Source organism: Heterodontus francisci, chromosome 5, assembly GCF_036365525.1.
Source record: "Heterodontus francisci isolate sHetFra1 chromosome 5, sHetFra1.hap1, whole genome shotgun sequence".
NCBI lineage: Eukaryota > Metazoa > Chordata > Chondrichthyes > Heterodontiformes > Heterodontidae > Heterodontus > Heterodontus francisci.
Window position 1 is genome coordinate 12879073 of NC_090375.1, and position 72089 is coordinate 12951161.

The window sequence follows — 72089 nt, forward strand, 5'->3', positions numbered from 1 at the left end:
TAGAGGGGCATCTGTTGTTCACGGCATTTCTCCTGTATCTGACGAAGGGAGAACAGCATGTCAATAGTCGATCTCTCTGCACGAAAGCCACACTGTGCCTCAGGGTAGACGCGCTCGGCCAGCTTCTGGAGCCTGTTCAGAGCGACTCGAGCAAAGACTTTCCCCACTATGCTGAGCAGGGAGATTCCACGGTAGTTGTTGCAGTCACCGCGGTCACCTTTGTTTTTATAGAGGGTGATGATGTTGGCATCGCGCATGTCCTGGGGTACTGCTCCCTCGTCCCAGCACAGGCATAGCAGTTCATGTAGTGCTGAGAGTATAGCAGGCTTGGCACTCTTGATTATTTCAGGGGTAATGCTGTCCTTCCCAGGGGCTTTTCCGCTGGCTAGGGAATCAATGGCATCACTGAGTTCCGATTTGGTTGGCTGTATGTCCAGCTCATCCATGACTGGTAGAGGCTGGGCTGCATTGAGGGCAGTCTCAGTGACAGCATTCTCCCTGGAGTACAGTTCTAGGTAGTGCTCAACCCAGCGGTCCATCTGTTTGCGTTGGTCAGTGATTATGTCCCCCGATTTAGATTTGAGGGGGGTGATCTTCTTGATGGTTGGCCCAAGAGCTCTCTTCATGCCATCATACATTCCTCTGATGTTTCTGGTGTCTGAGGCCAGCTGAATATGACTGCATAGGTGTTGCCAGTAGTCGTTTGCGCAACGCCTAGCTGTTCTTTGTGCAGTACTTCTGGCTGCTTTAAGTGCTGCGGATGTTAAATCGCTGGGGGCTTTCTTGTAGTTCAAAAGTGCAATGCGCTTAGCGGCTATGACAGGATCTAACCACACAGAATCTAACCACACAGAATCTACACACACAGGATCTAACCACACAGAATCTAACCACACATGACCTACCTACACAGGATCTAACCACACAGAATCTACACACACAGAATCTAACCACACAGGATCTAACCACACAGAATCTACATACACAGATTCTAACCACACAGAATCTACACACACAGAATCTAACCACACAGGATCTAACCACACAGAATCTAACCACACAGAATCTAACCACACAGAATCTACACACACAGGATCTAACCACACAGAATCTAACCACACATGATCTACCTACACAGGATCTAACCACACAGAATCTAACCACACAGAATCTACACACACAGGATCTAACCACACAGAATCTAACCACACATGACCTACCTACACAGGATCTAACCACACAGAATCTACACACACAGAATCTAACCACACAGAATCTAACCACACAGGATCTAACCACACAGAATCTACATACACAGATTCTAACCACACAGAATCTACACACACAGAATCTAACCACACAGGATCTAACCACACAGAATCTAACCACACAGAATCTAACCACACATGATCTACCTACACAGGATCTAACCACACAGGATCTAACCACACAGAATCTACACACACAGAATCTAACCACACAGGAACTAACCACACAGGATCTACACACACAGGATATAACCACACAGAATCTAACCACACAGGATCTAACCACACAGCATTTAACCACACAGGATCTACCCACACAGGATCTAACCACACAGAATCTAACCACACAGGATCTACCCACACAGAATCTAACCACACAGGATTTAACCACACAGAATCTAACCACACAGGATCTACCCACACAGGATCTAACCACACAGGATCTAACCACACAGAATCTCACCACACAGGATCTACCCACACAGGATCTAACCACACAGAATCTAACCACACAGGATCTAACCACATAGAATCTAACCACACAGGAATTAACCACACAGAATCTACACACACAGACTCTAACCACACAGGAACTAACCACACAGGAACTAACCACACAGGATCTACCCACACAGGATATAACCACACAGAATCTAACCACACAGAATCAAACCACACAGGAACTAACCACACAGAATCTAACCACACTGAATCTAACCACACAGAATCTAACCACACAGAATCTAACCACACAGAATCTAACCACACAGAATCTAACCACACAGGAACTAACCACACAGAAACTAACAACACAGAATCTAACCACACAGGATCTAACCACACAGGAACTAACCACACAGAATCTAACCACACAGAATCTAACCACACAGAAGCTAACCACACAGAATCTACACACACAGGATCTAACCACACAGGATCTAACCACACAGAATCTACACGCACAGAATCTAACCACACAGAATCTACACACACAGAATCTAACCACACAGGATCGAACCACACAGGATCTAACCAAACAGGATCTAACCACACAGGAACTAACCACACAGGATCTTCCCACACAGGATCTAACCACACAGGATATAACCACACAGGATATAACCACACAGGATCTAACCACACAGGAACTAACCACACAGGATCTAACCACACAGGATCTAACCACACAGGATCTAACCACACAGAATCTACACGCACAGCATCTAACCACACAGAATCTACACACACAGAATCTAACCACACAGGATCTAACCACACAGAATCTACACGCACAGAATCTAACCACACAGAATCTACACACACAGAATCTAACCACACAGGATCTAACCACACAGGATCTAACCAAACAGGATCTAACCACACAGGAACTAACCACACAGGATCTTCCCACACAGGATCTAACCACACAGGATCTAACCACACAGGAACTAACCACACAGGATCTAACCACACAGGATCTAACCACACAGGATCTTCCCACACAGGATCTAACCACACAGGATCTAACCACACAGGATATAACCACACAGGATATAACCACACAGGAACTAACCACACAGGAACTAACCACACAGGATCTAACCACACAGGATCTAACCACACAGGATCTAACCACACAGAATCTACACGCACAGAATCTAACCACACAGAATCTACACACACAGAATCTAACCACACAGGATCTAACCACACAGAATCTACACGCACAGAATCTAACCACACAGAATCTACACACACAGAATCTAACCACACAGGATCTAACCACACAGGATCTAACCAAACAGGATCTAACCACACAGGAACTAACCACACAGGATCTTCCCACACAGGATCTAACCACACAGGATCTAACCACACAGGAACTAACCACACAGGATCTAACCACACAGGATCTAACCACACAGGATCTTCCCACACAGGATCTAACCACACAGGATCTAACCACACAGGATCTAACCACACAGGAACTAACCACACAGGATCTTCCCACACAGGATCTAACCACACAGGATATAACCACACAGGATATAACCACACAGTATCTAACCACACAGGAACTAACCACACAGGATCTAACTACACAGGATCTAACCACACAGGAACTAACCACACAGGATCTAACCACACAGAATCTAACCACACAGAATCTACCCACACAGGATCTAACCACACAGAATCTAACCACACAGAATCTACCCACACAGAATCTACACACACAGGATCTACCTAGACAGGATCTAACCACACAGAATCTACCCACACAGGATCTAACCACACAGAATCTACACACACAGGATCTAACCGCACAGGATCTAACCACACAGAATCTACATGCACAGAATCTAACCACACAGAATCTACACACACAGAATCTAACCACACAGGATCTAACCACACAGGATCTAACCACACAGGAACTAACCACACAGGATCTTCCCACACAGGATCTAACCACACAGGATCTAACCACACAGGATCTAACCACACAGGAACTAACCACACAGGATCTAACCACACAGAACCTAACCACACATGATCTACCTACACAGAATCTAACCACACAGAATCTACCCACACAGGATCTACCCACACAGAATCTACCTACACAGGATCTAACCACACAGAATCTACCCACACAGGATCTACCCACACAGGATCTAACCACACAGGATCTAACCACACAGAATCTACCCACACAGGATCTAACCAAACAGGATCTAACCACACAGAATCTAACCACACAGAATCTACACACACAGGATTTAACCACACAGAATCTAACCACACATGATCTACCTACACAGGATCTAACCACACAGAATCTAACCACACAGAATCTACACACACAGGATCTAACCACACAGAATCTAACCACACATGACCTACCTACACAGGATCTAACCACACAGAATCTACACACACAGAATCTAACCACACAGGATCTAACCACACAGAATCTACATACACAGATTCTAACCACACAGAATCTACACACACAGAATCTACACACACAGAATCTAACCACACAGGAACTAACCACACAGAATCTAACCACACAGAAGCTAACCACACAGAATCTACACACACAGGATCTAACCACACAGAATCTAACCACACAGAATCTACCCACACAGGATCTAACCACACAGGATCTAACCACACAGAATCTACACACACAGAATCTACACACACAGAATCTAACCACACAGGATCTAACCACACAGGAACTAACCACACAGGATCTTCCCACACAGGATCTAACCACACAGGATCTAACCACACAGGAACTAACCACACAGGATCTAACCACACAGGATCTAACCACACAGAATCTAACCACACAGGATCTTCCCACACAGGATCTAACCACACAGGATCTAACCACACAGGAACTAACCAAACAGGATCTTCCCACACAGGATCTAACCACACAGGATCTAACCACACAGGATCTAACCACACAGGAACTAACCACACAGGATCTAACCACACAGGATCTAACCACACAGGATCTAACCACACAGAACTAACCACACAGGATCTAACCACACAGAATCTAACCACACAGAATCTACCCACACAGGATCTAACCACACAGAATCTAACCACACAGAATCTACCCACACAGAAACTACACACACAGGATCTACCTACACAGGATCTAACCACACAGAATCTACCCACACAGGATCTACCCACACAGGATCTAACCACACAGGATCTAACCACACAGAATCTACCCACACAGGATCTAACCACACAGAATCTACCCACACAGGATCTAACCACACAGGATCTAACCACACAGAATCTACACACACAGAATCTAACCACACAGAATCTAACCACACAGAATCTACACACACAGAATCTACACACACAGAATCTACACACACAGAATCGACACACACAGAATCTACACACACAGAATCTAACCACACAGGATCTAACCACACAGGATCTAACCAAACAGGATCTAACCACACAGAATCTAACCACACAGAATCTAACCACACAGGAACTAACCACACAGAATCTAACCACACAGAATCTAACCACACAGAATCTAACCACACAGAATCTACACACACAGAATCTAACCACACAGATTCTAACCACACAGAATCTAACCACACAGGATCTAACCAAACAGAATCTACACACACAGAATCTAACCACACAGAATCTAACCACACAGAATCTAACCACACAGGATCTAACCACACAGAATCTAACCACACAGAATCTAACCACACAGAATCTAACCACACAGGATCTAACCACACAGGATCTAACCACACAGAATCTAACCACACAGAATCTAACCACACAGGATCTAACCACACAGGATCTAACCACACAGAATCTACACACACAGAATCTACACGCACAGAATCTAACCACACAGAATCTAACCACACAGAATCTAACCACACAGAATCTAACCACACAGAATCTAACCACACAGAATCGACAAACACAGAATCTAACCACACAGGATCTAACCACACAGAATCTAACCACACAGGATCTAACCACACAGAATCTAACCACACAGAATCTAACCACACAGGATCTAACCACACAGAATCTAACCACACAGGATCTAACCACACAGAATCTACACACACAGAATCTAACCACACAGGATCTAACCACACAGAATCTAACCACACAGAATCTACACACACAGAATCTAACCGCACAGGATCTAACCACACAGAATCTAACCACACAGAATCTAACCACACAGAATCTACACACACAGAATCTAACCACACAGGTTCTAAACACACAGAATCTAACCACACAGAATCTAACCACACAGGAACTAACCACACAGAATCTAACCACACAGGAACTAACCACACAGGAACTAACCACACAGAATCTAACCACACAGGAACTAACCACACAGGATCTACACACACAGGATCTAACCACACAGAATCTAACCACACAGGATCTAACCACACAGAATCTAACCACACAGAATCTAACCACACAGGATCTACCCACACAGGATCTAACCACACAGGATCTAACCTCACAGAATCTAACCACACAGAATCTAAACACACAGGATCTAACCACACAGAATCTAACCACACAGGATCTAACCACACAGGATCTAACCACACAGAATCTAACCACACAGGAACTAACCACACAGAATCTACACACACAGAATCTAACCACACAGGAACTAACCACACAGAATCTAACCACACAGAAGCTAACCACACAGAATCTACACGCACAGAATCTAACCACACAGAATCTACACACACAGAATCTAACCACACAGGAACTAACCACACAGAATCTAACCACACAGAATCTAACCACACAGAATCTAACCACACAGAATCTAACCACACAGAATCTAACCACACAGGATCTAACCACACAGGAACTAACCACACAGAATCTAACCACACAGAAGCTAACCACACAGAATCTACACGCACAGAATCTAACCACACAGAATCTACACACAGAATCTAACCACACAGAATCTACACACACAGGATCTAACCACACAGGATCTAACCACACAGGATCTAACCACACAGAATCTACACGCACAGAATCTAACCACACAGAATCTACACACAGAGAATCTAACCACATAGGATCTAACCACACAGGATCTACCCACACAGGATCTAACCACACAGGATCTAACCACACAGAATCTACCCACACAGGATCTAACCACACAGAATCTACACACACAGGATCTAACCACACAGGATCTAACCACACAGAATCTACACACACAGAAACTAACCACACAGAATCTAACCACACAGAATCTACACACACAGAATCTACACACACAGAATCTACACACACAGAATCTACACACACAGAATCTAACCACACAGGATCTAACCACACAGGATCTAACCACACAGGATCTAACCACACAGAATCTAACCACACAGAATCTAACCACACAGGAACTAACCACACAGTATCTAACCACACAGAATCTAACCACACAGAATCTAACCACACAGAATCTAACCACACAGAATCTACACACACAGAATCTAACCACACAGATTCTAACCACACAGAATCTAACCACACAGGATCTAACCACACAGAATCTACACGCACAGAATCTAACCACACAGAATCTAACCACACAGAATCTAACCACACAGGATCTAACCACACAGAATCTAACCACACAGAATCTAACCACACAGGATCTAACCACACAGGATCTAACCACACAGAATCTAACCACACAGAATCTAACCACACAGGATCTAACCACACAGAATCTACACACACAGAATCTACACGCACAGAATCTAACCACACAGAATCTAACCACACAGAATCTAACCACACAGAATCTAACCACACAGAATCGACAAACACAGAATCTAACCACACAGGATCTAACCACACAGAATCTAACCACACAGGATCTAACCACACAGAATCTAACCACACAGAATCTAACCACACAGGATCTAACCACACAGAATCTAACCACACAGGATCTAACCACACAGAATCTACACACACAGAATCTAACCACACAGGATCTAACCACACAGAATCTAACCACACAGAATCTACACACACAGAATCTAACCACACAGGATCTAACCACACAGAATCTACACACACAGAATCTAACCACACAGGATCTAACCACACAGAATCTAACCACACAGAATCTAACCACACAGGATCTAACCACACAGAATCTAACCACACAGGATCTAACCACACAGAATCTAACCACACAGGATCTAACCACACAGAATCTACACACACAGAATCTAACCACACAGGAACTAACCACACAGAATCTAACCACACAGGAACTAACCACACAGGATCTAACCACACAGAATCTACACACACAGAATCTAACCACACAGGATCTAAACACACAGAATCTAACCACACAGAATCTAACCACACAGGAACTAACCACGCAGAATCTAACCACAGAGGAACTAACCACACAGGAACTAACCACACAGAATCTAACCACACAGGAACTAACCACACAGGATCTACACACACAGGATCTAACCACACAGGATCTACCCACACAGGATCTAACCACACAGGATCTAACCACACAGAATCTAACCACACAGAATCTACACACACAGGATCTAACCACACAGAATCTAACCACACAGGATCTAACCACACAGGATCTAACCACACAGAATCTAACCACACAGGAACTAACCACACAGAATCTACACACACAGAATCTAACCACACAGGAACTAACCACACAGAATCTAACCACACAGAAGCTAACCACACAGAATCTACACGCACAGAATCTAACCACACAGAATCTACACACACAGAATCTAACCACACAGGAACTAACCACACAGAATCTAACCACACAAAATCTAACCACATAGAATCTAACCACACAGAATCTAACCACACAGGATCTAACCACACAGGAACTAACCACACAGAATCTAACCACACAGAAGCTAACCACACAGAATCTACACGCACAGAATCTAACCACACAGAATCTACACACAGAATCTAACCACACAGAATCTACACACACAGGATCTAACCACACAGGATCTAACCACACAGGATCTAACCACACAGAATCTACACGCACAGAATCTAACCACACAGAATCTACACACAGAGAATCTAACCACATAGGCTCTAACCACACAGGATCTACCCACACAGGATCTAACCACACAGGATCTAACCACACAGAATCTACCCACACAGGATCTAACCACACAGAATCTACACACACAGGATCTAACCAGACAGGATCTAACCACACAGAATCTACACACACAGAAACTAACCACACAGAATCTAACCACACAGAATCTACACACACAGAATCTACACACACAGAATCTACACACACAGAATCTAACCACACAGGATCTAACCACACAGGATCTAACCACACAGGATCTAACCACACAGAATCTAACCACACAGAATCTAACCACACAGGAACTAACCACACAGAATCTAACCACACAGAATCTAACCACACAGAATCTAACCACACAGAATCTAACCACACAGAATCTAACCACACAGAATCTACACACACAGAATCTAACCACACAGATTCTAACCACACAGAATCTAACCACACAGGATCTAACCACACAGAATCTACACGCACAGGATCTAACCTCACAGAATCTAACCACACAGAATCTACACACACAGGATCTAACCACACAGAATCTAACCACACAGGATCTAACCACACAGGATCTAACCACACAGAATCTAACCACACTGGAACTAACCACACAGAATCTACACACACAGAATCTAACCACACAGGAACTAACCACACAGAATCTAACCACACAGAAGCTAACCACACAGAATCTACACGCACAGAATCTAACCACACAGAATCTACACACACAGAATCTAACCACACAGGAACTAACCACACAGAATCTAACCACACAGAATCTAACCACACAGAATCTAACCACACAGAATCTAACCACACAGGATCTAACCACACAGGAACTAACCACACAGAATCTAACCACACAGAAGCTAACCACACAGAATCTACACGCACAGAATCTAACCACACAGAATCTACACACAGAATCTAACCACACAGAATCTACCCACACAGGATCTAACCACACAGGATCTAACCACACAGGATCTAACCACACAGAATCTACACGCACAGAATCTAACCACACAGAATCTACACACAGAGAATCTAACCACATAGGATCTAACCACACAGGATCTACCCACACAGGATCTAACCACACAGGATCTAACCACACAGAATCTACCCACACAGGATCTAACCACACAGAATCTACACACACAGGATCTAACCACACAGGATCTAACCACACAGAATCTACACACACAGAAACTAACCACACAGAATCTAACCACACAGAATCTACACACACAGAATCTACACACACAGAATCTACACACACAGAATCTACACACACAGAATCTAACCACACAGGATCTAACCACACAGGATCTAACCACACAGGATCTAACCACACAGAATCTAACCACACAGAATCTAACCACACAGGAACTAACCACACAGAATCTAACCACACAGAATCTAACCACACAGAATCTAACCACACAGAATCTAACCACACAGGATCTAACCACACAGAATCTAACCACACAGGATCTAACCACACAGAATCTAACCACACAGGATCTAACCACACAGAATCTACACACACAGAATCTAACCACACAGGAACTAACCACACAGAATCTAACCACACAGGAACTAACCACACAGGATCTAACCACACAGAATCTACACACACAGAATCTAACCACACAGGATCTAAACACACAGAATCTAACCACACAGAATCTAACCACACAGGAACTAACCACGCAGAATCTAACCACACAGGAACTAACCACACAGGAACTAACCACACAGAATCTAACCACACAGGAACTAACCACACAGGATCTACACACACAGGATCTAACCACACAGGATCTACCCACACAGGATCTAACCACACAGGATCTAACCACACAGAATCTAACCACACAGAATCTACACACACAGGATCTAACCACACAGAATCTAACCACACAGGATCTAACCACACAGGATCTAACCACACAGAATCTAACCACACAGGAACTAACCACACAGAATCTACACACACAGAATCTAACCACACAGGAACTAACCACACAGAATCTAACCACACAAAATCTAACCACATAGAATCTAACCACACAGAATCTAACCACACAGGATCTAACCACACAGGAACTAACCACACAGAATCTAACCACACAGAAGCTAACCACACAGAATCTACACGCACAGAATCTAACCACACAGAATCTACACACAGAATCTAACCACACAGAATCTACACACACAGGATCTAACCACACAGGATCTAACCACACAGGATCTAACCACACAGAATCTACACGCACAGAATCTAACCACACAGAATCTACACACAGAGAATCTAACCACATAGGCTCTAACCACACAGGATCTACCCACACAGGATCTAACCACACAGGATCTAACCACACAGAATCTACCCACACAGGATCTAACCACACAGAATCTACACACACAGGATCTAACCAGACAGGATCTAACCACACAGAATCTACACACACAGAAACTAACCACACAGAATCTAACCACACAGAATCTACACACACAGAATCTACACACACAGAATCTACACACACAGAATCTAACCACACAGGATCTAACCACACAGGATCTAACCACACAGGATCTAACCACACAGAATCTAACCACACAGAATCTAACCACACAGGAACTAACCACACAGAATCTAACCACACAGAATCTAACCACACAGAATCTAACCACACAGAATCTAACCACACAGAATCTAACCACACAGAATCTACACACACAGAATCTAACCACACAGATTCTAACCACACAGAATCTAACCACACAGGATCTAACCACACAGAATCTACACGCACAGGATCTAACCTCACAGAATCTAACCACACAGAATCTACACACACAGGATCTAACCACACAGAATCTAACCACACAGGATCTAACCACACAGGATATAACCACACAGAATCTAACCACACAGGAACTAACCACACAGAATCTACACACACAGAATCTAACCACACAGGAACTAACCACACAGAATCTAACCACACAGAAGCTAACCACACAGAATCTACACGCACAGAATCTAACCACACAGAATCTACACACACAGAATCTAACCACACAGGAACTAACCACACAGAATCTAACCACACAGAATCTAACCACACAGAATCTAACCACACAGAATCTAACCACACAGGATCTAACCACACAGGAACTAACCACACAGAATCTAACCACACAGAAGCTAACCACACAGAATCTACACGCACAGAATCTAACCACACAGAATCTACACACAGAATCTAACCACACAGAATCTACCCACACAGGATCTAACCACACAGGATCTAACCACACAGGATCTAACCACACAGAATCTACACGCACAGAATCTAACCACACAGAATCTACACACAGAGAATCTAACCACATAGGATCTAACCACACAGGATCTACCCACACAGGATCTAACCACACAGGATCTAACCACACAGAATCTACCCACACAGGATCTAACCACACAGAATCTACACACACAGGATCTAACCACACAGGATCTAACCACACAGAATCTACACACACAGAAACTAACCACACAGAATCTAACCACACAGAATCTACACACACAGAATCTACACACACAGAATCTACACACACAGAATCTACACACACAGAATCTAACCACACAGGATCTAACCACACAGGATCTAACCACACAGGATCTAACCACACAGAATCTAACCACACAGAATCTAACCACACAGGAACTAACCACACAGAATCTAACCACACAGAATCTAACCACACAGAATCTAACCACACAGAATCTAACCACACAGAATCTACACACACAGAATCTAACCACACAGATTCTAACCACACAGAATCTAACCACACAGGATCTAACCACACAGAATCTACACGCACAGAATCTAACCACACAGAATCTAACCACACAGAATCTAACCACACAGGATCTAACCACACAGAATCTAACCACACAGAATCTAACCACACAGGATCTAACCACACAGGATCTAACCACACAGGATCTAACCACACAGAATCTAACCACACAGGATCTAACCACACAGAATCTACACACACAGAATCTACACGCACAGAATCTAACCACACAGAATCTAACCACACAGAATCTAACCACACAGAATCTAACCACACAGAATCTAACCACACAGAATCGACAAACACAGAATCTAACCACACAGGATCTAACCACACAGAATCTAACCACACAGGATCTAACCACACAGAATCTAACCACACAGAATCTAACCACACAGGATCTAACCACACAGAATCTAACCACACAGGATCTAACCACACAGAATCTACACACACAGAATCTAACCACACAGGATCTAACCACACAGAATCTAACCACACAGAATCTACACACACAGAATCTAACCACACAGGATCTAACCACACAGAATCTACACACACAGAATCTAACCACACAGGATCTAACCACACAGAATCTAACCACACAGAATCTAACCACACAGGATCTAACCACACAGAATCTAACCACACAGGATCTAACCACACAGAATCTAACCACACAGGATCTAACCACACAGAATCTACACACACAGAATCTAACCACACAGGAACTAACCACACAGAATCTAACCACACAGGAACTAACCACACAGGATCTAACCACACAGAATCTACACACACAGAATCTAAACACACAGGATCTAAACACACAGAATCTAACCACACAGAATCTAACCACACAGGAACTAACCACGCAGAATCTAACCACACAGGAACTAACCACACAGGAACTAACCACACAGAATCTAACCACACAGGAACTAACCACACAGGATCTACACACACAGGATCTAACCACACAGGATCTACCCACACAGGAACTAACCACACAGGATCTAACCACACAGAATCTAACCACACAGAATCTACACACACAGGATCTAACCACACAGAATCTAACCACACAGGATCTAACCACACAGGATCTAACCACACAGAATCTAACCACACAGGAACTAACCACACAGAATCTACACACACAGAATCTAACCACACAGGAACTAACCACACAGAATCTAACCACACAGAAGCTAACCACACAGAATCTACACGCACAGAATCTAACCACACAGAATCTACACACACAGAATCTAACCACACAGGAACTAACCACACAGAATCTAACCACACAGAATCTAACCACATAGAATCTAACCACACAGAATCTAACCACACAGGATCTAACCACACAGGAACTAACCACACAGAATCTAACCACACAGAAGCTAACCACACAGAATCTACACGCACAGAATCTAACCACACAGAATCTACACACAGAATCTAACCACACAGAATCTACACACACAGGATCTAACCACACAGGATCTAACCACACAGGATCTAACCACACAGAATCTACACGCACAGAATCTAACCACACAGAATCTACACACAGAGAATCTAACCACATAGGCTCTAACCACACAGGATCTACCCACACAGGATCTAACCACACAGGATCTAACCACACAGAATCTACCCACACAGGATCTAATCACACAGAATCTACACACACAGGATCTAACCACACAGGATCTAACCACACAGAATCTACACACACAGAAACTAACCACACAGAATCTAACCACACAGAATCTACACACACAGAATCTACACACACAGAATCTACACACACAGAATCTACACACACAGAATCTAACCACACAGGATCTAACCACACAGGATCTAACCACACAGGATCTAACCACACAGAATCTAACCACACAGAATCTAACCACACAGGAACTAACCACACAGAATCTAACCACACAGAATCTAACCACACAGAATCTAACCACACAGAATCTAACCACACAGAATCTACACACACAGAATCTAACCACACAGATTCTAACCACACAGAATCTAACCACACAGGATCTAACCACACAGAATCTACACGCACAGAATCTAACCACACAGAATCTAACCACACAGAATCTAACCACACAGGATCTAACCACACAGAATCTAACCACACAGAATCTAACCACACAGGATCTAACCACACAGGATCTAACCACACAGAATCTAACCACACAGAATCTAACCACACAGGATCTAACCACACAGAATCTACACACACAGAATCTACACGCACAGAATCTAACCACACAGAATCTAACCACACAGAATCTAACCTCACAGAATCTAACCACACAGAATCTAACCACACAGAATCGACAAACACAGAATCTAACCACACAGGATCTAACCACACAGAATCTAACCACACATGATCTAACCACACAGAATCTAACCACACAGAATCTAACCACACAGGATCTAACCACACAGAATCTAACCACACAGGATCTAACCACACAGAATCTACACACACAGAATCTAACCACACAGGATCTAACCACACAGAATCTAACCACACAGAATCTACACACACAGAATCTAACCACACAGGATCTAACCACACAGAATCTACACACACAGAATCTAACCACACAGGATCTAACCACACAGAATCTAACCACACAGAATCTAACCACACAGAATCTAACCACACAGGATCTAACCACACAGAATCTAACCACACAGGATCTAACCACACAGAATCTAACCACACAGGATCTAACCACACAGAATCTACACACACAGAATCTAACCACACAGGAACTAACCACACAGAATCTAACCACACAGGAACTAACCACACAGGATCTAACCACACAGAATCTAACCACACAGAATCTAACCACACAGAATATACACACACAGAATCTAACCACACAGATTCCAACCACACAGAATCTAACCACACAGGATCTAACCACACAGAATCCACACGCACAGAATCTAACCAAACAGAATCTAACCACACAGAATCTAACCACACAGGATGTAACCACACAGAATCTAACCACACAGAATCTACACACACAGAATCTAACCACACAGGATCTAACCACACAGGATCTAACCACACAGAATCTAACCACACAGAATCTAACCACACAGGATCGAACCACGCAGAATCTACACACACAGAATCTACACGCACAGAATCTAACCACACAGAATCTAACCACACAGAATCTAACCACACAGAATCTAACCACACAGAATCTAACCACACAGAATCTAACCACACAGAATCGACAAACACAGAATCTAACCACACAGGATCTAACCACACAGAATCTAACCACACATGATCTAACCACACAGAATCTAACCACACAGAATCTAACCACACAGGATCTAACCACACAGAATCTAACCACACAGGATCTAACCACACAGAATCTACACACACCGAATCTAACCACACAGGATCTAACCACACAGAATCTAACCACACAGAATCTACACACACAGAATCTAACCACACAGGATCTAACCACACAGAATCTACACACATAGAATCTAACCACACAGGATCTAACCACACAGAATCTAACCACACAGAATCTAACCACACAGAATCTAACCACACAGGATCTAACCACACAGAATCTAACCACACAGGATCTAACCACACAGAATCTAACCACACTGAATCTAACCACACAGGAACTAACCACACAGAATCTAACCACACAGGAACTAACCACACAGGATCTAACCACACAGAATCTACACACACAGAATCTAACCACACAGGATCTAAACACACAGAATCTAACCACACAGGAACTAACCACACAGGATCTAACCACACAGAATCTACACACACAGAATCTAACCACACAGGATCTAAACACACAGAATCTAACCACACAGAATCTAACCACACAGGAACTAACCACACAGATTCTAACCACACAGGAACTAACCACACAGGAACTAACCACACAGAATCTAACCACACAGGAACTAACCACACAGGATCTACACACACAGGATCTAACCACACAGAATCTAACCACACAGGATCTAACCACACAGGATCTAACCACACAGAATCTAACCACACAGGATCTACCCACACAGGATCTAACCACACAGGATCTAACCACACAGGATCTAACCACACAGAATCTAACCACACATGATCTAACCACACAGGATCTAACTACACAGAATCTAACCACACAGGAACTAACCACACAGAATCTACACACACAGAATCTAACCACACAGGAACTAACCACACAGAATCTAACCACACAGAAGCTAACCACACAGGATCTACACACACAGGATCTAACCACACAGAATCTAACCACACATGATCTAACCACACAGGATCTAACTACACAGAATCTAACCACACAGGAACTAACCACACAGAATCTAACCACACAGAATCTAACCACACAGAATCTAACCACACAGAATCTAACCACACAGAATCTAACCACACAGGAACTAACCACACAGAATCTAACCACACAGAAGCTAACCACACAGAATCTACACGCACAGAATCTAACCACACAGAATCTACACGCACAGAATCTAACCACACAGAATCTAACCACACAGAATCTAAACACAGGATCTAACCACACAGAATCTAACCACACAGAATCTAACCACACAGAATCTAACCACACAGGATCTAACCACACAGGATCTAACCACACAGAATCTAACCACACAGGATCTAACCACACAGGATCTAACCACACAGAATCTACACACACAGAATCTACACGCACAGAATCTAACCACACAGAATCTAACCACACAGAATCTAACCACACAGAATCTAACGACACAGAATCGACAAACACAGAATCTAACCACACAGGATCTAACCACACAGAATCTAACCACACAGGATCTAACCACACAGAATCTAACCACACAGAATCTAACCACACAGGATCTAACCACACAGAATCTAACCACACAGGATCTAACCACACAGAATCTACACACACAGAATCTAACCACACAGGATCTAACCACACAGAATAGAACCACACAGAATCTACACACACAGAATCTAACCACACAGGATCTAACCACACAGAATCTACACACACAGAATCTAACCACACAGGATCTAACCACACAGAATCTAACCACACAGAATCTAACCACACAGGATCTAACCACACAGAATCTAACCACACAGGATCTAACCACACAGAATCTAACCACACAGGATCTAACCACACAGAATCTACACACACAGAATCTAACCACACAGGAACTAACCACACAGAATCTAACCACACAGGAACTAACCACACAGGATCTAACCACACAGAATCTACACACACAGAATCTAACCACACAGGATCTAAACACACAGAATCTAACCACACAGAATCTAACCACACAGGAACTAACCACACAGAATCTAACCACACAGGAACTAACCACACAGGAACTAACGACACAGAATCTAACCACACAGGAACTAACCACACAGGATCTACACACACAGGATCTAACCACACAGAATCTAACCACACAGGATCTAACCACACAGGATCTAACCACACAGAATCTAACCACACAGGATCTACCCACACAGGATCTAACCACACAGGATCTAACCACACAGAATCTAACCACACAGAATCTACACACACAGGATCTAACCACACAGAATCTAACCACACAGGATCTAACCACACAGGATCTAACCACACAGAATCTAACCACACAGGAACTAACCACACAGAATCTACACACACAGAATCTAACCACACAGGAACTAACCACACAGAATCTAACCACACAGAAGCTAACCACACAGAATCTACACGCACAGAATCTAACCACACAGAATCTACACACACAGAACCTAACCACACAGGAACTAACCACACAGAATCTAACCACACAGAATCTAACCACACAGAATCTAACCACACAGATTCTAACCACACAGGATCTAACCACACAGGAACTAACCACACAGAATCTAACCACACAGAAGCTAACCACACAGAATCTACACGCACAGAATCTAACCACACAGAATCTACACACAGAATCTAACCACACAGAATCTACACACACAGGATCTAACCACACAGGATCTAACCACACAGAATCTACACGCACAGAATCTAACCACACAGAATCTACACACACAGGATCTAACCACACAGGATCTAACCACACAGGATCTAACCACACAGGATCTAACCACACAGAATCTACCCACACAGGATCTAACCACACAGAATCTACACACACAGGATCTAACCACACAGGATCTAACCACACAGAATCTACACACACAGAATCTACACACACAGAATCTACACACACAGAATCTAACCACACAGGATCTACACACACAGGAACTAACCACACAGGATCTACACACACAGGATCTAACCACACAGAATCTAACCACACAGAATCTACACACACAGAATCTACACACACAGAATCTACACACACAGAATCTAACCACACAGGATCTAACCACACAGGAACTAACCACACAGGATCTACACACACAGGATCTAACCACACAGAATCTAACCACACAGAATCTACACACACAGAATCTACACACACAGAATCTACACACACAGAATCTACACACACAGAATCTAACCACACAGGATCTAACCACACAGGAACTAACCACACAGGATCTACACACACAGGATCTAACCACACAGAATCTAACCACACAGGAACTAACCACACAGGATCTAACCACACAGAATCTACACACTCAGAATCTACACACACAGAATCTACACACACAGAATCTACACACACAGAATCTAACCACACAGGATCTAACCACACAGGAACTAACCACACAGGATCTACACACACAGGATCTAACCACACAGAATCTAACCACACAGAATCTACACACACAGAATCTACACACACAGAATCTACACACACAGAATCTACACACACAGAATCTACACACACAGAATCTAACCACACAGAATCTAACCACACAGAATCTACACACACAGAATCTACACACACAGAATCTACACACACAGAATCTACACACACAGAATCTAACCACACAGGATCTAACCACACAGGAACTAACCATTTAGGATCTAACCACACAGGATCTAACCACACAGAATCTAACCACACAGGATCTACCCACACAGGATCTAACCACACAGGATCTAACCACACAGAATCTAACCACACAGAATCTACACACCCAGGATCTAACCACACAGAATCTAACCACACAGGATCTAACCACACAGGATCTAACCACACAGAATCTAACCACACAGGAACTAACCACACAGAATCTACACACACAGAATCTAACCACACAGGAACTAACCACACAGAATCTAACCACACAGAAGCTAACCACACAGAATCTACACGCACAGAATCGAACCACACAGAATCTACACACACAGAACCTAACCACACAGGAACTAACCACACAGAATCTAACCACACAGAATCTAACCACACAGAATCTAACCACACAGATTCTAACCACACAGGATCTAACCACACAGGAACTAACCACACAGAATCTAACCACACAGAAGCTAACCACACAGAATCTACACGCACAGAATCTAACCACACAGAATCTACACACAGAATCTAACCACACAGAATCTACACACACAGGATCTAACCACACAGGATCTAACCACACAGAATCTACACGCACAGAATCTAACCACACAGAATCTACACACAGAGAATCTAACCACATAGGATCTAACCACACAGAATCTACCCACACAGGATCTAACCACACAGAATCTACACACACAGGATCTAACCACACAGGATCTAACCACACAGAATCTACACACACAGAATCTAACCACACAGAATCTAACCACACAGAATCTAACCACACAGAATCTACACACACAGAATCTACACACACAGAATCTACACACACAGAATCTACACACACAGAATCTAACCACACAGGATCTAACCACACAGGATCTAACCACACAGGATCTAACCACACAGAATCTAACCACACAGAATCTAACCACACAGAATCTAACCACACAGGAACTAACCACACAGAATCTAACCACACAGATTCTAACCACACAGAATCTAACCACACAGGATCTAACCACACAGAATCTACACGCACAGAATCTAACCACACAGAATCTAACCACACAGAATCTAACCACACAGAATCTAACCACACAGGAACTAACCACACAGAATCTAACCACACAGAATCTAACCACACAGAATCTACACACACAGAATCTAACCACACAGATTCTAACCACACAGAATCTAACCACACAGGATCTAACCACACAGAATCTACACACACAGAATCTAACCACACAGAATCTAACCACACAGAATCTAACCACACAGGATCTCACCACACAGAATCTAACCACACAGAATCTAACCACACAGAATCTAACCACACAGAATCTATCCACACAGGATCTAACCACACAGGATCTAACCACACAGAATCTAACCACACAGAATCTAACCACACAGGATCTAACCACACAGAATCTACACACACAGAATCTACACGCACAGAATCTAACCACACAGAATCTAACCACACAGAATCTAACCACACAGAATCTAACCACACAGAATCGACAAACACAGAATCTAACCACACAGGATCTAACCACACAGAATCTAACCACACAGGATCTAACCACACAGAATCTAACCACACAGAATCTAACCACACAGGATCTAACCACACAGGATCTAACCACACAGAATCTAACCACACAGGATCTAACCACACAGAATCTGCACACACAGAATCTAACCACACAGGATCTAACCACACAGAATCTAACCACACAGAATCTACACACACAGAATCTAACCACACAGGATCTAACCACACAGAATCTACACACACAGAATCTAACCACACAGGATCTAACCACACAGAATCTAACCACACAGAATCTAACCACACAGGATCTAACCACACAGAATCTAACAACACAGGATCTAACCGCACAGAATCTAACCACACAGGATCTAACCACACAGAATCTACACACACAGAATCTAACCACACAGGAACTAACCACACAGAATCTAACCACACAGGAACTAACCACACAGGATCTAAACACACAGAATCTACACACACAGAATCTAACCACACAGGATCTAAACACACAGAATCTAACCACACAGAATCTAACCACACAGGAACTAACCACACAGAATCTAACCACACAGGAACTAACCACACAGGAACTAACCACACAGAATCTAACCACACAGGAACTAACCACACAGGATCTACACACACAGGATCTTACCACACAGAATCTAACCACACAGGATCTAACCACACAGGATCTAACCACACAGAATCTAACCACACAGGATCTACCCACACAGGATCTAACCACACAGAATCTACCCACACAGAATCTACACACACAGAATCTACCCACACAGGATCTACCCACACAGGATCTAACCACACAGGATCTAACCACACAGGATCTAACCACACAGAATCTACATACACAGAATCTACCCACACAGAATCTAACCACACAGAATCTAACCACACAGAATCTAACCACACAGAATCTAACCACACAGAATCGACAAACACAGAATCTAACCACACAGGATCTAACCACACAGAATCTAACCACACAGGATCTAACCACACAGAATCTAACCACACAGAATCTAACCACACAGGATCTAACCACACAGAATCTAACCACACAGGATCTAACCACACAGAATCTGCACACACAGAATCTAACCACACAGGATCTAACCACACAGAATCTAACCACACAGAATCTACACACACAGAATCTAACCACACAGGATCTAACCACACAGAATCTACACACACAGAATCTAACCACACAGGATCTAACCACACAGAATCTAACCACACAGAATCGAACCACACAGAATCGAACCACACAGGATCTAACCACACAGAATCTAACAACACAGGATCTAACCACACAGAATCTAACCACACAGGATCTAACCACACAGAATCTACACACACAGAATCTAACCACACAGGAACTAACCACACAGAATCTAACCACACAGGAACTAACCACACAGGATCTAAACACACAGAATCTACACACACAGAATCTAACCACACAGGATCTAAACACACAGAATCTAACCACACAGAATCTAACCACACAGGAACTAACCACACAGAATCTAACCACACAGGAACTAACCACACAGGAACTAACCACACAGAATCTAACCACACAGGAACTAACCACACAGGATCTACACACACAGGATCTTACCACACAGAATCTAACCACACAGGATCTAACCACACAGGATCTAACCACACAGAATCTAACCACACAGGATCTACCCACACAGGATCTAACCACACAGAATCTACCCACACAGAATCTACACACACAGAATCTACCCACACAGGATCTACCCACACAGGATCTAACCACACAGGATCTAACCACACAGGATCTAACCACACAGAATCTACACACACAGAATCTACCCACACAGGATCTAACCTCACAGGATCTAACCACACAGGATCTAACCACAGAGGATCTAACCACACAGGATCTAACCACACAGAATCAATCCACACAGAATCTACACACACAGGATCTAACCACACAGAATCTAACCACACAGGATCTAACCACACAGGATCTAACCACACAGAATCTAACCACACAGGAACTAACCACACAGAATCTAACCACACAGAATCTAACCACACAGAATCTAACCACACAGAATCTAACCACACAGAATCTAACCACACAGGAACTAACCACACAGAATCTAACCACACAGAAGCTAACCACACAGAATCTACACGCACAGAATCTAACCACACAGAATCTACACGCACAGAATCTAACCACACAGAATCTAACCACACAGAATCTAAACACAGGATCTAACCACACAGAATCTAACCACACAGAATCTAACCACACAGAATCTAACCACACAGGATCTAACCACACAGGATCTAACCACACAGAATCTAACCACACAGGATCTAACCACACAGGATCTAACCACACAGAATCTACACACACAGAATCTACACGCACAGAATCTAACCACACAGAATCTAACCACACAGAATCTAACCACACAGAATCTAACGACACAGAATCGACAAACACAGAATCTAACCACACAGGATCTAACCACACAGAATCTAACCACACAGGATCTAACCACACAGAATCTAACCACACAGAATCTAACCACACAGGATCTAACCACACAGAATCTAACCACACAGGATCTAACCACACAGAATCTACACACACAGAATCTAACCACACAGGATCTAACCACACAGAATAGAACCACACAGAATCTACACACACAGAATCTAACCACACAGGATCTAACCACACAGAATCTACACACACAGAATCTAACCACACAGGATCTAACCACACAGAATCTAACCACACAGAATCTAACCACACAGGATCTAACCACACAGAATCTAACCACACAGGATCTAACCACACAGAATCTAACCACACAGGATCTAACCACACAGAATCTACACACACAGAATCTAACCACACAGGAACTAACCACACAGAATCTAACCACACAGGAACTAACCACACAGGATCTAACCACACAGAATCTACACACACAGAATCTAACCACACAGGATCTAAACACACAGAATCTAACCACACAGAATCTAACCACACAGGAACTAACCACACAGAATCTAACCACACAGGAACTAACCACACAGGAACTAACGACACAGAATCTAACCACACAGGAACTAACCACACAGGATCTACACACACAGGATCTAACCACACAGAATCTAACCACACAGGATCTAACCACACAGGATCTAACCACACAGAATCTAACCACACAGGATCTACCCACACAGGATCTAACCACACAGGATCTAACCACACAGAATCTAACCACACAGAATCTACACACACAGGATCTAACCACACAGAATCTAACCACACAGGATCTAACCACACAGGATCTAACCACACAGAATCTAACCACACAGGAACTAACCACACAGAATCTACACACACAGAATCTAACCACACAGGAACTAACCACACAGAATCTAACCACACAGAAGCTAACCACACAGAATCTACACGCACAGAATCTAACCACACAGAATCTACACACACAGAACCTAACCACACAGGAACTAACCACACAGAATCTAACCACACAGAATCTAACCACACAGAATCTAACCACACAGATTCTAACCACACAGGATCTAACCACACAGGAACTAACCACACAGAATCTAACCACACAGAAGCTAACCACACAGAATCTACACGCACAGAATCTAACCACACAGAATCTACACACAGAATCTAACCACACAGAATCTACACACACAGGATCTAACCACACAGGATCTAACCACACAGAATCTACACGCACAGAATCTAACCACACAGAATCTACACACACAGGATCTAACCACACAGGATCTAACCACACAGGATCTAACCACACAGGATCTAACCACACAGAATCTACCCACACAGGATCTAACCACACAGAATCTACACACACAGGATCTAACCACACAGGATCTAACCACACAGAATCTACACACACAGAATCTACACACACAGAATCTACACACACAGAATCTAACCACACAGGATCTACACACACAGGAACTAACCACACAGGATCTACACACACAGGATCTAACCACACAGAATCTAACCACACAGAATCTACACACACAGAATCTACACACACAGAATCTACACACACAGAATCTAACCACACAGGATCTAACCACACAGGAACTAACCACACAGGATCTACACACACAGGATCTAACCACACAGAATCTAACCACACAGAATCTACACACACAGAATCTACACACACAGAATCTACACACACAGAATCTACACACACAGAATCTAACCACACAGGATCTAACCACACAGGAACTAACCACACAGGATCTACACACACAGGATCTAACCACACAGAATCTAACCACACAGGAACTAACCACACAGGATCTAACCACACAGAATCTACACACTCAGAATCTACACACACAGAATCTACACACACAGAATCTACACACACAGAATCTAACCACACAGGATCTAACCACACAGGAACTAACCACACAGGATCTACACACACAGGATCTAACCACACAGAATCTAACCACACAGAATCTACACACACAGAATCTACACACACAGAATCTACACACACAGAATCTACACACACAGAATCTAACCACACAGAATCTAACCACACAGAATCTACACACACAGAATCTACACACACAGAATCTACACACACAGAATCTACACACACAGAATCTAACCACACAGGATCTAACCACACAGGAACTAACCATTTAGGATCTAACCACACAGGATCTAACCACACAGAATCTAACCACACAGGATCTACCCACACAGGATCTAACCACACAGGATCTAACCACACAGAATCTAACCACACAGAATCTACACACCCAGGATCTAACCACACAGAATCTAACCACACAGGATCTAACCACACAGGATCTAACCACACAGAATCTAACCACACAGGAACTAACCACACAGAATCTACACACACAGAATCTAACCACACAGGAACTAACCACACAGAATCTAACCACACAGAAGCTAACCACACAGAATCTACACGCACAGAATCGAACCACACAGAATCTACACACACAGAACCTAACCACACAGGAACTAACCACACAGAATCTAACCACACAGAATCTAACCACACAGAATCTAACCACACAGATTCTAACCACACAGGATCTAACCACACAGGAACTAACCACACAGAATCTAACCACACAGAAGCTAACCACACAGAATCTACACGCACAGAATCTAACCACACAGAATCTACACACAGAATCTAACCACACAGAATCTACACACACAGGATCTAACCACACAGGATCTAACCACACAGAATCTACACGCACAGAATCTAACCACACAGAATCTACACACAGAGAATCTAACCACATAGGATCTAACCACACAGAATCTACCCACACAGGATCTAACCACACAGAATCTACACACACAGGATCTAACCACACAGGATCTAACCACACAGAATCTACACACACAGAATCTAACCACACAGAATCTAACCACACAGAATCTAACCACACAGAATCTACACACACAGAATCTACACACACAGAATCTACACACACAGAATCTACACACACAGAATCTAACCACACAGGATCTAACCACACAGGATCTAACCACACAGGATCTAACCACACAGAATCTAACCACACAGAATCTAACCACACAGAATCTAACCACACAGGAACTAACCACACAGAATCTAACCACACAGATTCTAACCACACAGAATCTAACCACACAGGATCTAACCACACAGAATCTACACGCACAGAATCTAACCACACAGAATCTAACCACACAGAATCTAACCACACAGAATCTAACCACACAGGAACTAACCACACAGAATCTAACCACACAGAATCTAACCACACAGAATCTACACACACAGAATCTAACCACACAGATTCTAACCACACAGAATCTAACCACACAGGATCTAACCACACAGAATCTACACACACAGAATCTAACCACACAGAATCTAACCACACAGAATCTAACCACACAGGATCTCACCACACAGAATCTAACCACACAGAATCTAACCACACAGAATCTAACCACACAGAATCTATCCACACAGGATCTAACCACACAGGATCTAACCACACAGAATCTAACCACACAGAATCTAACCACACAGGATCTAACCACACAGAATCTACACACACAGAATCTACACGCACAGAATCTAACCACACAGAATCTAACCACACAGAATCTAACCACACAGAATCTAACCACACAGAATCGACAAACACAGAATCTAACCACACAGGATCTAACCACACAGAATCTAACCACACAGGATCTAACCACACAGAATCTAACCACACAGAATCTAACCACACAGGATCTAACCACACAGGATCTAACCACACAGAATCTAACCACACAGGATCTAACCACACAGAATCTGCACACACAGAATCTAACCACACAGGATCTAACCACACAGAATCTAACCACACAGAATCTACACACACAGAATCTAACCACACAGGATCTAACCACACAGAATCTACACACACAGAATCTAACCACACAGGATCTAACCACACAGAATCTAACCACACAGAATCTAACCACACAGGATCTAACCACACAGAATCTAACAACACAGGATCTAACCGCACAGAATCTAACCACACAGGATCTAACCACACAGAATCTACACACACAGAATCTAACCACACAGGAACTAACCACACAGAATCTAACCACACAGGAACTAACCACACAGGATCTAAACACACAGAATCTACACACACAGAATCTAACCACACAGGATCTAAACACACAGAATCTAACCACACAGAATCTAACCACACAGGAACTAACCACACAGAATCTAACCACACAGGAACTAACCACACAGGAACTAACCACACAGAATCTAACCACACAGGAACTAACCACACAGGATCTACACACACAGGATCTTACCACACAGAATCTAACCACACAGGATCTAACCACACAGGATCTAACCACACAGAATCTAACCACACAGGATCTACCCACACAGGATCTAACCACACAGAATCTACCCACACAGAATCTACACACACAGAATCTACCCACACAGGATCTACCCACACAGGATCTAACCACACAGGATCTAACCACACAGGATCTAACCACACAGAATCTACACACACAGAATCTACCCACACAGAATCTAACCACACAGAATCTAACCACACAGAATCTAACCACACAGAATCTAACCACACAGAATCGACAAACACAGAATCTAACCACACAGGATCTAACCACACAGAATCTAACCACACAGGATCTAACCACACAGAATCTAACCACACAGAATCTAACCACACAGGATCTAACCACACAGAATCTAACCACACAGGATCTAACCACACAGAATCTGCACACACAGAATCTAACCACACAGGATCTAACCACACAGAATCTAACCACACAGAATCTACACACACAGAATCTAACCACACAGGATCTAACCACACAGAATCTACACACACAGAATCTAACCACACAGGATCTAACCACACAGAATCTAACCACACAGAATCGAACCACACAGAATCGAACCACACAGGATCTAACCACACAGAATCTAACAACACAGGATCTAACCACACAGAATCTAACCACACAGGATCTAACCACACAGAATCTACACACACAGAATCTAACCACACAGGAACTAACCACACAGAATCTAACCACACAGGAACTAACCACACAGGATCTAAACACACAGAATCTACACACACAGAATCTAACCACACAGGATCTAAACACACAGAATCTAACCACACAGAATCTAACCACACAGGAACTAACCACACAGAATCTAACCACACAGGAACTAACCACACAGGAACTAACCACACAGAATCTAACCACACAGGAACTAACCACACAGGATCTACACACACAGGATCTTACCACACAGAATCTAACCACACAGGATCTAACCACACAGGATCTAACCACACAGAATCTAACCACACAGGATCTACCCACACAGGATCTAACCACACAGAATCTACCCACACAGAATCTACACACACAGAATCTACCCACACAGGATCTACCCACACAGGATCTAACCACACAGGATCTAACCACACAGGATCTAACCACACAGAATCTACACACACAGAATCTACCCACACAGGATCTAACCTCACAGGATCTAACCACACAGGATCTAACCACAGAGGATCTAACCACACAGGATCTAACCACACAGAATCAATCCACACAGAATCTACACACACAGGATCTAACCACACAGAATCTAACCACACAGGATCTAACCACACAGGATCTAACCACACAGAATCTAACCACACAGGAACTAACCACACAGAATCTACACACACAGAATCTAACCACACAGGAACTAACCACACAGAATCTAACCACACAGATGCTAACCACACAGATTCTACACGCACAGAATCTAACCACACAGAATCTACACACACAGAATCTAACCACACAGGAACTAACCACACAGAATCTAATCACACAGAATCTAACCACACAGAATCTAACCACACAGAATCTACACACACAGAATCTAACCACACAGGAACTAACCACACAGAATCTAATCACACAGAATCTAACCACACAGAATCTAACCACACAGAATCTAACCACACAGGATCTAACCACACAGGAACTAACCACACAGAATCTAACCACACAGAAGCTAACCACACAGAATCTACACGCACAGAATCTAACCACACAGAATCTACACACAGAATCTAACCACACAGAATCTAACCACACAGAATCTACACACAGAGAATCTAACCACACAGGATCTAACCACACAGGATCTAACCACACAGGAACTAACCACACAGGATCTTCCCACACAGGATCTAACCACACAGGATCTAACCACACAGGATCTAACCACACAGGAACTAACCACACAGGATCTAACCACACAGAATCTAACCACACATGATCTACACACACAGGATCTAACCACACAGAATCTAACCACACATGATCTACCTAAACAGGATCTAACCACACAGAATCTACACATACAGAATCTAACCACACAGGATCTAACCACACAGAATCTACACACACAGGATCTAACCACACAGAATCTACACACACAGGATCTAACCACACAGAATCTAACCACACATGATCTACCTAAACAGGATCTAACCACACAGAATCTACACACACAGAATCTAACCACACAGGATCTAACCAAACAGAATCTACATACACAGATTCTAACCACACAGAATCTACACACACAGAATCTAACCACACAGGATCTAACCACACAGAATCTAACCACACAGAATCTAACTACACATGATCTACCTACACAGGATCTAACCACACAGGATCTAACCACACAGTATCTAACCTCACAGAATCTAACCACACAGGATCTAACCACACAGGATCTAACCACACAGAATCTAACCACACAGAATCTACACACACAGAATCTAACCACACAGGATCTAACCACACAGGATCTAACCACACAGAATCTAACCACACAGAATCTAACCACACAGGAACAAACCACACAGAATCTAACCACACAGAATCTACACACACAGAATCTAACCACACAGAATCTAACCACACAGGATCTAACCACACAGGATCTAACCACACAGGATCTAACCACACAGGAACTAACCACACAGGATCTAACCACACAGGATCTAACCACACAGGAACTAACCACACAGGATCTAACCACACAGAATCTAACCACACATGATCTACCTACACAGAATCTAACCACACAGAATCTACCCACACAGGATCTAACCACACAGAATCTAACCACACAGAATCTACCCACACAGAATCTACCTACACAGGATCTAACCACACAGAATCAACCCACACAGGATCTACCCACACAGGATCTAACCACACAGGATCTAACCACACAGAATCTAACCACACAGAATCTACCCACACAGAATCTACCTACACAGGATCTAACCACACAGAATCAACCCACACAGGATCTACCCACACAGAATCTACCTACACAGGATCTAACCACACAGAATCAACCCACACAGAATCTACCCACACAGGATCTAACCACAGAGGATCTAACCACAGAGGATCTAACCACACAGAATCTACACACACAGAATCTTCCTACACAGGATCTAACCACACATGATCTACCTACACAGGATCTAACCACACAGAATCTACACACACAGAATCTTCCTACACAGGATCTAACCACACAGAATCTACACACACAGAATCTACACACACAGGATCTAACCACACAGAATCTAACCACACATGATCTACCTACACAGGATCTAACCACACAGAATCTAACCACACAGAATCTACACACACAGGATCTAACCACACAGAATCTAACCACACATGATCTACCTACACAGGATCTAACCACACAGAATCTACACACACAGAATCTACCTACACAGGATCTAACCACACAGAATCTACACACACAGAATCTACACACACAGGATCTAACCACACAGAATCTAACCACACATGATCTACCTACACAGGATCTAACCACACAGAATCTAAACACACAGAATCTACACACACAGGATCTAACCACACAGAATCTAACCACACATGATCTACCTACACAGGATCTAACCACACAGAATCTACACACACATGATCTACCTACACAGGATCTAACCACACAGAATCTAACCACACAGAATCTACACACACAGGATCTAACCACACAGAATCTAACCACACATGATCTACCTACACAGGATCTAACCACACAGAATCTACACACACAGATTCTAACCACACAGAATCTACACACACAGAATCTAACCACACAGGATCTAACCACACAGAATCTAACCACACAGAATCTAACCACACATGATCTTCCTACACAGGATCTAACCACACAGAATCTAACCACACAGAATCTACACACACAGGATCTAACCACACAGAATCTAACCACACAGGAACTAACCACACAGGATCTTCCCACACAGGATCTAACCACACAGGATCTAACCACACAGGATCTAACCACACAGGATCTAACCACACAGGATCTAACCACACATGATCTACCTACACAGGATCTAACCACACAGAATCTACACACACAGGATCTAACCACACAGGATCTCACCACACAGAATCTAACCACACAGGAACTAACCACACAGGATCTTCCCACACAGGATCTAACCACACAGGATCTAACCACACAGGATCTAACCACACAGGATCTAACCACACAGAATCTAACCACACATGATCTACCTACACAGGATCTAACCACACAGAATCTACCCACACAGGATCTAACCACACAGAATCTAACCACACAGAATTTACCCACACAGAATCTACCTACACAGGATCTAACCACACAGAATCTACCCACACAGGATCTAACCACACAGGATCTAACCACACAGAATCTACCCACACAGGATCTAACCACAGAGGATCTAACCACACAGAATCTAACCACACAGAATCTACACACACAGGATCTAACCACACAGAATCTAACCACACATGATCTACCTACACAGGATCTAACCACACAGAATCTACACACACAGATTCTAACCACACAGAATCTACACACACAGAATCTAACCACACAGGATCTAACCACACAGGATCTAACCACACAGGATCTAACCACACAGGATCTAACCACACAGGATCTAACCACACAGAATCTAACCACACATGATCTACCTACACAGGATCTAACCACACAGAATCTACCAACACAGGATCTAACCACACAGAATCTAACCACACAGAATTTACCCACACAGAATCTACCTACACAGGATCTAACCAAACAGAATCTACCCACACAGGATCTACCCACACAGGATCTACCCACACAGGATCTAACCACACAGGATCTAACCACACAGAATCTACCCACACAGGATCTAACCACACAGAATCTACACACACAGGATCTAACCACACAGAATCCAACCACACATGATCTACCTACACAGGATCTAACCACACAGAATCTAACCACACAGAATCTACACACACAGGATCTAACCACACAGAATCTACACACACAGATTCTAACCACACAGAATCTACACACACAGAATCTAACCACACAGGATCTACACACACAGGATCTAACCACACAGAATCTACACACACAGATTCTAACCACACAGAATCTACACACACAGAATCTATCCACACAGGATCTAACCACACAGGATCTAACCACACAGAATCTAACCACACAGGATCTAACCAAACAGAATCTACATACACTGATTCTAACCACACAGAATCTACACACACAGAATCTAACCACACAGAATCTACACACACAGAATCTAACCACACAGGATCTAACCACACAGGATCTAACCACACAGAATCTAACCACACATGATCTACCTACACAGGATCTAACCACACAGGATCTAACCACACAGGATCTAACCACACAGGATCTAACCACACAGTATCTAACCTCACAGAATCTAACCACACAGGATCTAACCACACAGGATCTAACCACACAGAATCTAACCACACAGAATCTACACACACAGAATCTAACCACACAGGATCTAACCACACAGGATCTAACCACACAGAATCTAACCTGACAGAATCTAACGACACAGGAACTAACCACACAGAATCTAACCACACAGAATCTAAACACACAGAATCTACATACACAGAATCTAACCACACAGGATCTAACCACACAGGATCTAACCACACAGAATCTACACACACAGGATCTAACCACACAGGATCTAACCACACAGGATCTAACCACACAGTATCTAACCTCACAGAATCTAACCACACAGGATCTAACCACACAGGATCTAACCACACAGAATCTAACCACACAGAATCTACACACACAGAATCTAACCACACAGGATCTAACCACACAGGATCTAACCACACAGGATCTAACCACACAGAATCTAACCTGACAGAATCTAACGACACAGGAACTAACCACACAGAATCTAACCACACAGAATCTAAACACACAGAATCTACATACACAGAATCTAACCACACAGGATCTAACCACACAGGATCTAACCACACAGAATCTACACACACAGGAGCTAACCACAAAGGATCTAACCACACAGGATCTAACCACACAGAATCTACACGCACAGAATCTAACCACACAGAATCTACATACACAGAATCTAACCACACAGGATCTAACCACACAGGATCTAACCACACAGAATCTACATACACAGAATCTAACCACACAGGATCTAACCACACAGGATCTAACCACACAGAATCTACCCACACAGAATCTACCTACACAGGATCTACCTACACAGGATCTAACCACACAGAATCTACCCACACAGGATCTAACCACACAGGATCTAACCACACAGAATCTACACGCACAGAATCTAACCACACAGAATCTACATACACAGAATCTAACCACACAGGATCTAACCACACAGGATCTAACCACACAGAATCTACATACACAGGATCTAACCACACAGAATCTACCCACACAGGATCTAACCACACAGAATCTAACCACACAGAATTTACCCACACAGAATCTACCTACACAGGATCTAACCACACAGAATCTACCCACACAGGATCTAACCACACAGGATCTAACCACACAGAATCTACCCACACAGGATCTAACCACAGAGGATCTAACCACACAGAATCTAACCACACAGAATCTACACACACAGGATCTAACCACACAGAATCTAACCACACATGATCTACCTACACAGGATCTAACCACACAGAATCTACACACACAGATTCTAACCACACAGAATCTACACGCACAGAATCTAACCACACAGGATCTAACCACACAGGATCTAACCACACAGGATCTAACCACACAGGATCTAACCACACAGAATCTAACCACACATGATCTACCTACACAGGATCTAACCACACAGAATCTACCCACACAGGATCTAACCACACAGAATCTAACCACACAGAATTTACCCACACAGAATCTACCTACACAGGATCTAACCACACAGAATCTACCCACACAGGATCTACCCACACAGGATCTACCCACACAGGATCTAACCACACAGGATCTAACCACACAGAATCTACCCACACAGGATCTAACCACAGAGGATCTAACCACACAGAATCTAACCACACAGAATCTACACACACAGGATCTAACCACACAGAATGTAACCACACATGATCTACCTACACAGGATCTAACCACACAGAATCTACACACACAGATTCTAACCACACAGAATCTACACACACAGAATCTAACCACACAGGATCTAACCACACAGGATCTAACCACACAGAATCTAACCACACAGGATCTAACCAAACAGAATCTACATACACAGATTCTAACCACACAGAATCTACACACACAGAATCTAACCACACAGAATCTACACACACAGAATCTAACCACACAGGATCTAACCACACAGGATCTAACCACACAGAATCTAACCACACATGATCTACCTACACAGGATCTACACACACAGAATCTAACCACACAGGATCTAACCACACAGGATCTAACCACACAGAATCTAACCACACATGATCTACCTACACAGGATCTAACCACACAGAATCTACACACACAGATTCTAACCACACAGAATCTACACACACAGAATCTAACCACACAGGATCTAACCACACAGGATCTAACCACACAGGATCTAACCACACAGGATCTAACCACACAGAATCTAACCACACATGATCTACCTACACAGGATCTAACCACACAGAATCTACCCACACAGGATCTAACCACACAGAATCTAACCACACAGAATTTACCCACACAGAATCTACCTACACAGGATCTAACCACACAGAATCTACCCACACAGGATCTACCCACACAGGATCTACCCACACAGGATCTAACCACACAGGATCTAACCACACAGAATCTACCCACACAGGATCTAACCACAGAGGATCTAACCACACAGAATCTAACCACACAGAATCTACACACACAGGATCTAACCACACAGAATCTAACCACACATGATCTACCTACACAGGATCTAACCACACAGAATCTACACACACAGATTCTAACCACACAGAATCTACACACACAGAATCTAACCACACAGGATCTAACCACACAGGATCTAACCACACAGAATCTAACCACACAGGATCTAACCAAACAGAATCTACATACACAGATTCTAACCACACAGAATCTACACACACAGAATCTAACCACACAGAATCTACACACACAGAATCTAACCACACAGGATCTAACCACACAGGATCTAACCACACAGAATCTAACCACACATGATCTACCTACACAGGATCTAACCACACAGGATCTAACCACACAGGATCTAACCACACAGTATCTAACCTCACAGAATCTAACCACACAGGATCTAACCACACAGGATCTAACCACACAGAATCTAACCACACAGAATCTACACACACAGAATCTAACCACACAGGATCTAACCACACAGGATCTAACCACACAGAATCTAACCTGACAGAATCTAACGACACAGGAACTAACCACACAGAATCTAACCACACAGAATCTAAACACACAGAATCTACATACACAGAATCTAACCACACAGGATCTAACCACACAGGATCTAACCACACAGAATCTACACACACAGGATCTAACCACAAAGGATCTAACCACACAGGATCTAACCACACAGAATCTACACGCACAGAATCTAACCACACAGAATCTACATACACAGAATCTAACCACACAGGATCTAACCACACAGGATCTAACCACACAGAATCTACATACACAGAATCTAACCACACAGGATCTAACCACACAGGATCTAACCACACAGAATCTACCCACACAGAATCTACCTACACAGGATCTACCTACACAGGATCTAACCACACAGAATCTACCCACACAGGATCTAACCACACAGGATCTAACCACACAGAATCTACACGCACAGAATCTAACCACACAGAATCTACATACACAGAATCTAACCACACAGGATCTAACCACACAGGATCTAACCACACAGAATCTACATACACAGGATCTAACCACACAGAATCTACCCACACAGGATCTAACCACACAGAATCTAACCACACAGAATTTACAAACACAGAATCTACCTACACAGGATCTAACCACACAGGATCTAACCACACAGAATCTACACACACAGATTCTAACCACACAGAATCTACACACACAGAATCTAACCACACAGGATCGAACCACACAGGATCTAACCACACAGAATCTAACCACACAGGATCTAACCAAACAGAATCTACATACACAGATTCTAACCACACAGAATCTACACACACAGAATCTAACCACACAGAATCTACACACACAGAATCTAACCACACAGGATCTAACCACACAGGATCTAACCACACAGAATCTAACCACACATGATCTACCTACACAGGATCTAACCACACAGGATCTAACCACACAGGATCTAACCACACAGGATCTAACCACACAGTATCTAACCTCACAGAATCTAACCACACAGGATCTAACCACACAGGATCTAACCACACAGAATCTAACCACACAGAATCTACACACACAGAATCTAACCACACAGGATCTAACCACACAGGATCTAACCACACAGAATCTAACCTGACAGAATCTAACGACACAGGAACTAACCACACAGAATCTAACCACACAGAATCTAAACACACAGAATCTACATACACAGAATCTAACCACACAGGATCTAACCACACAGGATCTAACCACACAGAATCTACACACACAGGATCTAACCACACAGGATCTAACCACACAGGATCTAACCACACAGGATCTAACCACACAGTATCTAACCTCACAGAATCTAACCACACAGGATCTAACCACACAGGATCTAACCACACAGAATCTAACCACACAGAATCTACACACACAGAATCTAACCACACAGGATCTAACCACACAGGATCTAACCACACAGAATCTAACCTGACAGAATCTAACGACACAGGAACTAACCACACAGAATCTAACCACACAGAATCTAAACACACAGAATCTACATACACAGAATCTAACCACACAGGATCTAACCACACAGGATCTAACCACACAGAATCTACACACACAGGATCTAACCACAAAGGATCTAACCACACAGGATCTAACCACACAGAATCTACACGCACAGAATCTAACCACACAGAATCTACATACACAGAATCTAACCACACAGGATCTAACCACACAGGATCTAACCACACAGAATCTACATACACAGAATCTAACCACACAGGATCTAACCACACAGGATCTAACCACACAGAATCTACCCACACAGAATCTACCTACACAGGATCTACCTACACAGGATCTAACCACACAGGATCTAACCACACAGAATCTACACGCACAGAATCTAACCACACAGAATCTACATACACAGAATCTAACCACACAGGATCTAACCACACAGGATCTAACCACACAGAATCTACATACACAGGATCTAACCACACAGAATCTACCCACACAGGATCTAACCACACAGAATCTAACCACACAGAATTTACAAACACAGAATCTACCTACACAGGATCTAACCACACAGAATCTACCCACACAGGATCTAACCACACAGGATCTAACCACACAGAATCTACCCACACAGGATCTAACCACAGAGGATCTAACCACACAGAATCTAACCACACAGAATCTACACGCACAGGATCTAACCACACAGAATCTAACCACACATGATCTACCTACACAGGATCTAACCACACAGAATCTACACACACAGATTCTAACCACACAGAATCTACACACACAGAATCTAACCACACAGGATCTAACCACACAGGATCTAACCACACAGGATCTAACCACACAGGATCTAACCACACAGAATCTAACCACACATGATCTACCTACACAGGATCTAACCACACAGAATCTACCCACACAGGATCTAACCACACAGAATCTAACCACACAGAATTTACCCACACAGAATCTACCTACACAGGATCTAACCACACAGAATCTACCCACACAGGATCTACCCACACAGGATCTACCCACACAGGATCTAACCACACAGGATCTAACCACACAGAATCTACCCACACAGGATCTAACCACAGAGGATCTAACCACACAGAATCTAACCACACAGAATCTACACACACAGGATCTAACCACACAGAATCTAACCACACATGATCTACCTACACAGGATCTAACCACACAGAATCTACACACACAGATTCTAACCACACAGAATCTACACACACAGAATCTAACCACACAGGATCTAACCACACAGGATCTAACCACACAGAATCTAACCACACAGGATCTAACCACACAGAATCTACATACACAGATTCTAACCACACAGAATCTACACACACAGAATCTAACCACACAGAATCTACACACACAGAATCTAACCACACAGGATCTAACCACACAGGATCTAACCACACAGAATCTAACCACACATGATCTACCTACACAGGATCTAACCACACAGGATCTAACCACACAGGATCTAACCACACAGTATCTAACCTCACAGAATCTAACCACACAGGATCTAACCACACAGGATCTAACCACACAGAATCTAACCACACAGAATCTACACACACAGAATCTAACCACACAGGATCTAGCCACACAGGATCTAACCACACAGAATCTAACCTGACAGAATCTAACGACACAGGAACTAACCACACAGAATCTAACCACACAGAATCTAAACACACAGAATCTACATATACAGAATCTAACCACACAGGATCTAACCACACAGGATCTAACCACACAGAATCTACACACACAGGATCTAACCACACAGGATCTAACCACACAGGATCTAACCACACAGGATCTAACCACACAGTATCTAACCTCACAGAATCTAACCACACAGGATCTAACCACACAGGATCTAACCACACAGAATCTAACCACACAGAATCTACACACACAGAATCTAACCACACAGGATCTAACCACACAGGATCTAACCACACAGAATCTAACCTGACAGAATCTAACGACACAGGAACTAACCACACAGAATCTAACCACACAGAATCTAAACACACAGAATCTACATACACAGAATCTAACCACACAGGATCTAACCACACAGGATCTAACCACACAGAATCTACACACACAGGATCTAACCACAAAGGATCTAACCACACAGGATCTAACCACACAGAATCTACACGCACAGAATCTAACCACACAGAATCTACATACACAGAATCTAACCACACAGGATCTAACCACACAGGATCTAACCACACAGAATCTACATACACAGAATCTAACCACACAGGATCTAACCACACAGGATCTAACCACACAGAATCTACCCACACAGAATCTACCTACACAGGATCTAACCACACAGGATCTAACCACACAGAATCTACCCACACAGGATCTAACCACACAGAATCTACCCACACAGGATCTAACCACAGAGGATCTAACCACAGAGGATCTAACCACACAAAATCCAACCACACAGAATCTACACACACAGGATCTAACCACACAGGATCTACACACCCAGGATCTAACCACACAGAATCTACACACACAGAATATACACACACAGGATCTAACCACACAGGATCTACACACACACGATCTAACCACACAGAATCTAACAACACAGAATCTACACACACAGGATCTAACCACACAGAATCTAACCACACATGATCTACCTACACAGGATCTAACCACACAGAATCTACACACACAGAATCTAACCACACAGGAACTAACCACACAGAATCTACATACACAGATTCTAACCACACAGAATCTACACACACAGAATCTAACCACACAGGATCTAACCACACAGAATCTAACCACACAGAATCTAACCACACATGATCTACCTACACAGGATCTAACCACACAGGATCTAACCACACAGAATCTAACCACACAGAAACTACACACACAGAATCTAACCACACAGGATCTAACCACACAGGATCTAACCACACAGGATCTAACCACACAGGAACTAACCACACAGAATCTACATACACAGATTCTAACCACACAGAATCTACACACACAGGATCTAACCACACAGGATCTAACCACACAGAATCTAACCACACAGAATCTAACCTCACAGGAACTAACCACACAGAATCTAACCACACAGGAACTAACCACACAGAATCTATCCACACAGGAACTAACCACACAGGAACTAACCACACAGAATCTAACCACACAGGAACTAACCACACAGAATCTACACACACAGAATCTAACCACACAGGAACTAACCACACAGGATCTACACACACAGGATCTAACCACACAGAATCTACACACACAGAATCTAACAACACAGAATCTACACACACAGGATCTAACCACACAGAATCTACACACACAGAATCTAACCACACAGGAACTAACCACACAGAATCTACATACACAGATTCTAACCACGCAGAATCTACACACACAGAATCTAACCACACAGGATCTAACCACGCAGAATCTAACCACACAGAAGCTAACCACACAGAATCTACACACACAGGATCTAACCACACAGGATCTAACCACACAGAATCTACACGCACAGAATCTAACCACACAGAATCTACACACACAGAATCTAACCACACAGGATCTAACCACACAGGATCTAACCACACAGGATCTAACCACACAGGAACTAACCACACAGGATCTTCCCACACAGGATCTAACCACACAGGATCTAACCACACAGGAACTAACCACACAGGATCTTCCCACACAGGATCTAACCACACAGGATCTAACCACACAGGAACTAACCACACAGGATCTTCCCACACAGGATCTAACCACACAGGATCTAACCACACAGGAACTAACCACAGAGGATCTTCCCACACAGGATCTAACCACACAGGAACTAACCACACAGGAACTAACCACACAGGATCTTCCCACACAGGATCTAACCACACAGGATCTAACCACACAGGAACTAACCACAGAGGATCTTCCCACACAGGATCTAACCACACAGGATCTAACCACACAGGATCTAACCACACAGGAACTAACCACACAGGATCTTCCCACACAGGATCTAACCACACAGGATCTAACCACACAGGAACTAACCACACAGGATCTTCCCACACAGGATCTAACCACACAGGATCTTCCCACACAGGATCTAACCACACAGAATCTTCCCACACAGGATCGAACCACACAGGATCTTCCCACACAGGATCTTCCCACACAGGATCTAACCACACAGGAACTAACCACACAGGATATAACCACACAGGATCTAACCACACAGGAACTAACCACACAGGATCTAACCACACAGGATCTAACCACACAGGAACTAACCACACAGGATCTTCCCACACAGGATCTAACCACACAGGATATAACCACACAGGATATAACCACACAGGATCTAACCACACAGGATCTTCCCACACAGGATCTAACCACACAGGATATAACCACACAGGAACTAACCACACAGGATCTTCCCACACAGGATCTAACCACACAGAATATAACCACACAGGATCTAACCACACAGGAACTAACCACACAGGATCTAACCACACAGGATCTAACCACACAGGAACTAACCACACAGGATCTTCCCACACAGGATCTAACCACACAGGATATAACCACACAGGATCTAACCACACAGGATATAACCACACAGGATATAACCACACAGGATCTAACCACACAGGATCTTCCCACACAGGATCTAACCACACAGGATCTAACCACACAGGAACTAACCACACAGGATCTAACCACACAGGATCTAACCACACAGGATCTAACCACACAGGAACTAACCACACAGAATCTACCCACACAGGATCTAACCACACAGAATCTAACCACACAGAATCTAACCACACAGAATCTACCCACACAGAATCTACACACACAGAATCTACCCACACAGGATCTAACCACACAGAATCTAACCACACAGAATCTACCCACACAGAATCTACACACACAGAATCTACCCACACAGGATCTAACCACACAGGATCTAACCACAGAGGATCTAACCACACAGAATCTACCCACACAGGATCTAACCACACAGAATCTAACCACACAGAATCTACACACACAGGATCTAACCACACAGAATCTAACCACACATGATCTACCTAAACAGGATCTAACCACACAGAATCTACACACACAGAATCTAACCACACAGGATCTAACCACACAGAATCTACATACACAGATTTTAACCACACAGAATCTACACACACATAATCTAACCACACAGGATCTAACCACACAGGATCTAACCACACAGAATCTAACCACACAGAATCTAACCACACATGATCTAACCACACAGAATCTACACACACAGAATCTAACCACACAGGATCTAACCACACAGAATCTAACCACACAGAATCTAACCACACAGGATCTAACCACACAGAATCTAACCACACAGAATCTAACCACACAGGATCTAACCACACAGAATCTACACACACAGAATCTAACCACACAGGATCTAACCACACAGAATCTACACACACAGAATCTAACCACACAGGAAGTAACCACACAGAATCTAACCACACAGGATCTAACCACACAGAATCTACACACACAGAATCTGACCACACAGGAACTAACCACACAGGATCTAACCACACAGAATCTACATACACAGAATCTAACCACACAGGAACTAACCACACAGAATCTAACCACACAGGAACTAACCACACAGGAACTAACCACACAGAATCTAACCACACAGGAACTAACCACACAGAATCTACACACACAGAATCTAACCACACAGGAACTAACCACACAGGATCTACACACACAGGATCTAACCACACAGAATCTACACACACAGAATCTAACAACACAGAATCTACACACACAGGATCTAACCACACAGAATCTAACCACACATGATCTACCTACACAGGATCTAACCACACAGAATCTACACACACAGAATCTAACCACACAGGAACTAACCACACAGAATCTACATACACAGATTCTAACCACGCAGAATCTACACACACAGAATCTAACCACACAGGATCTAACCACACAGAATCTAACCACACAGAAGCTAACCACACAGAATCTACACACACAGGATCTAACCACACAGGATCTAACCACACAGGATCTAACCACACAGGAACTAACCACACAGGATCTTCCCACACAGGATCTAACCACACAGGATCTAACCACACAGGATCTAACCACACAGGAACTAACCACACAGGATCTAACCACACAGGATCTAACCACACACGATCTAACCACACAGGAACTAACCACACAGGATCTTCCCACACAGGATCTAACCACACAGGATATAACCACACAGGATATAACCACACAGGATCTAACCACACAGGAACTAACCACACAGGATCTAACCACACAGGATCTAACCACACAGGATCTAACCACACAGGAACTAACCACACAGGATCTAACCACACAGAATCTAACCACACAGAATCTACCCACACAGGATCTAACCACACAGAATCTAACCACACAGAATCTACCCACACAGAATCTACCCACACAGAATCTACACACACAGAATCTACCCACACAGGATCTAACCACACAGGATCTAACCACAGAGGATCTAACCACACAGAATCTACCCACACAGGATCTAACCACACAGAATCTACACACACAGGATCTAACCACACAGAATCTACCCACACAGGATCTAACCACACAGAATCTACACACACAGGATCTAACCACACAGGATCTAACCACAGAGGATCTAACCACACAGAATCTACACACACAGGATCTAACCACACAGAATCTAACCACACATGATCTACCTACACAGGATCTAACCACACAGAATCTAACCACACAGAATCTACACACACAGGATCTAACCACACAGAATCTAACCACACATGATCTACCTAAACAGGATCTAACCACACAGAATCTACACACACAGAATCTAACCACACAGGATCTAACCACACAGAATCTACATACACAGATTTTAACCACACAGAATCTACACACACATAATCTAACCACACAGGATCTAACCACACAGGATCTAACCACACAGGATCTAACCACACAGAATCTAACCACACAGAATCTAACCACACATGATCTAACCACACAGAATCTCCACACACAGAATCTAACCACACAGGATCTAACCACACAGAATCTAACCACACAGAATCTAACCACACAGGATCTAACCACACAGAATCTAACCACACAGAATCTAACCACACAGGATCTAACCACACAGAATCTACACACACAGAATCTAACCACACAGGATCTAACCACACAGAATCTACACACACAGAATCTAACCACACAGGAAGTAACCACACAGAATCTAACCACACAGGATCTAACCACACAGAATCTACACACACAGAATCTGACCACACAGGAACTAACCACACAGGATCTAACCACACAGAATCTACATACACAGAATCTAACCACACAGGATCTAACCACACAGAATCTAACCACACAGAATCTAACCACACAGGAACTAACCACACAGAATCTAACCACACAGGAACTAACCACACAGGAACTAACCACACAGAATCTAACCACACAGGAACTAACCACACAGGATCTACACACACAGGATCTAACCACACAGAATCTAACCACACAGGATCTAACCACACAGGATCTAACCACACAGAATCTAACCACACAGGATCTACCCACACAGGATCTAACCACACAGGATCTAACCACACAGAATCTAACCACACAGAATCTAACCACACAGGATCTAACCACACAGGATCTAACCACACAGGATCTAACCACACAGAATCTAACCACACAGGATCTACCCACACAGAATCTAACCACAGAGGATCTAACCACACAGAATCTAACCACACAGGATCTACCCACACAGGATCTACCCACACAGGATCTAACCACACAGGATCTAACCACACAGAATCTAACCACACAGAATCTAACCACACAGGATCTACCCACACAGGATCTATCCACACAGAATCTAACCAAACAGGATCTACCCACACAGAATCTAACCACACAGGATCTAACCACACAGAATCTAACCACACAGGAACTAACCACACAGAATCTACACGCACAGAATCTAACAACACAGGAACTAACCACACAGGAACTAACCACACAGGATCTACCCACACAGGATCTAACCACACAGGATCTAACCACACAGAATTTAACCACACAGGAACTAACCACACAGAATCTACACACACAGAATCTAACCACACAGGATCTAACCACACAGAATCTAAACACACAGAATCTAACCACACAGAATCTAACCACACAGAAGCTAACCACACAGAAGCTAACCACACAGAATCTACACGCACAGAATCTAACCACACAGAATCTACACACACAGAATCTAACCACACAGGAACCGAACCACACAGAATCTAACCACACAGAATCTAACCACACAGAATCTAACCACACAGAATCTACACACACAGAATCTAACCACACAGAATCTACACTCACAGGATCTAACCACACAGAATCTAACCACACAGGATCTAACCACACAGGATCTAACCACACAGAATCTAACCACACAGGAACTAACTACACAGAATCTACACACACAGAATCTAACCACACAGGAACTAACCACACAGAAGCTAACCACACAGAAGCTAACCACACAGAATCTAGAAGCACAGAATCTAACCACACAGAATCTACACACACAGAATCTAACCACACAGGAACTAACCACACAGGAACTAACCACACAGAATCTAACCACACAGAATCTAACCACACAGAATCTAACCACACAGAATCTAACCACACAGAATCTAACCACACAGAATCTACACACACAGGATCTAACCACACAGAATCTAACCACACAGAATCTAACCACACAGAATCTAACCACACAGAATCTAACCACACAGAATCTACACACACAGAATCTAACCACACAGAATCTAACCACACAGGATCAAACCACACATGGAACTAACCACACAGGAACTAACCACACAGAATCTAACCACACAGAAGCTAACCACACAGAATCTACACGCACAGAATCTAACCACACAGAATCTACACACACAGAATCTAACCACACAGAATCTAGACACACAGGATCTAACCACACAGGATCTAACCACACAGGATCTAACCACACAGAATCTACACGCACAGAATCTAACCACACAGAATCTACACACACAGAATCTAACCACACAGGATCTAACCACACAGGATCTAACCACACAGGAACTAACCACACAGGATCTTCTCACACAGGATCTAACCACACAGGATCTAACCACACAGGATCTAACCACACAGGAACTAACCACACAGGATCTAACCACACAGAATCTAACCACACATGATCTACCTACACAGAATCTAACCACACAGAATCTACCCACACAGGATGTAACCACACAGAATCTAACCACACAGAATCTACCCACACAGAATCTACCTACACAGAATCTAACCACACAGAATCTACACACACAGAATCTAACCACACAGAATCTACACACACAGAATCTACACACACAGAATCTAACCACACAGAATCTAACCACACAGGATCTAACCACACAGGATCTAACCACACAGAATCTAACCACACAGGATCTACACACACAGAATATAACCACACAGAATCTACACACACAGAATCTAACCACACAGAATCTAGACACACAGAATCTAACCACACAGAATCTAACCACACAGAATCTAACCACACAGGATCTAACCACACAGAATCTAACCACACAGGATCTACACACACAGAATATAACCACACAGAATCTACACACACAGAATCTACACACACAGAATCTAACCACACAGGATCTAACCACACAGAATCTAACCACACAGAATCTACACACACAGAATCTAACCACACAGGAACGAACCTCACAGAATCTAACCACACAGAATCTAACCACACAGAATCTACACACAAAGAATCTACACACACAGAATCTAACCACACAGAATCTAACCACACAGAATCTAACCACACAGGGTCTAACCACACAGGAACTAACCACACAGAATCTCACCACACAGAATCTAACCACACAGGAACTAACTACACAGAATCTAACCACACAGAATCTAACCACACAGAATCTAACCACACAGGAACTAACCACACAGAATCTAACCACACAGAATCTAACCACACAGGAACTAACCACACAGAATATAACCACACAGAATCTACACAAACAGATTTTACACGCACAGAATCTAACCACACAGAATCTAACCACACAGAATCTAACCTCACAGAATCTAACCACACAGGAACTAACCACACAGAATCTAACCACACAGAATCTACACACACAGAATCTACACGCACAGAATCTAACCACACAGAATCTAACCACACAGAATCTAACCACACAGGATCTAACCACACAGAATCTAACCACACAGGATCTAACCACACAGGATCTAACCACACAGAATCTAACCACACAGAATCTAGCCACACAGAATCTAACAACACAGAATCTAACCACACAGAATATAACCACACAGAATCTAACCACACAGAATCTAACCACACAGAATCTAACCACACAGGATCTAACCACACAGAATCTAATCACACAGAATCTAACCACACAGGATCTAACCACACAGAATCTAACCACACAGAATCTAACCACACAGAATCTAACCACACAGGATCTAACCACACAGAATCTACACACACAGAATCTAACCACACAGAATCTAACCACACAGAATCTAACCACACAGAATCTAACCACACAGAATATAACCACACAGAATCTAACCACACAGGATCTAACCACACAGGATCTAACCACACAGAATCTAACCACACAGGATCTAACCGCACAGAATCTAACCACACAGAATCTACACACACAGAATCTAACCACACAGGATCTAACCACACAGAATCTAACCACACAGAATCTAACCACACAGAATCTAACCACACAGAATCTAACCACACAGGATCTAACCACACAGAATCTACACACACAGAATCTAACCACACAGAATCTACACACACAGAATCTAACCACACAGGAACTAACCACACAGAATCTAACCACTCAGGAACTAACCACACAGGATCTAACCACACAGGATCTAACCACACAGAATCTACACACACAGAATCTAACCACACAGGATCTAACCACACAGAATCTAACCACACAGAATCTAACCACACAGGAACTAACCACACATAATCTAACCACACAGGAACTAACCACACAGGAACTAACCACACAGAATCTAACCACACAGAATCTAACCAAACAGGATCTACCCACACAGAATCTAACCACACAGGATCTAACCACACAGAATCTAACCACACAGGAACTAACCACACAGAATCTACACACACAGAATCTAACCACACAGAATCTAACCACACAGAATCTACACACACAGAATCTACACACACACTATCTACACACACAGGATCTAATCACACAGAATCTAACCACACAGGATCTAACCACACAGAATCTAACCACACAGGATCTAACCACACAGAATCTACACACACAGAATCTAACCACACAGGAACTAACCACACAGAATCTAACCACACAGAATCTAACCACACAGAAGCTAACCACACAGATTCTACACGCACAGAATCTAACCACACAGAATCTACACACACAGGATCTAACCACACAGGAACTAACCACACAGAATCTAACCACACAGAATCTAACCACACAGAATCTAACCACACAGAATCTAACCACACAGAATCTAACCACACAGAATCTAACGACACAGAATCTAACCTCACAGAATCTACACACACAGGATCTAACCACACAGAATCTAACCACACAGAATCTAACCACACAGAATCTACACACACAGAATCGAACCACACAGGAACTAACCACACAGAATCTAACCACACAGAATCTACACACACAGAATCTAACCACACAGAATCTAACCACACAGGAACTAACCACACAGGAACTAACCACACAGAATCTAACCACACAGAATCTAACCACACAGGATCTAACCACACAGGAACTAACCACACAGAATCTAACCACACAGAAGCTAACCACACAGAATCTACACGCACAGAATATAACCACACAGAATCTACACACACAGAATCTAACCACACAGAATCTACACACACAGGATCTAACCGCACAGGATCTAACCGCACAGGATCTAACCACACAGAATCTACACGCACAGAATCTAACCACACAGAATCTAACCACACAGGATCTAACCACACAGGATCTAACCACACAGGAACTAACCACACAGGATCTTCCCACACAGGATCTAACCACACAGGATCTAACCACACAGGATCTAACCACACAGGAACTAACCACACAGGATCTAACCACACAGAACCTAACCACACATGATCTACCTACACAGAATCTAACCACACAGAATCTACCCACACAGGATCTAACCACACAGAATCTAACCACACAGAATCTACCCACACAGAATCTACCTACACAGGATCTAACCACACAGAATCTACCCACACAGGATCTACCCACACAGGATCTAACCACACAGGATCTAACCACACAGGATCTAACCACACAGAATCTACCCACACAGGATCTAACCACACAGGATCTAACCACACAGAATCTAACCACACAGAATCTACACACACAGGATCTAACCACACAGAATCTAACCACACATGATCTACCTACACAGGATCTAACCACACAGAATCTAACCACACAGAATCTACACACACAGGATCTAACCACAAAGAATCTAACCACACATGACCTACCTACACAGGATCTAACCACACAGAATCTACACACACAGAATCTAACCACACAGGATCTAACCACACAGAATCTACATACACAGATTCTAACCACACAGAATCTACACACACAGAATCTAACCACACAGGATCTAACCACACAGAATCTAACCACACAGAATGTAACCACACATGATCTACCTACACAGGATCTAACCACACAGGATCTAACCACACAGGATCTAACCACACAGTATCTAACCTCACAGAATCTAACCACACAGGATCTAACCACACAGAATCTAACCACACAGAATCTACACACACAGAATCTAACCACACAGGATCTAACCACACAGGATCTAACCACACAGAATCTAACCACACAGAATCTAACCACACAGGAACTAAGCACACAGAATCTAACCACACAGGAACTAACCACACAGAATCTAACCACACAGGAACCAACCACACAGGAACTAACCACACAGAATCTAACCACACAGGAACTAACCACACAGAATCTACACACACAGAATCTAACCACACAGGAACTAACCACACAGGATCTACACACACAGGATCTAACCACACAGAATCTAACCACACAGGATCTAACCACACAGCATCTAACCACACAGAATCTAACCACACAGGATCTACCCACACAGCATCTAACCACACAGGATCTAACCACACAGAATCTAACCACACAGAATCTAACCACACAGGATCTACCCACACAGGATCTAACCACACAGGATCTAACCACACAGAATCTAACCACACAGGATCTACCCACACAGAATCTAACCACACAGAATCTAACCACACAGGATCTAACCACACAGAATCTAACCACACAGGATCTAACCACACAGGATCTAACCACACAGAATCTAACCACACAGGAACTAACCACACAGAATCTACACACACAGAATCTAACCACACAGGAACTAACCACACAGGAACTAACCACACAGGATCTACCCACACAGGATCAAACCACACAGGATCTAACCACACAGGATATAACCACACAGAATCTAACCACACAGAATCTAACCACACAGAATCTAACCACACAGAATCTAACCACACAGGATCTAACCACACAGAATCTAACCACACAGGATCTAACCACACAGGATCTAACCACACAGAATCTAACCACACAGAATCTAGCCACACAGAATCTAACAACACAGAATCTAACCACACAGAATATAACCACACAGAATCTAACCACACAGAATCTAACCACACAGAATCTAACCACACAGGATCTAACCACACAGAATCTAATCACACAGAATCTAACCACACAGGATCTAACCACACAGAATCTAACCACACAGAATCTAACCACACAGAATCTAACCACACAGGATCTAACCACACAGAATCTACACACACAGAATCTAACCACACAGAATCTAACCACACAGAATCTAACCACACAGAATCTAACCACACAGAATATAACCACACAGAATCTAACCACACAGGATCTAACCACACAGGATCTAACCACACAGAATCTAACCACACAGGATCTAACCGCACAGAATCTAACCACACAGAATCTACACACACAGAATCTAACCACACAGGATCTAACCACACAGAATCTAACCACACAGAATCTAACCACACAGGATCTAACCACACAGAATCTAACCACACAGGATCTAACCACACAGAATCTACACACACAGAATCTAACCACACAGAATCTACACACACAGAATCTAACCACACAGGAACTAACCACACAGAATCTAACCACTCAGGAACTAACCACACAGGATCTAACCACACAGGATCTAACCACACAGAATCTACACGCACAGAATCTAACCACACAGGATCTAACCACACAGAATCTAACCACACAGAATCTAACCACACAGGAACTAACCACACATAATCTAACCACACAGGAACTAACCACACAGGAACTAACCACACAGAATCTAACCACACAGGAACTAACCACACAGGATCTACACACACAGGAACTAACCACACAGAATCTAACCACACAGGATCTAACCACACAGGATCTAACCACACAGTATCTAACCACACAGAATCTAACCACACAGGATCTAACCCCGCAGGATCTACCCACACAGGATCTAACCACACAGAATCTAACCACACAGGATCTACCCACACAGAATCTAACCACACAGGATCTAACCACACAGAATCTAACCACACAGAATCTAACCAAACAGGATCTACCCACACAGAATCTAACCACACAGGATCTAACCACACAGAATCTAACCACACAGGAACTAACCACACAGAATCTACACACACAGAATCTAACCACACAGAATCTAACCACACAGAATCTACACACACAGAATCTACACACACACTATCTACACACACAGGATCTAATCACACAGAATCTAACCACACAGGATCTAACCACACAGAATCTAACCACACAGGATCTAACCACACAGAATCTACACACACAGAATCTAACCACACAGGAACTAACCACACAGAATCTAACCACACAGAATCTAACCACACAGAAGCTAACCACACAGATTCTACACGCACAGAATCTAACCACACAGAATCTACACACACAGGATCTAACCACACAGGAACTAACCACACAGAATCTAACCACACAGAATCTAACCACACAGAATCTAACCACACAGAATCTAACCACACAGAATCTAACCACACAGAATCTAACGACACAGAATCTAACCTCACAGAATCTACACACACAGGATCTAACCACACAGAATCTAACCACACAGAATCTAACCACACAGAATCTACACACACAGAATCGAACCACACAGGAACTAACCACACAGAATCTAACCACACAGAATCTACACACACAGAATCTAACCACACAGAATCTAACCACACAGGAACTAACCACACAGGAACTAACCACACAGAATCTAACCACACAGAATCTAACCACACAGGATCTAACCACACAGGAACTAACCACACAGAATCTAACCACACAGAAGCTAACCACACAGAATCTACACGCACAGAATATAACCACACAGAATCTACACACACAGAATCTAACCACACAGAATCTACACACACAGGATCTAACCGCACAGGATCTAACCGCACAGGATCTAACCACACAGAATCTACACGCACAGAATCTAACCACACAGAATCTAACCACACAGGATCTAACCACACAGGATCTAACCACACAGGAACTAACCACACAGGATCTTCCCACACAGGATCTAACCACACAGGATCTAACCACACAGGATCTAACCACACAGGAACTAACCACACAGGATCTAACCACACAGAACCTAACCACACATGATCTACCTACACAGAATCTAACCACACAGAATCTACCCACACAGGATCTAACCACACAGAATCTAACCACACAGAATCTACCCACACAGAATCTACCTACACAGGATCTAACCACACAGAATCTACCCACACAGGATCTACCCACACAGGATCTAACCACACAGGATCTAACCACACAGGATCTAACCACACAGAATCTACCCACACAGGATCTAACCACACAGGATCTAACCACACAGAATCTAACCACACAGAATCTACACACACAGGATCTAACCACACAGAATCTAACCACACATGATCTACCTACACAGGATCTAACCACACAGAATCTAACCACACAGAATCTACACACACAGGATCTAACCACAAAGAATCTAACCACACATGACCTACCTACACAGGATCTAACCACACAGAATCTACACACACAGAATCTAACCACACAGGATCTAACCACACAGAATCTACATACACAGATTCTAACCACACAGAATCTACACACACAGAATCTAACCACACAGGATCTAACCACACAGAATCTAACCACACAGAATGTAACCACACATGATCTACCTACACAGGATCTAACCACACAGGATCTAACCACACAGGATCTAACCACACAGGATCTAACCACACAGTATCTAACCTCACAGAATCTAACCACACAGGATCTAACCACACAGAATCTAACCACACAGAATCTACACACACAGAATCTAACCACACAGGATCTAACCACACAGGATCTAACCACACAGAATCTAACCACACAGAATCTAACCACACAGGAACTAAGCACACAGAATCTAACCACACAGGAACTAACCACACAGAATCTAACCACACAGGAACCAACCACACAGGAACTAACCACACAGAATCTAACCACACAGGAACTAACCACACAGAATCTACACACACAGAATCTAACCACACAGGAACTAACCACACAGGATCTACACACACAGGATCTAACCACACAGAATCTAACCACACAGGATCTAACCACACAGCATCTAACCACACAGAATCTAACCACACAGGATCTACCCACACAGCATCTAACCACACAGGATCTAACCACACAGAATCTAACCACACAGAATCTAACCACACAGGATCTACCCACACAGGATCTAACCACACAGGATCTAACCACACAGAATCTAACCACACAGGATCTACCCACACAGAATCTAACCACACAGAATCTAACCACACAGGATCTAACCACACAGAATCTAACCACACAGGATCTAACCACACAGGATCTAACCACACAGGATCTAACCACACAGAATCTAACCACACAGGAACTAACCACACAGAATCTACACACACAGAATCTAACCACACAGGAACTAACCACACAGGAACTAACCACACAGGATCTACCCACACAGGATCAAACCACACAGGATCTAACCACACAGGATATAACCACACAGAATCTAACCACACAGAATCTAACCACACAGGAACTAACCACACAGGAACTAACCACACAGAATCTAACCACACAGAATCTAACCACACAGAAGCTAACCACACAGAATCTACACGCACAGAATCTAACCACACAGAATCTACACACACAGAATCTAACCACACAGAATCTAACCACACAGAATCTAACCACACAGGATCTAACCACACAGGATCTAACCAAACAGGAACTAACCACACAGGATCTTCCCACACAGGATCTAACCACACAGGATCTAACCACACAGGATCTAACCACACAGGAACTAACCACACAGGATGTAACCACACAGAACCTAACCACACATGATCTACCTACACAGAATCTAACCACACAGAATCTACCCACACAGGATCTAACCACACAGAATCTAACCACACAGAATCTACCCACACAGAATCTACCTACACAGGATCTAAACACACAGAATCTACCCACACAGGATCTACCCACACAGGATCTAACCACACAGGATCTAACCACACAGAATCTACCCACACAGGATCTAACCACACAGGATCTAACCACACAGAATCTAACCACACAGAATCTACACACACAGGATCTAACCACACAGAATCTAACCACACATGATCTACCTACACAGGATCTAACCACACAGAATCTAACCACACAGAATCTACACACACAGGATCTAACCACACAGAATCTAACCACACATGACCTACCTACACATGATCTAACCACACAGAATCCACACACACAGAATCTAACCACACAGGATCTAACCACACAGAATCTACATACACAGATTCTAACCACACAGAATCTACACACACAGAATCTAACCACACAGGATCTAACCACACAGAATCTAACCACACAGAATCTAACCACACATGATCTACCTACACAGGATCTAACCACACAGGATCTAACCACACAGAATCTACATACACAGATTCTAACCACACAGAATCTACACACACAGAATCTAACCACACAGGATCTAACCACACAGTATCTAACCTCACAGAATCTAACCACACAGGATCTAACCACACAGGATCTAACCACACAGGATCTAACCACACAGAATCTAACCACACAGAATCTAACAACACAGAATCTACACACACAGAATCTAACCACACAGGATCTAACCACACAGAATCTAACCACACAGAATCTAACCACACAGGAACTAACCAGACAGAATCTAACCACACACTAACTAACCACACAGAATCTAACCACACAGGAACCAACCACACAGGAACTAACCACACAGAATCTAACCACACAGGAACTAACCACACAGAATCTACACACACAGAATCTAACCACACAGGAACTAACCACACAGGATCTACACACACAGGATCTAACCACACAGAATCTAACCACACAGGATCTAACCACACAGCATCTAACCACACAGAATCTAACCACACAGGATCTACCCACACAGGATCTAACCACACAGGATCTAACCACACAGAATCTAACCACACAGAATCTAACCACACAGGATCTACCCACACAGGATCTAACCACACAGAATCTAACCACACAGGATCTAACCACACAGGATCTAACCACACAGGAACTAACCACACAGAATCTAACCACACAGGATCTAACCACACAGCATCTAACCACACAGAATCTAACCACACAGGATCTACACACACAGGATCTAACCACACAGGATCTAACCACACAGAATCTAACCACACAGAATCTAACCACACAGGATCTACCCACACAGGATCTAACCACACAGAATCTAACCACACAGGATCTAACCACACAGGATCTAACCACACAGGAACTAACCACACAGAATCTAACCACACAGAATCTAACCACACAGGATCTAACCACACAGAATCTAACCACACAGGATCTAACCACACAGGATCTAACCACACAGGATCTAACCACACAGAATCTAACCACACAGGATCTACACACACAGAATCTAACCACACAGGATCTAACCACACAGAATCTAACCACACAGGATCTACCCACACAGGATCTAACCACACAGGATCTAACCACACAGAATCTAACCACACAGGATCTACACACACAGGATCTAACCACACAGAATCTAACCACACAGGAACTAACCACACAGAATCTACACACACAGAATCTAACCACACAGGAACTAACCACACAGGAACTAACCACACAGGATCTACCCACACAGGATCTAACCACACAGGATCTAACCACACAGGATATAACCACACAGAATCTAACCACACAGAATCTAACCACACAGGAACTAACCACACAGAATCTAACCACACTGAATCTAACCACACAGAATCTAACCACACAGAATCTACACACACAGAATCTAACCACACAGAATCTAACCACACAGGAACTAACCACACAGAATCTAACCACACAGAATCTAACCACACAGGATCTAACCACACAGAATCTAACCACACAGGATCTAACCACACAGGAACTAACCACACAGAATCTAACCACACAGAAGCTAACCACACAGAATCTACACACACAGGATCTAACCACACAGGATCTAACCACACAGAATCTACACGCACAGAATCTAACCACACAGAATCTACACACACAGAATCTACACACACAGAATCTAACCACACAGGATCTAACCACACAGGAACTAACCACACAGGATCTTCCCACACAGGATCTAACCACACAGGATCTAACCACACAGGATCTAACCACACAGGAACTAACCACACAGGATCTAACCACACAGGATCTAACCACACAGAATCTAACCACACAGGATCTTCCCACACAGGATCTAACCACACAGGATCTAACCACACAGGATCTAACCACACAGGATCTAACCACACAGGAACTAACCACACAGGATCTAACCACACAGAATCTAACCACACAGGATCGACCCACACAGGATCTAAACACACAGAATCTAACCACACAGAATCTACCCACACAGAATCTACACACACAGGATCTACCGACACAGGATCTAACCACACAGAATCTACCCACACTGGATCTACCCACACAGGATCTACACACACAGGATCTACCTACACAGAATCTACCCACACAGAATCTACACACACAGGATCTACCTACACAGGATCTAACCACACAGGATCTAACCACACAGATTCTAACCACACAGAATCTAACCACACAGGATCTAACCACACAGAATCTACACGCACAGAATCTAACCACACAGAATCTACCACACAGAATCTAACCACACAGAATCTAACCACACAGGATCTAACCACACAGAATCTAACCACACAGAATCTAACCACACAGGATCTAACCACACAGAATCTACAAACACAGGATCTACCTACACAGGATCTAACCACACAGGATCTAACCACACAGATTCTAACCACGCAGAATCTAACCACACAGGATCTAACCACACAGAATCTACACGCACAGAATCTAACCACACAGAATCTACCACACAGGATCTAACCACACAGAATCTAACCACACAGGATCTAACCACACAGAATCGAACCACACAGAATCTAACCACACAGGATCTAACCACACAGAATCTACACACACAGGATCTACACACACAGGATCTACCCACACAGGATCTAACCACACAGGATCTAACCACACAGAATCTAACCACACAGGATCTACCCACACAGAATCTAACCACACAGAATCTAACCACACAGGATCTAACCACACAGAATCTAACCACACAGGATCTAACCACACAGAATCGAACCACACAGAATCTAACCACACAGGATCTAACCACACAGAATCTACACACACAGGATCTACACACACAGGATCTACCCACACAGGATCTAACCACACAGGATCTAACCACACAGAATCTAACCACACAGGATCTACCCACACAGAATCTAACCACACAGAATCTAACCACACAGGATCTAACCACACAGAATCTAACCACACAGGATCTAACCACACAGGATCTAACCACACAGAATCTAACCACACAGGAACTAACCACACAGAATCTACACACACAGAATCTAACCACACAGGAACTAACCACACAGGAACTAACCACACAGGATCTACCCACACAGGATCAAACCACACAGGATCTAACCACACAGGATATAACCACACAGAATCTAACCACACAGAATCTAACCACACAGGAACTAACCACACAGGAACTAACCACACAGAATCTAACCACACAGAATCTAACCACACAGAAGCTAACCACACAGAATCTACACGCACAGAATCTAACCACACAGAATCTACACACACAGAATCTAACCACACAGAATCTAACCACACAGAATCTACACACACAGGATCTAACCACACAGGATCTAACCACACAGGAACTAACCACACAGGATCTTCCCACACAGGATCTAACCACACAGGATCTAACCACACAGGATCTAACCACACAGGAACTAACCACACAGGATGTAACCACACAGAACCTAACCACACATGATCTACCTACACAGAATCTAACCACACAGAATCTACCCACACAGGATCTAACCACACAGAATCTAACCACACAGAATCTACCCACACAGAATCTACCTACACAGGATCTAAACACACAGAATCTACCCACACAGGATCTACCCACACAGGATCTAACCACACAGGATCTAACCACACAGAATCTACTCACACAGGATCTAACCACACAGAATCTAACCACACATGATCTACCTACACAGGATCTAACCACACAGAATCTACACACACAGGATCTAACCACACAGAATCTAACCACACATGACCTACCTACACAGGATCTAACCACACAGAATCCACACACACAGAATCTAACCACACAGGATCTAACCACACAGAATCTACATACACAGATTCTAACCACACAGAATCTACACACACAGAATCTAACCACACAGGATCTAACCACACAGAATCTAACCACACAGAATCTAACCACACATGATCTACCTGCACAGGAGCTAACCACACAGGATCTAACCACACAGAATCTACATACACAGATTCTAACCACACAGAATCTACACACACAGAATCTAACCACACAGGATCTAACCACACAGTATCTAACCTCACAGAATCTAACCACACAGGATCTAACCACACAGGATCTAACCACACAGGATCTAACCACACAGAATCTAACCACACAGAATCTAACAACACAGAATCTACACACACAGAATCTAACCACACAGGATCTAACCACACAGAATCTAACCACACAGAATCTAACCACACAGGAACTAACCAGACAGAATCTAACCACACAGGAACTAACCACACAGAATCTAACCACACAGGAACCAACCACACAGGAACTAACCACACAGAATCTAACCACAAAGGAACTAACCACACAGAATCTACACACACAGAATCTAACCACACAGGAACTAACCACACAGGATCTACACACACAGGATCTAACCACACAGAATCTAACCACACAGGATCTAACCACACAGGATCTAACCACACAGAATCTAACCACACAGAATCTACCCACACAGGATCTAACCACACAGGATCTAACCACACAGAATCTAACCACACAGAATCTAACCACACAGGATCTACCCACACAGGATCTAACCACACAGAATCTAACCACACAGGATCTAACCACACAGAATCTAACCACACAGGATCTAACCACACAGGATCTAACCACACAGAATCTAACCACACAGGATCTACACACACAGAATCTAACCACACAGGATCTAACCACACAGAATCTAACCACACAGGATCTACCCACACAGGATCTAACCACACAGGATCTAACCACACAGAATCTAACCACACAGGATCTACACACACAGGATCTACCCACACAGAATCTAACCACACAGGAACTAACCACACAGAATCTACACACACAGAATCTAACCACACAGGAACTAACCACACAGGATCTACCCACACAGGATCTAACCACACAGGATCTAACCACACAGGATATAACCACACAGAATCTAACCACACAGAATCTAACCACACAGGAACTAACCACACAGAATCTAACCACACTGAATCTAACCACACAGAATCTAACCACACAGAATCTACACACACAGAATCTAACCACACAGAATCTAACCACACAGGAACTAACCACACAGAATCTAACCACACAGAATCTAACCACACAGGATCTAACCACACAGAATCTAACCACACAGGATCTAACCACACAGGAACTAACCACACAGAATCTAACCACACAGAAGCTAACCACACAGAATCTACACACACAGGATCTAACCACACAGGATCTAACCACACAGAATCTACACGCACAGAATCTAACCACACAGAATCTACACACACAGAATCTACACACACAGAATCTAACCACACAGGATCTAACCACACAGGATCTAACCACACAGGAACTAACCACACAGGATCTAACCACACAGGATCTAACCACACAGAATCTAACCACACAGGATCTTCCCACACAGGATCTAACCACACAAGATCTAACCACACAGGATCTAACCACACAGGATCTAACCACACAGGAACTAACCACACAGGATCTAACCACACAGAATCTAACCACACAGGATCGACCCACACAGGATCTAAACACACAGAATCTAACCACACAGAATCTACCCACACAGAATCTACACACACAGGATCTACCGACACAGGATCTAACCACACAGAATCTACCCACACTGGATCTACACACACAGGATCTACCTACACAGAATCTACCCACACAGAATCTACACACACAGGATCTACCTACACAGGATCTAACCACACAGGATCTAACCACACAGATTCTAACCACACAGAATCTAACCACACAGGATCTAACCACACAGAATCTACACGCACAGAATCTAACCACAGAGAATCTACCACACAGAATCTAACCACACAGAATCTAACCACACAGGATCTAACCACACAGAATCTAACCACACAGAATCTAACCACACAGGATCTAACCACACAGAATCTACACACACAGGATCTACCTACACAGGATCTAACAACACAGGATCTAACCACACAGATTCTAACCACACAGAATCTAACCACACAGGATCTAACCACACAGAATCTACACGCACAGAATCTAACCACACAGAATCTACCACACAGGATCTAACCACACAGAATCTAACCACACAGGATCTAACCACACAGAATCTAACCACACAGAATCTAACCACACAGGATCTAACCACACAGAATCTACACACACAGGATCTACACACACAGGATCTACCTACACAGGATCTAACCACACAGGATCTAACCACACAGATTCTAACCACACAGAATCTAACCACACAGGATCTAACCACACAGAATCTACATGCACAGAATCTAACCACACAGAATCTACCACACAGGATCTAACCACACAGAATCTAACCACACAGGATCTAACCACACAGAATCTAACCACACAGAATCTAACCACACAGGATCTAACCACACAGGATCTACACACACAGAATCTACACGCACAGAATCTAACCACACAGAATCTAACCACACAGAATCTAACCACACAGAATCTAACCACACAGAATCTAACCACACAGAATCGACAAACACAGAATCTAACCACACAGGATCTAACCGCACAGAATCTAACCACACAGGATCTAACCACACAGAATCTAACCACACAGAATCTAACCACACAGGATCGAACCACACAGAATCTAACCACACAGGATCTAACCACACAGAATCTACACACACAGAATCTAACCACACAGGATCTAACCACACAGAATCTAACCACACAGAATCTACACACACAGAATCTAACCACACAGGATCTAACCACACAGAATCTAAACACACAGAATCTAACCACACAGGATCTAACCACACAGAATCTACCTACACAGGATCTAACCACACAGAATCTACCCACACAGGATCTACCCACACAGGATCTAACCACACAGGATCTAACCACACAGAATCTACCCACACAGGATCTAACCGCACAGAATCTAACCACACAGAATCTACACACACAGAATCTAACCACACAGGATCTAACCACACAGAATCTAACCACACAGAATCTAACCGCACAGGATCTAACCACACAGAATCTAACCACACAGGATCTAACCACACAGAATCTAACCACACAGAATCTAACCACACAGGATCTAACCACACAGAATCTAACCACACAGGATCTAACCACACAGAATCTACACACACAGAATCTAACCACACAGAATCTACACACACAGAATCTAACCACACAGGAACTAACCACACAGAATCTAACCACACAGGAACTAACCACACAGGATCTAACCACACAGAATCTACACACACAGAATCTAACCACACAGGATCTAACCACACAGAATCTAACCACACAGAATCTAACCACACAGGAACTAACCACACATAATCTAACCACACAGGAACTAACCACACAGGAACTAACCACACAGAATCTAACCACACAGGAACTAACCACACAGGATCTACACACACAGGAACTAACCACACAGAATCTAACCACACAGGATCTAACCACACAGGATCTAACCACACAGTATCTAACCACACAGAATCTAACCACACAGGAACTAACCACACAGAATCTAACCACACTGAATCTAACCACACAGAATCTAACCACACAGAATCTACACACACAGAATCTAACCACACAGAATCTAACCACACAGGAACTAACCACACAGAATCTAACCACACAGAATCTAACCACACAGGATCTAACCACACAGAATCTAACCACACAGGATCTAACCACACAGGAACTAACCACACAGAATCTAACCACACAGAAGCTAACCACACAGAATCTACACACACAGGATCTAACCACACAGGATCTAACCACACAGAATCTACACGCACAGAATCTAACCACACAGAATCTACACACACAGAATCTACACACACAGAATCTAACCACACAGGATCTAACCACACAGGATCTAACCACACAGGAACTAACCACACAGGATCTTCCCACACAGGATCTAACCACACAGGATCTAACCACACAGGATCTAACCACACAGGAACTAACCACACAGGATCTAACCACACAGGATCTAACCACACAGAATCTAACCACACAGGATCTTCCCACACAGGATCTAACCACACAAGATCTAACCACACAGGATCTAACCACACAGGATCTAACCACACAGGAACTAACCACACAGGATCTAACCACACAGAATCTAACCACACAGGATCGACCCACACAGGATCTAAACACACAGAATCTAACCACACAGAATCTACCCACACAGAATCTACACACACAGGATCTACCGACACATGATCTAACCACACAGAATCTACCCACACTGGATCTACCCACACAGGATCTACACACACAGGATCTACCTACACAGAATCTACCCACACAGAATCTACACACACAGGATCTACCTACACAGGATCTAACCACACAGGATCTAACCACACAGATTCTAACCACACAGAATCTAACCACACAGGATCTAACCACACAGAATCTACACGCACAGAATCTAACCACAGAGAATCTACCACACAGAATCTAACCACACAGAATCTAACCACACAGGATCTAACCACACAGAATCTAACCACATAGAATCTAACCACACAGGATCTAACCACACAGAATCTACACACACAGGATCTACCTACACAGGATCTAACAACACAGGATCTAACCACACAGATTCTAACCACACAGAATCTAACCACACAGGATCTAACCACACAGAATCTACACGCACAGAATCTAACCACACAGAATCTACCACACAGGATCTAACCACACAGAATCTAACCACACAGGATCTAACCACACAGAATCTAACCACACAGAATCTAACCACACAGGATCTAACCACACAGAATCTACACACACAGGATCTACACACACAGGATCTACCTACACAGGATCTAACCACACAGGATCTAACCACACAGATTCTAACCACACAGAATCTAACCACACAGGATCTAACCACACAGAATCTACATGCACAGAATCTAACCACACAGAATCTACCACACAGGATCTAACCACACAGAATCTAACCACACAGGATCTAACCACACAGAATCTAACCACACAGAATCTAACCACACAGGATCTAACCACACAGAATCTACACACACAGAATCTACACGCACAGAATCTAACCACACTGAATCTAACCACACAGAATCTAACCACACAGAATCTAACCACACAGAATCTAACCACACAGAATCGACAAACACAGAATCTAACCACACAGGATCTAACCGCACAGAATCTAACCACACAGGATCTAACCACACAGAATCTAACCACACAGAATCTAACCACACAGGATCTAACCACACAGAATCTAACCACACAGGATCTAACCACACAGAATCTACACACACAGAATCTAACCACACAGGATCTAACCACACAGAATCTAACCACACAGAATCTACACACACAGAATCTAACCACACAGGATCTAACCACACAGAATCTAAACACACAGAATCTAACCACACAGGATCTAACCACACAGAATCTACCTACACAGGATCTAACCACACAGAATCTACCCACACAGGATCTACCCACACAGGATCTAACCACACAGGATCTAACCACACAGAATCTACCCACACAGGATCTAACCGCACAGAATCTAACCACACAGAATCTACACACACAGAATCTAACCACACAGGATCTAACCACACAGAATCTAACCACACAGAATCTAACCGCACAGGATCTAACCACACAGAATCTAACCACACAGGATCTAACCACACAGAATCTAACCACACAGAATCTAACCACACAGGATCTAACCACACAGAATCTACACACACAGAATCTAACCACACAGAATCTACACACACAGAATCTAACCACACAGGAACTAACCACACAGAATCTAACCACACAGGAACTAACCACACAGGATCTAACCACACAGAATCTACACACACAGAATCTAACCACACAGGATCTAACCACACAGAATCTAACCACACAGAATCTAACCACACAGGAACTAACCACACATAATCTAACCACACAGGAACTAACCACACAGGAACTAACCACACAGGAACTAACCACACAGAATCTAACCACACAGGAACTAACCACACAGGATCTACACACACAGGAACTAACCACACAGAATCTAACCACACAGGATCTAACCACACAGGATCTAACCACACAGTATCTAACCACACAGAATCTAACCACACAGGATCTAACCACACAGGATCTACCCACACAGGATCTAACCACACAGAATCTAACCACACAGGATCTACCCACACAGAATCTAACCACACAGGATCTAACCACACAGAATCTAACCACACAGAATCTAACCAAACAGGATCTACCCACACAGAATCTAACCACACAGGATCTAACCACACAGAATCTAACCACACAGGAACTAACCACACAGAATCTACACACACAGAATCTAACCACACAGAATCTAACCACACAGAATCTACACACACAGAATCTACACACACAGTATCTACACACACAGGATCTAACCACACAGAATCTAACCACACAGGATCTAACCACACAGAATCTAACCACACAGGATCTAACCACACAGAATCTACACACACAGAATCTAACCACACAGGAACTAACCACACAGAATCTAACCACACAGAATCTAACCACACAGAATCTAACCACACAGAAGCTAACCACACAGATTCTACACGCACAGAATCTAACCACACAGAATCTACACACACAGGATCTAACCACACAGGAACTAACCACACAGAATCTAACCACACAGAATCTAACCACACAGAATCTAACCACACAGAATCTAACCACACAGAATCTAACGACACAGAATCTAACCTCACAGAATCTACACACACAGGATCTAACCACACAGAATCTAACCACACAGAATCTAACCTCACAGAATCTACACACACAGAATCGAACCACACAGGAACTAACCACACAGAATCTAACCACACAGAATCTACACACACAGAATCTAACCACACAGAATCTAACCACACAGGAACTAACCACACAGGAACTAACCACACAGAATCTAACCACACAGAATCTAACCACACAGGATCTAACCACACAGGAACTAACCACACAGAATCTAACCACACAGAAGCTAACCACACAGAATCTACACGCACAGAATCTAACCACACAGAATCTACACACACAGAATCTAACCACACAGAATCTACACACACAGGATCTAACCACACAGGATCTAACCGCACAGGATCTAACCACACAGAATCTACACGCACAGAATCTAACCACACAGAATCTACACACACAGAATCTAACCACACAGGATCTAACCACACAGGATCTAACCACACAGGAACTAACCACACAGGATCTTCCCACACAGGATCTAACCACACAGGATCTAACCACACAGGATCTAACCACACAGGATCTAACCACACAGGAACTAACCACACAGGTTCTAACCACACAGAACCTAACCACACATGATCTACCTACACAGAATCTAACCACACAGAATCTACCCACACAGGATCTAACCACACAGAATCTAACCACACAGAATCTACCCACACAGAATCTACCTACACAGGATCTAACCACACAGAATCTACCCACACAGGATCTACCCACACAGGATCTAACCACACAGGATCTATCCACACAGGATCTAACCACACAGAATCTAACCACACAGAATCTAACCACACAGGATCTAACCACACAGGATCTAACCACACAGGAACTAACCACACAGGATCTTCCCACACAGGATCTAACCACACAGAATCTAACCTCACAGGAACTAACCATACAGGATCTAACCACACAGGATCTAACCACACAGGAACTAACCACACAGGATCTAACCACACAGAACCTAACCACACATGATCTACCTACACAGAATCTAACCACACAGAATCTACCCACACAGGATCTAACCACACAGAATCTAACCACACAGAATCTACCCACACAGAATCTACCTACACAGGATCTAACCACACAGAATCTACCCACACAGGATCTACCCACACAGGATCTAACCACACAGGATCTAACCACACAGGATCTAACCACACAGAATCTACCCACACAGGATCTAACCACACAGGATCTAACCACACAGAATCTAACCACACAGAATCTACACACACAGGATCTAACCACACAGAATCTAACCACACATGATCTACCTACACAGGATCTAACCACACAGAATCTAACCACACAGAATCTACACACACAGGATCTAACCACAAAGAATCTAACCACACATGACCTACCTACACAGGATCTAACCACACAGAATCTACACACACAGAATCTAACCACACAGGATCTAACCACACAGAATCTACATACACAGATTCTAACCACACAGAATCTACACACACAGAATCTAACCACACAGGATCTAACCACACAGAATCTAACCACACAGAATGTAACCACACATGATCTACCTTCACAGGATCTAACCACACAGGATCTAACCACACAGGATCTAACCACACAGGATCTAACCCCACAGTATCTAACCTCACAGAATCTAACCACACAGGATCTAACCACACAGGATCTAACCACACAGAATCTAACCACACAGAATCTACACACACAGAGTCTAACCACACAGGATCTAACCACACAGGATCTAACCACACAGAATCTAACCACACAGAATCTAACCACACAGGAACTAAGCACACAGAATCTAACCACACAGGAACTAACCACACAGAATCTAACCACACAGGAACCAACCACACAGGAACTAACCACACAGAATCTAACCACACAGGAACTAACCACACAGAATCTACACACACAGAATCTAACCACACAGGAACTAACCACACAGGATCTACACACACAGGATCTAACCACACAGAATCTAACCACACAGGAACTAACCACACAGGATCTACACACACAGGATCTAACCACACAGAATCTAACCACACAGGATCTAACCACACAGAATCTAACCACACAGGATCTACCCACACAGCATCTAACCACACAGGATCTAACCACACAGAATCTAACCACACAGAATCTAACCACACAGGATCTACCCACACAGGATCTAACCACACAGGATCTAACCACACAGAATCTAACCACACAGGATCTACCCACACAGAATCTAACCACACAGGATCTAACCACACAGAATCTAACCACACAGGATCTACCCACACAGGATCTAACCACACAGAATCTAACCACACAGGATCTACCAACACAGAATCTAACCACACAGGATCTAACCACACAGAATCTAACCACACAGGAACTAACCACACAGAATCTACACACACAGAATCTAACCACACAGGAACTAACCACACAGGAACTAACCACACAGGATCTACCCACACAGGATCTAACCACACAGGATCTAACCACACAGGATATAACCACACAGAATCTAACCACACAGAATCTAACCACACAGGAACTAACCACACAGAATCTAACCACACTGAATCTAACCACAGAGAATCTAACCACACAGAATCTACACACACAGGAACTAACCACACAGAATCTAACCACACAGAATCTAACCACACAGGATCTAACCACACAGAATCTAACCACACAGGATCTAACCACACAGAATCTAACCACACAGGAACTAACCACACAGAATCTACACACACAGAATCTAACCACACAGGAACTAACCACACAGGAACTAACCACACAGGATCTACCCACACAGGATCAAACCACACAGGATCTAACCACACAGGATATAACCACACAGAATCTAACCACACAGAATCTAACCACACAGGAACTAACCACACAGAATCTAACCACACAGAATCTAACCACACAGAAGCTAACCACACAGAATCTACACGCACAGAATCTAACCACACAGAATCTACACACACAGAATCTAACCACACAGAATCTACACACACAGGATCTAACCACACAGGATCTAACCACACAGGATCTAACCACACAGAATCTACACGCACAGAATCTAACCACACAGAATCTACACACACAGAATCTAACCACACAGGATCTAACCACACAGGATCTAACCACACAGGAACTAACCACACAGGATCTTCCCACACAGGATCTAACCACACAGGAACTAACCACACAGGATCTAACCACACAGGATCTAACAACACAGGAACTAACCACACAGGATGTAACCACACAGAACCTAACCACACATGATCTACCTACACAGAATCTAACCACACAGAATCTACCCACACAGGATCTAACCACACAGAATCTAACCACACAGAATCTACCCACACAGAATCTACCTACACAGGATCTAACCACACAGAATCTACCCACACAGGATCTACCCACACAGGATCTAACCACACAGGATCTAACCACACAGAATCTACCCACACAGGATCTAACCACACAGGATCTAACCACACAGAATCTAACCACACAGAATCTACACACACAGGATCTAACCACACAGAATC